This window comes from Carcharhinus amblyrhynchos, unplaced genomic scaffold (assembly GCF_965287045.1).
Source record: "Carcharhinus amblyrhynchos unplaced genomic scaffold, sCarAmb.v2.hapA scaffold_51, whole genome shotgun sequence".
Taxonomy (NCBI): Eukaryota; Metazoa; Chordata; class Chondrichthyes; order Carcharhiniformes; family Carcharhinidae; genus Carcharhinus; species Carcharhinus amblyrhynchos.
Genome location: NW_027649792.1, coordinates 2,412,285 through 2,484,373, shown reverse-complemented (window position 1 = coordinate 2,484,373; position 72,089 = coordinate 2,412,285). Strand labels below are relative to the sequence as shown.

Below are 72,089 nucleotides of genomic sequence, written 5' to 3'. Positions count from 1 at the left end.
AACTAGTAACATGGATTGGCCAGATAATACTTGCCCCCAGGTGAGAAGGGCCTGAACGTATTAATGGAACATTGCTAAGGAGTCCAAACTGACCCAAGGTTAAATACGAAATGGTACCCCCCCCCACACTAACCCAGACCCAGAAACCCAGCCCTTCCAGTGTCGGACCCCAAACTAGCAAGGGCATAACAAATGGAACCCCAATATTGTGTTCCTGGATGGGTTGATAGTTATGGCAATGGGTATATAACTCACCCGAATGGTCCTACTGCTCCACAGCACAGACCACCGTACGCACCCATCCCCCCCGCTCCGTGGACCCCTTGTCAGGGGGCGGACCACCCCATCCAGCACAAGGATGTTTTAATTGCAGCAGTCGAGACCACTAGAAATGGGACTGCCCTCCAAACCAGCCTCAGCCCCAAGGCAGGAGGCAACCCCTTCCCACTAGCAACCCCTTTTTGGCCTGACTACCCTTGTCCCATAATTTGCCCGTTTGGACTAGAGATCCGAAGGAGGAACCAATCGTCGATTTAACTGTACACGGTGTAGGAATTCTCTTTATGATTGACACTGGGGCTACAGCATCTCCAATAGACGCCTTATGTGTACAGCAACATAGGTTTAAGCTCTCACCTGCCTCAGTCCTAGTGGGCTAACCGGACAGGAAAATGCCTTCTCTTTAACAGAATCATTGACAGTCCAATTTGGCCCTGAAGCTTGTGTTATTCAATTTGCCCAGACCCTCAATTTGGGAGTTAATTTAGCGGGAAGGGATTTGTTGTGCCTTCTTCAAATAGAAGTTCTCTGTCTCAATGTGGGCATTAGCATAAAAAGTGAGGTGATCAAACGACAGTTTTGGATTCACTGATCCCCATAATGGTGGACAATTGATCTATCTCCTCGAGATTTCACCCCCCTCTACAGATCTCTTACCCTCATATTACCCTGTGCTATGACCCTACGGGTGCCTCCTTGGAACTGGCTGCTATCTATGCCCCTTATGTTTATCTGTCACTGTTATAGGGTTTATTGAAGGAAAGGAAGGATCAGTGTTTCTGGTGAAGGTGCCGCCCCACCTATGGCACCAATCGGGTCTTATGTCCCCCCACCTCTCTCTGACTGTAAATATTGGTTGTAAGGCTAAATCCTTGGGATTTTTGGCACACTGCTTGATCCAGCAGTCAGACCCGAATGCACAAGGTTTTTCACAGCAGCTGGGCTGATGGTCTCATTACATGCTGTTGCGATCCTTTTATTGTGTCTGGGCCGTTACGTCACCACCACCCTCACCATAGCCTGTCCGAGGAGCCCTCTCCAGACCTGTGGTCTGCTTCCAAACATGAGGTGGGATATACTGTCACCCCCATAAAAATACAGGTCATCCCTGGAACACCTTTGCCCTCGATACCTCAGTACCCCCTCAAACCTGAGGCAGTGGAAGGAATAACCTCCTTGGTAGATCCATTCCTCCAACAAGGCATATTAGTCTCTTGCCAATCACCTTGTAGTGCTCCTATAGTACCTGTCCCTAAACCTGACTGCCAGGAATGGAGACTGGTCCAGGATCTCAGACAGATAAATAAGGTAGTCCAACCTTTACACCTGATTGTCCCTAATCCTGTCACTATCCTTAGTTATATCCTTTTGGATGAAAGTGTCTTTACTCTTGTCGATCTGCAACATGCATTCTTTGCTATCCCTTTAGATCGGGAGTCTCAGTATCTGTTTGCCTTTACCTTTAGGGGCCAGCAGTACACCTGGACTCGTCTCCCTCAAGGGTTTGTTCACTTGCCTACCCTATTCTCCCAGGTCTTGTACCGCCAAATCCAAGATCTCCAACTCTTGGATGGCTCCGCAGTTATCCAATACGTTGATGATCTGTTCTTTGCAAGTCCATCAGAATCCACTAATATTGCAGATACTAACCGACTTTTGAACACTCTCCACTCTTGTGGATATGTCGTGCCCGCTGCAAAGGTTAAGCATACCAACAGCAGGGACAATTCCTCAGCACCTCAGAGTCAATGCTCACTCCGAACGCATTTCACCTATCCTTATGACCCTCTTGCCCCCAAAGAAATGACGGCCTTTTTTAGGGTCGGCCAATTCTTGCTGACAATGGCTGCCTAACGTAACTTTACTCACTAAACTACTGACCCCTTGTAAAGCCCCAAAAACCTTCACCCTCTCTGAAGAACAGAAGTCAGCCTTTACAGACTTCGAAACAGCCCTTGCTGCACCCTGGCTTTGAGAAGACCTTTATATGACAGGCCTTTCCAGCTATGTGTTAATGTTTTGGATGAATGTGCTACTGGAGTCCAGACACAGACACATAGCGATCACAAAGGACCAGTTGCCTACTACTCTACCTGCCTGGACCCTGTAACTCTGGGACTATCCGCCTTGTTCTCAGATTCTCCCTGCAATTTACTCTTTAGTCACTGCTGCTTCTAACATTTCTCTCCATCAAGACCTTACAGTCTATACCTCGCACGCCACTGTAGCCTCCTCACCTTGCACCAGACTTCAGGATGTTGCCTGGTATGGAGGGGAGGTCCTATGAGGAGAGACTGAGGGATTTGGGGTTGTTTTCGCTGGAAAGAAGGCGGCTAAGAGGGGATCTTATTGAAACATATAAGATGATTAGAGGTTTGGATAGGGTGGACAGTGATAGCCTTTTTCCTCAGATGGAGAAAGCTAGCACGAGGAGGCATGGCTTTAAATTAAGGGGAGGTAGTTATAGGACGGATGTCAGGGGTAGGTTCTTTACCCAGAGGGTGGTGAGGGATTGGAATGCCCTGCCTGCTGCAGTTGTAAATGCGCCTAGTTTGGGGGCGTTTAAGAGATCTGTGGATAGGTTTATGGACGAAAAGGGATTGGTTTAGGTTAGTGGGTCATTGTTTTTTAACTGGTCGGCGCAACATCGTGGGCCAAAGGGCCTGTTCTGCGCTGTAATGTTCTATGTTCTATGTTCTATGTTCTAACACCTGACCCAGGTATATTTAAGCTACTACAAAGTAGCAATCCTTAACAATCCGTCTTGACGTTCTCCTTCTGCTCCACTACTAACCCAGTCACATTTTTGAACACCCCCTCCAGATGAGTTCTTAGAATCCCACATGACTGCTTACTGAGGAACCAATTTCTAATCTCTCCCCGCCCAGACCTCACTGACATCCCATTCCCTTCTCCGGACCTTATCTTATTTGTTGACAGCAGCTCGTCTATGTCCCCCTTGGGTATCCCCTCCCTCTACGCGGTTCTCGATGCTGCCTCCACATAGAATCAGCAGCGTTTGACTCCCCTCCCCCCCACCCCCCCAGTGTCTGCTCAGAAAGCAGAACATTTTGCCCTCACCTGTCCTTGTATTCTAACCTCAGGAAAGTCTCCGAGTACTTACACTGGATGGTGGTAAAATTGTTACTAGCTGAAGTAATACCAAGGGTTGGAGTATCTCAACAAATTAGTTCAGATAATGGCTCTCATTTTGTTGGAACAGTCAATAAGGAATTGTGTGATGTGTTACCCATCCAACAACAATTCCACTGAGCCAACCACCCACAGGCAGCAGGAATAGTGCAAAGAGCTAATGGAACTCTTAAAGTTAAATTGATTAAGTTGATGTCCAAAGCCGGCCTTAACTGGTGAAAGATTTTGCCCCGAGCTCTGTACCACACGAGAATAAGGCCCTACTCTACTACTGGACTTTCTGCGGCAGAGATCATTTACAGCCGACCCAGTAGAACACCCTGGGATGCAAATACAAGCCCACCCACCCAGATAGATTTACACGTTAGCACAGTTAGGCGGCACGGTAGCGCAGTGGTTAGCACTGCTGCTTCACAGCCCCAGGGTCCTGGGTTCGATTCCCGGCTCGGGTCACTGTCTATGTGGAGTTTGCACATTCTCCTCGTGTCTGCGTGGGTTTCCTCCGGGTGCTCCAGTTTCCTCCCACAGTCCAAAGATGTGTGGGTTAGGTTGATTGGCCATGCTAACATTGCCCCTTAGTGTCCAGGGATGTATAGGTTAGAAGGATTAGTGGGGAGATTTGGGGGTGGGGCCTGGGTGAGATTGTGGTCGGTGCAGACTCGAAGGGCCTCTTCCTGCACTGCAGGGTTCTATGTCCTATGTTATGGGTGATGAAATGCAGAAGTATTTCCGACAGCTAACATTGTCTTTAAAGTTTCTTCATTCACAGCTACAGAGCGCCTTTGGCTCAACTCCAAGGACACCGGATCAAGATTCTTTCCCATAGGATTACTTCCCTGGAACACAGATAGGAGACCTCGTGCTGATAAAGAACTGGGATCGACCCAAAGTTGGGTCATGATGGAAAGGGCAGTTCCAAGTTCTCCTCCAGACTCCAACTGCAATCAAGGTTCAAGGACATCCTCGCTGGATACATTTGAGTGGCTGTAACTGGTGGACTCCAATATCCACCAATAAATCATGAAGTTTAACTTCACCTTCTTCAGCATTTCGGCTATTTTCCTGGCACCAGGACAACCGGATCAATAGAAAGGAAGCCTGAAAGGTGGACTGACTGATGGACAATTTCACTTTAAACCTTTTTGTACATGCCTTATGAGTATGTTGTAACGTTCAATGTAAGAAGGTGTTGGGTCTGCTCACACATACCAACGCAGGCCAAAGAGGGGATCCCCTTGTTCCCTATTCCCTTCAAACCCCGGGAAATGATAGAATGGATTTTGTATCAGAACAGGACTGATCGTGTGGGAGAAAGAGGGCCCGGACCATGGGAGGAAATTGGCTAATTGACATCAGCAGTGATGTCTCCACAATGAAGAAGGGGGAGGCAGGGGCGGGGGGGTGGGGGGTGGGGTGGGGGGGGTTGGTGATTGCACTCTATCGACTTTTGAGAAACGTTACCAGCCCAACTATAATAGGCCAGACTCTCCAACGCACTTTGTTGTAAACAATCAACAAAGGGGATCCATCTGCCTGGTGAGAAACGGAACCAAATCTGTTGGCCATCGCTACCGCATTCAGCAGTTTAATGTCACCAGTCCCAGTAGTATTATGGTAAAACTAAGGCCTAAAGTCCATTGCCCTACAGCCAAATCTTTTAGACGACTATGGGGGTTCCAATCCAACTCAACCCTGTTCTATTAAATAACATGGGAGTGTACAATGGCACCTATTTTGTCTATGGAGATAATGCCTATCCTTGGCCTCCCTGGGACTGGCCTGGATCTTGCTGTCTAGCGTATGTGGTCCCCTATGTCCTGCATCTCCACCCCAAGATGGATCTGTTGAGATCTAAACAGTCCATCACTGAAACTCAATGGTTTTTGACGGTAGCCTTTGCTTCCTATGGGACAGCAAAGCAGCAAAGCAGCTGATCAATATGACATCAGCTCTTGAGAAAATAGCTAATGATACTGCGGATGGATTAGAGAATGTGAGCACCGCTATCTCCCAAATTTCAGCTGAAGTCGCAGCTATACGGACAGTGGCACTCCAAAATCGAATGGCTTTACATTACTTGTTGGCGACTGTCGAAGGCACTTGCGCCCTAATAGTCTCTGAGGGCTGTAGATACATTCCAGACTCCTCCGACAATATCACTGAGAGAGCTGAGCATATTTCAAAGATAGCAAACAAAATTAGAACCAAGGCGCTGAACTTTAAGGGGTACGATCCCCCTGGTTCTTTGGGGATAGGGGAGGAATGGTAATGCATTTGGGAATCATTATTCTGGTGGTTTGCTTATTACTGTTCTTGTTACGATGTGTTTGTCGATGCCTGGCCTTTAACAGAGCCCAAGCTCCTCTCTAAAGGTTAAAGTTATCATGAAATGATAAAAGGGGGGAATGGGATATTAAGGGGTTAACATCGCATGCAACTAAGAACTTATGAGTTGATTTCAAAATGACAAGGTTAAGACATCTGTGATTAACAAATTTACTCTTTAACAGTTCTCTTTTTATCAACATAACAATATTACAACCTTAGTAAACTGACTTGAACAAAAGGTGTCTTGTGATTAGCTATATTGTATCAGACTGCATGTGATCATAAGGATTGTAAAACTACATAAAGGGGGACTGTCCTATTATTCAGCGCGCCTTTGCTACCTGACTCCCAGCACTGAGTGGAAGTTACGTAGCAAAGGTTTACCAGTTTGCATATGTAAGAAGAATAAAAAGCTTTTGAATCGGAGAGTGGTTGGTATTTGGTTTTGTATCAAGGACAGAAGAGTCTCGTGAAAATGAACATAACAATTAGCAAAGAACCTTCCTGGGCACATTTTAGAAATTCCTCCCCATCCAGAAGGCAGCCCTAAGGGATTTCCAGCCTATTTGAGGGAAATTAAAGTCTCCCACAACAACAACCCTATCTTTTCTACATCTCTCCAGATTCTCCTTACGTATCCATTCCTCAACTTCCCGTGGGCTGTTGGGAGGCCTGTAGCATATCCCCAGCATAGTGACTGTGCCCTTCCTGTTTCTGAGCTCTACCCACAGTGTCTCATTACATGATCCTTCCAAATTGTCCACCCTCTGTACCGCTGTAATATGCTCCCTAACCAGTATTGCTACTCCCCCACCTCTTCTAGCCCCTCCTCTGTTTCACCTAAAACACTTACACCCCGGAATATTCAGCTGCTAGTCCTGTCCTTTTAACCAAGTTTCTGTCATTGCAACCACATTGGTTGAGGGTCCTGTGCGGTGAAGAAGTCTTGTTCGAGCCTGTGCATGAAGATGTTGGCATATTGAGGTGCGAATTTGGTCCCCATGGCTGTTCCGTGTGTCTGGATGAAGAACTGATTGTTGAAGGTGGAGACATTGTGGTCCAGGATGAAGTGAATGAGTTGTAAAAGTGCATCTGGAAACTGGCAGTTGTCGGCGTTGAGTACTGAGGCAGTTACAGCAATGCTGTAGGGTGCAGTTTTGGGCGCCGCACCTGCACAAAGATATTTTGGCCTTGGAGGGAGTGCAGAGGAGGTTTACTAGGCTGATACCGGAGTTGAGGGGGTTGAGCTATGAGGAGAGGCTGAATAAATTAGGCTTGTACTCGTTAGAGTTTAGAAGAATGAGGGGAGATCTCATTGAGACGTATAAGATGATGAATGGGATGGATAGGATAGAGGTGGAGAGACTCTTCCCGCTCAGAAAGGACAGTAGGACTAGGGGGCACAGCCTCAAGATAAAGGGGGGGGGCGGTTTAGAACGGAGTTGAGGAGGAACTTCTTCACTCAAAGGGTGGTGAATCTCTGGAATTCTCTGCCCGTTGAAGTGGTGGAGGCTGCCTCGCTAAATATTTTTAAGACGCGGGTTGATGGGTTTTTGATAAGCGAGGGGATTAAGGGTTATGGGGAGAGGGCGGGAATGTGGAACTGAGCCACGACAGATCAGCCATGATCTTATTGAATGGCGGGGCAGGCTCGAAGGGCTAGATGGCCTACTCCTGCTCCTATTTCTTATGTTCTTATGTTCTTATGCTGGTGTAGAGCGCCGAGACATCCATTGTGACGAGGAGTATCCCTGGTTCAACTGCTCCATGTGTGCTGAGTTTCTGTAGGAAGTCCGTAGTGTTGCAACAAAAGCTGGGGGTTCTTTGTACAATAGGTTTCAGGATGCCCTCGACGTAGCCGGAGAGGTTCTCGCACAGGGTCCCATTGCCCGATACAATGAGATGGCCAGGTGTGTTTGCCTTGTGTATCTTTGGGAGGCAGTAGAGATCTCCAACACAGGGAGTACATGGGATGAGAGTACGGAGGGTGCTCTGAAGGTCTGAATTAAAGACCTTGATCAGAGTGTTGAGTTGATGGGTGTGTTCTTTGGTCAGGTCTGTGGGTAACTGTCTGTAGTGTTCCTCGTTGTTCTGTTGTCGGTACACTTCTTTGCAGTAATCCATTCTGTCCAGTATGACGATGGCCCCTCCTTTGTCCGATGGTTTGATGACAATGTTGCGGTTGGTTTTGAGAGTGAGGATGGTGTTGCGGTGTGCTTGGGTGATGTTCGGGGCTGTCTTGTGAGTGCAGTTGATGAATCTGGTGTCGAGGCACCTCCTGATGGCTTGGGCACACATGTCAAGTCAAGTGCAGCAGCCGTCCGGAGGAGTCCAATTCGACTCTTTCCTTTCCAGTTGCTGCATTGCGGATCTCTGTCGGCTGATCCGGTTCATTGGCTGTCTCATTGTGTTCGCTGTTAGCCTCTTGGAGTTTGTGGAAGAACTCTCGCAGCCTCATTCACCTGATGAATTCCTCTGTGTCTGCTGTGAGACTGATGGGGTCCATTTTGGTGGTGGGACAGAAATTGAGCCCTAGGTTGAGAACTTCGACTTCATTCTGGTTGAAGTGTGTAGGCTGACAAGTTGACACTGGATTTCCCTGCAGTGGCGTTGTTTTCTACTGTGGTACAGAACATTGGTTAAGCCGCATTTGGAGTACTGCGTCCAGTTCTGGTCGCCTTACTACCGGAAGGACGTGGAGACTCTGGAGAGAGTGCAGAGGAGGTTTACCAGGATGTTGCCTGGTATGGAAGGACTGGGTTATGAGGAAAGATTGAAGAAATTGGGGCTCTTTTCCCTGAAAGACGGTGACTGAGGGGGGATCTAATAGAGGTATATAAGATTATGAAGGGTATAGATAAACAGAGGTAAGCTATTTCCTATGTTAGAGACACACAGTACGAGGGGCCACAGGCTTGAGGGGGAGAGGTACAACACAGATATTAGAGGGAGGTTTTTCACACAGAGGGTAGTGGGGTATGGAATGCTCTGCCAAGTAAGGTGGTGGAGGCAAACACGCTAGAGTTGTTTAAGAGTAACTTAGACAGGCACATGAGTGGGTTGGAGATGGGAGGGTATAGGAGATTGTTTTAAATAAAGTTCATAAACAGTGGGACGTCCCTGGTAATGTAAAAGGCTATGGGATGATAAGAATGTTTTTTCTCTTTTAATTCACAGGTTTTAAGTGGGTCCGCCTTGTTGTCCAACGAGGGGCGTACACGCGATGGGTCGTACTGGGGCTGCTCTTGGTTGTTCGAGATTGGCCTAGTGCTTCATGTCGTTAGTGTGTGCCTAAACTGGACCAGATACTGGGCAAGGCGACAGCTCAGTGACTATCGCTGATTGCTGTGCAGACACATGGATTTGGGCCGGTGTCTGTGGGAGTTTGCGCATTCTCCCCGTGCTTGCGTGGGTTTTCTCCGGGTGCTCCGGTTTCCTCCCACACCCCAAAGATGTGCTCTTAGGCTGATTGGCAGGAATAAATTGTCCCTAAATTAGATTCCCTCAATCTGGATGGCCATAAAACATTAGACAGGGGTCGTGGGTAGAGAGGGGGACTGGTGGTGTTGAGATGGCGGCGCGGGCTCGTTGGGCCGAAGGGCCTGTTTCCCGGGCTGTTTTTGTTCTTTGTTCTTTGTTACGGGGGAAGCTTGGTTGCTGCTGGTGGTGATGCCGAGTTTCTCAAGTTTCCTGTTCTTGGTGTGCAAATGGAAAATGTAATTCCTTTGTTTTGTCTGCTTGGCAGAGTTTCACAGCTGGTCTGTGTCCTGAGCGCAAGTTGAGAATATGGATTCTCCCTTGGTTTCCAGGATGCAGCGCTTGCTGTAGAGCTGGTGTATGAGCTGGTGACAGAAGGAGACCCGTAGGTTATTATTCAACAGCAGAAGGGCCAGAAGTCACTGGACTGCCAAGGTGCATAGCTGCCATGGATTGCACCACCTGGGCTGTAAGGGTTAGCGAACCAGTAATAATGACAAGGAATATACACACCAAACACGCTGGTGGAAACATTGAACATGGGAAAGCTAAGGTCTGTCTTGAACATGAGAACGGCTAAGTGGGAAGCTGCCCTCCTACCGCCAAGCAAATCCAGGTAGCACAGTACTTGGAACTGTTGCCTCACAGTGTCAGGGATCTGGGTTTGATTCTGGCCTCAGCTCACTGTCTCTGTAGAGTTTGCATGTTCTCCCCATGTCTGCTTAGGTTTCCTCTGTGTGCTCTGGGTTCCTCCCACACTCCAAAGTTGGGTTGAATGGCCATGCTAATTGACCCTTAGTGTCATGGGGCTGAGCAGGGTAACTATGTGTGGTTATGGGATTAGGACCTGGGTGGGATTGATGTCGATGCAGACTCGATGGGTCAAATTGTCTCCTTCTGCACCTCAGGGATTCTATGATTTTATGACAACTCCAGGCAGCTCATTCCAGGTACCTGTCACTCTCTGTGTAAAAGGATTTACCCCTCACATCTCCTTTGAACTTTCCCCCTCTCACCTTAACTGCATGCCCCCTTTGGTACAGTAGTGGCAGCACAGTGGCACAGTGGTTAGCACCTCACAGTGCCAGGGACCTGGGTTTGATTCCTGGCTTGGGTTGCCGTCTGTGCAGAATCTGTCTGCATGGGTTTCCTCCGGGTGCTCTGGTTTCCTCCCACACTCTAAAGATGTGAGGGTTAGGTGGATTGGCCTTGTTAAATTGCCTCTTAGTATCCAAAGATGTGAGGGTTAGATGGATTGGCCATGCTAAATTGCCCCTTAGTGTCCAAGATGTGAGGGTTAGGTGGATTGGCCATGCTAAATTGCCCCTAAGTGTCCAAGATGTGAGGGTTAGGTGGATTGGCCATGCTAAATTGCCCCTTAGTGTCCAAGATGTGAGGGTTAGGTGGATTGGCCTTGTTAAATTGCCTCTTAGTATCCAAAGATGTGAGGGTTAGATGGATTGGCCATGCTAAATTGCCCCTTAGTGTCCAAGATGTGAGGGTTGGGTGGATTGGCCCTGCTAAATTACCCCTTAGTGTCCAAGATGTGAGGGTTGGGTGGATTGGCCATGCTAAATTGCCCCTTAGTGTCCAAGATGTGAGGGTTAGGTGGATTGGCCATGCTAAATTGCCCCTTAGTGTCCAAGATGTGAGGGTTGGGTGGATTGGCCATGATAAATTGCCCCTAAGTGTTCAAAGATATGCAAGTGAGATGGGGCAGTAACAAGGGCGAAGGCTGGTTGGGATGCTCTTTTGGAGAGTCAGTAAAGACTCGATAGGAGGAATGGTCCCTTTCTACAATGTAGGGATTCTGTGGTATTACAGGCAGATCCCAGCAGAGTGGAAGTCAATTGCATTTCAGAAAACTCCTATTTGTTGTGATGTTAAGGCTGCACATCCTGTGTTAGCTCATGAGGGGGCTGGGGGTGTGACTGAGTGAAGAAATGTGCTGCCATTCGGAGTCAGGTCTGTGCCATTTACAGGCAGTGCTGACTTAGCCGCTTAATGGCCCATGGACCAGACCCCACCCAGGCAAGCACATTGGGCACTGCTATCCCTCCATTGTGAATGTCTCCTCCAGCTAAGGCAGCTCGTAAAGCAGGAAATGCTAGGCTTTAAACAATTGATTCCAGCCCAATGTCCAACCCTCACTCCCCAGTACCCAGGCCTCACTACAGCCCTGTGACCAGGCCTCACTACAGCCCTGTGACCAGGCCTCACTCCAGTCCAATGTCCAGGCCACACTCCAGTCCAGTGACCATGCCTCACCCAAACCATTGACCTGGCCTCATTCCAACCCAAGGACTAGGCCACACTCCAGCCCAGTGACAAGGCCTCATTCCAGACCAGTGACCCAGGACTTTCTCCAGCCCAGCCTCGCTTCAGTCCATTGACTAGACTTTGCTCTAGTCCACTTAATATGCCACATTCAAGCCCAGTGACAAAGCCCTCACTCCAGCCCAGTGACCAGGCCTCACTCCAGTCCAGTGACCTGTTCTCACTCCAGTCCAGTGACGAGGCCTCACTCCAGTCCAGTGACGAGGCCTCACTCCAACCCAGTGACAAGGCCTTGCCCCAGCCCAGTGACTAGAACTCAGTCCAACTCAGTAACAAGGCCTCACTGCAATACATTGACCAGGCTTCACTCTAACCCAGTGACCCAGATGTTCCTCCAGCCCAATGACCAGGCCTCACTCCAGTCCATTGACCAGGCCTCACTCCAGCCCATTGACCAGGCCTCACTCCAGCCCAATGACCAGACCACACTCCAGCCCAATGACCAGGCCTCACTCCAGCCCAGTGACCAGGCCTCACTCCAGCCCAATGACCAGGCCTCACTCCAGCCCAATGACCAGGCCTCACTCCAGCCCAATGACCAGGCCTCACTCCAGCCCAATGACCAGGCCTCACTCCAGCCCAATGACCAAGCCTTGTTCCATTGCAGTGACCAGGCCTCACTCCAATCTAGTGACCTGGCTTTCCCCAGCCCAGTGACCATGCCTCACTCCAGCCAGTGACCCAGGCCTTGCCCAAGCCCAGTGACCAGGCATCATTCCAGCCCATTGACCAGACTTCACAGCCCAATGATCAGGCCTCACTCCAGTCCAGTGACCAGGCCTTGTCCCAGCCAGGTGAATGGGGCTCATTCCAGCACATTGACCCAGGCCTCACTACAGCCCTCTGACCAGATTTCACTCCAGACCATTGACAAGGCCTTGTCCCAGTCCAGTGACCAAGCCTTGCCCCAGCCCATTGATCAGGCCTCACTCCAGTCTAGTGACCAGGCCTCACTCCGGCCCAGTGACCAGGCCTCATTCTAGCCCAGTGACCAGGCCGTGCTCCAGCCCAGTGACCAGGCCTCACTCCAGCCCAGTGACCAGGCCTTACTCCAGCTGAGTGACCAAGCCTCACTCCAGCCCAGTGACAAGGCCTCACTCCAGCCCAGTGACCAGGCCTCACTCCAGCCCAGTGACCAGGCCGTGCTCCAGCCCAGTGACCAGGCCTCACTCCAGCTCAGTGACCAGGCCTCACTCCAGCCCAGTGACCAGGCCTCATTCTAGCCCAGTGACCAGGCCGTGCTCCAGCCCAGTGACCAGGCCTCACTCCAGCCCAGTGACCAAGCCTCACTCCAGCCCAGTGACCAGGCCTCACTCCAGCCCAGTGACCAGGCCTCACTCCAGCCCAGTGACAAGGCCTCACTCCAGCCCAGTGACCAGGCCTCACTCCAGCCCAGTGACCAGGCCTCATTCTAGCCCAGTGACCAGGCCTTGCTCCAGCCCAGTGACCAGGCCGTGCTCCAGCCCAGTGACCAGGCTTCACTCCGGCCCAGTGACCAGGCCTCATTCCGGCCCAGTGACCAGGCCTCACTCCGGCCCAGTGACCAGGCCTCACTCCAGCCCAGTGACCAGGCCTCACTCCAGCTCAGTGACCAGGCCTCACTCCGGCCCAGTGACCAGGCCTCACTCCGGCCCAGTGACCAGGCCTCACTCCAGCCCAGTGACCAGGCCGTGCTCCAGCCCAGTGACCAGGCCTCACTCCAGCCCAGTGACCAGGCCTCACTCCGGCCCAGTGACCAGGCCTCACTCCAGCCCAGTGACCAGGCCGTGCTCCAGCCCAGTGACCAGGCCTCACTCCAGCCCAGTGACCAGGCCTCACTCCGGCCCAGTGACCAGGCCTCACTCCAGCCCAGTGACCAGGCCGTGCTCCGGCCCAGTGACCAGGCCTCACTCCGGCCCAGTGACCAGGCCGTGCTCCGGCCCAGTGACCAGGCCTCACTCCAGCCCAGTGACCAGGCCGTGCTCCAGCTCAGTGACCAGGCCTCACTCCAGCCCAGTGACCAGGCCTCATTCTAGCCCAGTGACCAGGCCTCACTCCAGCCCAGTGACCAGGCCTCATTCTAGCCCAGTGACCAGGCCTCACTCCAGCCCAGTGACCAGGCCTCATTCTAGCCCAGTGACCAGGCCGTGCTCCAGCCCAGTGACCAGGCCTCACTCCAGCCCAGTGACCAGGCCTCATTCTAGCCCAGTGACCAGGCCTCATTCTAGCCCAGTGACCAGGCCGTGCTCCAGCTCAGTGACCAGGCCTCACTCCAGCCCAGTGACCAGGCCTCATTCTAGCCCAGTGACCAGGCCTCACTCCAGCCCAGTGACCAGGCCTCATTCTAGCCCAGTGACCAGGCCTCACTCCAGCCCAGTGACCAGGCCTCATTCTAGCCCAGTGACCAGGCCTCACTCCAGCCCAGTGACCAGGCCTCATTCTAGCCCAGTGACCAGGCCGTGCTCCAGCCCAGTGACCAGGCCGTGCTCCAGCCCAGTGACCAAGTTCAGTGATCTAACCACCCTCTGCCCAGTGACAGTCTAAGCATCCGTACAATCTGCTGGCTGAATCCAGACAGGTTCAGTCGCCTTGCTGAGCCATTGAGATGCCTCTTTCTGGTCAATTGTGAAACCATAACATGATGTTCCGGTTGCTTGCTATTGAACATCCTCCTTTGCCAACTGAGGCCCACGCTGTCTGGCTTTGTATCTCCTGGTTAGGGAGATTCAAATAAAGGTGCACTCCTCGAGTGACAAAGCTAACCTCAAGACTGCCGCCTCGAAGTAGAGTGCTTGGCTCCTGTAGTCTTTCCCTGCCCTTGTGAGCATTTAGTTCCACTTCACTCCTGGGTTCTGGGCAGCGTTTGTGGTTCATCCTTAATCTCCGTTGAAAAGGTGGGTGCTGATGTTGCGACTGGAACTGCCGATTCAGAGGCCCAGCTGAGAATCAGCCACATTGCTATGGCACTGGAGTCACGTGTAGGTCAGACCGGGTAAGGACGGAAGATTTCCTTCCTTAAAGCGAACCAGATGACATCCTGATAGCTTTTCCCGCAGACCAGCTTTGAAAAGTGAATTCAGGCGTGGTGGCATTGTGGCACAGTGTCAGCACTGCTGCCCCACAGTGCCAGGGACTCAGGTTCAACTCTGTGTCTGAATGGGTTTCCTCTGGGTGCTCCAGTTTCCCTCCACATTCCAAAAGACATGCCGGTTAGGTACATTGGCCATGCTAAATTCTCCCCCAGTGTACCTAGCAGGTGCCAGAGTGTGGTGGTTCAGCGATTTTCACAGTAATTTCATTGCAGTGTTAATGTAAACATACTTGTGGCACTGACAAAGTAAACTCTAAAGAAGTTCCAACTGTGCCAGATGGGTTTGGGATTGGGGCGGGGGCTATAATAGTGCGCATGTTAATGGACTGGTCGGGTTAGATAATCAGGAGATGTGAGGTCAAATCCCCAGCACTGGAATTAAACATTTATTTATTAGTGTCACAAGTTGGTTTACATTAACACTGCAATGAAGTTACTGTGAAAATCCCTGAATCGCCGCTCTCCAGCATCTGTTCAAGTGCATAGAAGATGAAACATAGAAGACTGGAGCAGGAGGAGGCCATGTAGCTGTTCAAGCTTGCTCCACCATTCACAATCATCCAACTCATTTGTCTAATCCTGCTTTCTTCGCGTAACCTTTGATCCCATTCACTCTTATCCAGCCACCTCTTGAATACATTCAATGTTTTGGCATCAACTACTCCCTGCGGTGGTGAATCCTACAGGCTCATCACTCTTTGGGTGCAGAAACGTCTCCTCACCTCTGTCCTGAATGGTCTACCCTGAACCCTCAAACTGTGACCCCCTGGTTCTGGACTCCCCCACCATTGGGGCATCTACAGTGTCAAAATGTTGCACTGAGGGAGAATTTCGCATGGCCAATGCGCCTCGCCCACACACCTTTCGGACTGTGGGAGGAAACTGGAGCACCCGGGGGAAACCCACACAGACACAGGGAGAACGTGAAGACTCCGCACAGACAGTGACCCAAGCCGGGAATCGAACCCAGGTGTTTGGCGCTGTGAGGCAGCCACTGCTAGCCGCTGTGCCACCATGCTGCCCTACATAAATGAGTTGAAAAGAATCAGTCATGCAGTGAGTTTCCAAGTGTGGGATTCTTGTTAGGGTCACATGTACACTCGGTGCTTCACCAAAACCACCCGAGGATATGTGGAAATAAGTTCCATGATGACATAACTTCCTTCCTGAGAGCACTCGCTGCTGAAGGAAACCGCAAGTACACCTAACTCAGTGAAGTACAGAAAACAGTCCCAACCACTATTGCTGGCCTCTCTTCCTCATTGAAGTCTCTCATCAAAGCCTATTTCCCTTCTCCATCAAATGTCCACCCAACTTCCCCTGAAAGGTATCAATATCATTCACTTTTATTTTTATTCATTTGTGGGGTGTGGGCATCACTGGCTGGCTAGATTTATTGCCCACCCCTAGTTGCCCTTGAGAAGGTGGTAGTGAGCTGCCATCTGGAATCGCTGCAGTCCAGCTGTGGGTTAACCCACAATGCCGTTAGGGAGACAATTCCAGGATTTTGACCCAGTGATTGCGAAGGAATGGCAATATATTTTCAAGCCTTTTTCCTCGGATGGAGAAATCTAGCACGAGGGGGCATGGCTTTAAATTAAGGGGGGGTAGTTATAGGACGGATGTCAGGGGTAGGTTCTTTACCCAGCGGGTGGTGAGGGATTGGAATGCCCTGCCTGCTGCAGTTGTAAATGCGCCTAGTTTGGGGGCGTTTAAGAGATCTATGGATAGGTTTATGGACGAAAAGGGATTGGTATAGGCTAGTGGGTCATTGTTTTTGTAACTGGTCGGCGCAACATCATGGGCCGAAGGGCCTGTTCTGCGCTGTAATGTTCTATGTTCTATGTTCTAAGTCAGGATGGCGAGCGGCTTAGAGGAGAACTTGCAGGTAGTGGTGTTCCCTTTTATCCACTGCCCCTGTCCTTCAAGATGGAAGCAGTTGTGACTTTAGAAGGTGCTGTCGAAGGATCTTTGGTGAATTGCTGCAGTTTGTCTTGTAGATCCTACACACCGCTGCCACTGAATGTTGATGATGGACAGATTGGACGTTTGTAGAAATGGTGCCAATCAAGTGGGGCTGCTTTGACTGGGATGGTGTCAAGCTTCTTGAGTGTTGTTAGAGCTGCAGCTATCCCGGCAATTGGGGATCATTCCATCAGACTCCTGACTTCTGCCTTGTGGATAGGCTCTGGGAAGTCAGGAGGTGAGTTACTCGCCGCAGAATTCTGAGCTTCTGACCTGCTCTGAATAACAGATGTTATTAATAATAACAGAATAAGGAATAACAGATGTGTCGAGTATAGGGCTAACGGGAGGACTTTGAATAGTGTGGATGAACAGAGGGATCTAGGTGTATGTGTACATAGATCCCTGAAAGTTGGGAGTCAAGTAGATAAGGTTGTTAAGAAGGCGTACGGTGTCTTGGCGTTTATTGGTAGGGGGATTGAATTTAGGAGTCGCAGCGTCATGTTGCAACTGTACACAACTCTGGTGCGGCCGCACTTGGAGTACTGTGTGCAGTTCTGGTCCCCACATTATAGGAAGGATGTGGAGGCTTTGGAGAGGGTGCAGAGGAGGTTTACCAGGATGTTGCCTGGTATGGAGGGGAGGTCCTATGAGGAAAGGCTGAGGGATTTGGGGTTGTTTTCGCTGGAAAGAAGGCGGCTAAGAGGGGATCTTATTGAAACATATAAGATGATTAGAGGTTTAGATAGGGTGGATAGTAATAGCCTTTTCCCTCGGATGGAGAAAGCTAGCACGAGGGGGCATGGCTTTAAATTAAGGGGTGGTAGTTATAGGATGGATGTCAGGGGTAGGTTCTTTACCCAGAGGGTGGTGAGGGATCGGAATGCCCTGCCTGCTGCAGTTGTAAATGCGCCTAGTTTGGGGGCGTTTAAGAGATCCGTGGATAGGTTTATGGACGAAAAGGGATTGGTATAGGCTAGTGGGTCATTGTTTTTGTAACTGGTCGGCGCAACATCGTGGGCCGAAGGGCCTGTTCTGCGCTGTAATGTTCTATGCTCTTACAGCCACTGTGTTTATGATCTGAGTCCAGTTGGATTTCTGGTCAATGCTAACCCCAAGGATGTTGACAGTGGAGGATTCAGTGATGGTAACACCATTGAATGTCAAGGTCCTGTGGTTAGAATGTCTCTTATTGGTGATGGTCATTGCCTGGCGGTTGTGTGTCTATATATAGTTATCTGTTACAGTTAATGTTCAACTGACTAATACACAGAAGCTCTTTGAGTCTCGCTGAGCACGCAAAATACAAAATCCCCGTTCAGTGTCCACAACATATACTCCCCATCCACAACATAGACTATCTCCCACAGCATAGACCACCCCCCACAGCATAGACCACCCCCACAGCATAGACCACCCCCACAGCATAGACCACCCCCACAGCATAGACCACCCCCACAACATAGACCACCCCCACAGCATAGACCACCCCCACAGCATAGACCCCATCCCCACAGCATAGACCACCCCCACAGCATAGACCACCCCCACAGCATAGACCACCCCCACAGCATAGACCACCCCCACAGCATAGCCCCCATCCCCCACAGTATAGCCCCTGCCCCACCCCACACACAGCATAGCCCCCACTTCTCCACAGTATAACCTCCACTCCCCCCCTCACAGCACAGCCCCCACCTCATCACACGCAGCATAGCCTCCACCCCTCCTCATACAGCATAGCCCCCACACCCCCCACACATAGTGTAGCCCTCACTTCCCCCCACACACAGCATAGCCCCCACCCTCCCCACACACAAAATAGCCCCATCCCTCCACCGTGCTCTAATTCAAAATATTAGCCATGAGATCTTGTACTTGGAAACATAGAAACTAGAATGGGATTGGCAGTGTGGTACAGTGATTAGCACTGCTGCCTCACAGCACCAGGGACCTGTGACCGATTCCCGGCCTGGGTCTCTGTCTGTGTGGAGTCTGCACATACTCCCTGTGTGTCCGTGCGTTTCCTCCTAATGCTCCAGTTTCCTTCCACAAACCAAAGATGTGAAGGTTAGGGTGGATTGGCCAAGCTAAATTGCCCCTTAGTGCCAAAGGTGTGTAGGTTACATAGATTGGCCATGCTAACTTGTTCCACAGTGTCCAAAGATGTGTAAGTTAGGGGAATTGGCCATGCTAAATTGCCCCTTGGCGTCCAAAGATGTGTAGGTGGGAGGGATTAGCAAGGTAAATTCCGGGGATAGGGCCTGGGTAGAATTGTTGTCAGTGCAGACTCGATGGGCTGAATGGCCTCCTTTTGTACTGTGGCAATTCAATGATTCTAGAAGTGGGAGACAGCCTACTTGTAGTAGGCCCTACAAGTCTGTCTGCCATTCATTCTGATCATGGCTGAAGATCGAATTCAATATCCTGATTCCATCCCTGCTCTCCCCCCTCCCTTTCCAATATCCCTTTATCACTTTAAGAACATAAGAACATAAGAAATAGGAGCAGGAGTAGGCCATCTAGCCCTTCGAGCCTGCCCCGCCATTCAACAAGATCATGGCTGATCTGTCGTGGCTCAGTTCCACATTCCCGCCCTCTCCCCATAACCCTTAATCCCCTCTCTTATCAAAAACCCATCAACCCGCGTCTTAAAAATATTTAGCGAGGCAGCCTCCACCACCTCAACGGGCAGAGAATTCCAGAGATTCACCACCCTTTGAGTGAAGAAGTTCCTCCTCAACTCCGTTCTAAACCGCCCCCCCTTTATCTTGAGGCTGTGCCCCCTAGTCCTACTGTCTTTTTTGAGCAGGAAGCCCCAGGAGCTCTATTTAATTTATCCTTGAAATCAGACAACGTTTTGGACTCAACAGCTGAAGGTGGGTGTCAGTCGGATCGATTAACTGGCAAAAAGACAACAGACTCCATGCAGGATGGTTACTCGAACAAGGTGGTTTATTCAAGCTTGCAAGCAGGGGAGAAGCACTCAGGACTGCCCTCAGGTAATTCTCCAGGTGCATGGGTTCTCCAGGTCAGCTACATTTATACATTTACAAAAGTCGCATACTCACCCTCCCCCCTGTTTACGGAACAAGTCCTCCTTTGTTCCAACCACTGCCCAGGCTGACCCTGTGCTTCTCAGCCTTTTTGGTAAGTGTATTATGGGCATGCTGTGTTTGGCTGAAGTCATTAGGTTACATTTTAGCTTCATTTCTCGGCCTTTTGGCTAAGATGCAAATGAGATCACGCCTTGGAGGAGGAGTTATGCCTACTCCAATCAGCTTGGATCACGCAGATCAAGCCCAAGATAGCAATGAACACGAAAAAAGATTTTGTTTTTGTGGCTACATCACTACTGCATTCCTCTTCTTTTTGGCATCTTTCACTGATTATGGAGTAGAATTGTCACAGACTACTGGTCTCTCCCCCAACGCAATTATATCTCCTCGCACAATTGGAATTCATGTCTCTCCCTTAATCCTTGAAGCCTTTTATGTCCCCTAACAAGTAGCTTCTGTGTCAGTGAACCCCACTCATTCACCCCTCTCTGGATGAAAACATTTCTCCTCCGCTCAGTTATAAAAGATTCCCTCTCTGACTGGATCCTGAACTTCCTAACAACCAGTAAGGAGAGGCAACAACATCTCCTCCACGATCACCCTCAATACCGGTGCCCCAGAAGGCTGTGTCCTCAGCCCCCTACTGGACTCCTGTGACTGAGTGGCCAAATTCCCCTCCAATTTGATTGTCAAGTTTGCTGCCAACATCACCGTAGTGAGTCAGATCTCAAACAATAATGAGACAGAGTACAGGAATGAAATAGAGAATCAAGTGAACTGGTACGGCAGCAATAATCTCTCTGTCAATGCCAACAAAATGAAGGAGATTGTCATCAACTTCAGGGAGCGTAGAGGAGAAGATACTCTTGTCTTCATCAATGGAGATGAAGTGGATAGAGCAGAGAGCTTCAAGTTTTTAGGTGTCCAGACAACAACAACCTGTCCTGGCCTCCCTGTGCTGGCACTATAGTTAAGAAAGCCCACCAACCCTTCGACTTTCTCAGAAGATGAAGGGTATTTGGCGCGTCCGTTACGACTCACACCAACTTTTACAGATGCACCATAGAAAGCATCTTTTCTGGTTGTATCACAGCTCGGTATAGATGATGCTCCACCCAAGACCACAAAGAACTACAAAAGGTCATGAATGTAGCCCAATCCATCCCACAAACCAGCCTCCCATCCATTGACTCTGTTTACAATTCCTGCTGCCTCAGCAAAGCAGCCGGCATAATTAAGGACCCCACACACCCCGGACATTCTCTGTTCTATCTTCCGTCAGGAAAAAGATACAAAAGTCTGAGGTCAAGTCCCAACCGACCCAAGAACAGCTTCTTCCCTGCCGCTGTCAGACTTTTGAATGGACCTACCTCATATTAAGTTGATCTTTCTCTACACCCAACTATGACTGTTAACACTACATTCTGCACTCTCTCGTTTCCTTCTCTATGAACGGTATGCTTTGCCTGTATATCGCGCAAGAAACAATACTGTTCACTGTATTATTGTATTATTCACTGTATTATTACAATGGACCTATGAGGAGAGACTGAGGGATTTAGGGTTGTTTTCGTTGGAAAGAAGGCGGCTAAGAGGGGATCTTATTGAAACGTATAAGATGATTAGAGGTTTAGATAGGGTGGATAGTGATAGCCTTTTTCCTCGGATGGAGAAAGCTAGCACGAGGGGGCATGGCTTTAAATTAAGGGGGGTAGCTACAGGATGGATGTCACGGGTAGGTTCTTTACCCAGAGGGTGGTGAGGGATTGGAATGCCCTGCCTGCTGCAGTTGTAAATGCGCCTAGTTTGGGGGCGTTTAAGAGATCTATGGATAGGTTTATGGACGAGAAGGGATTGGTTTAGATTAGTGGGTCATTGTTTTTGTAACTGGTCGGCGCAACATCGTGGGCCGAAGGGCCTGTTCTGCGCTGTAATGTTCTATGTTCTATGTTCTATGTTCTATGTATGTTAATTCAGTGACAATAATAAATCAAATCTTATCCTCATTCATTTTGATTATGGTTGATCATCAAATTCAATATTCTGATTCCACCACCTCCACCAATATCCCTTGGTCCCTTTAACCCCTACAGCTACATCTAATTTCTTCTTGAAATCACACAACGTTTTGGCCTGGTCGGTGTCGGCTCGAGGGGCGAGAATGGCCCCCTTGTGCACTGCAGGGATACTTCTATGATGCTTGTTGCCCCCACCACCAGCTTGCCCTTCAGTTACGATATACGTTGCTGCTGGTACCTGCAGCCAAGTTCTCAGTTCAGTCAGGCGAGGTGCGTAACAGGGCGACCCGTCCGTCTACTGTCAGTCCACTTGTTGGAAGTAAAACAACTGTTGCCAATGGCTACAATGGACCCCAAACATCCAGTTGCAGAAATTATGTAGGTTTTATCCCAATGAGGTGGGGGAGTGGGATGTGAGTGAGTGGGGGGCCGGGCTGGCGGGAGGGGAGGGGGGATAGTGGTTAAACTTTCAGTTTCCGCGCCATTGCAGACTGCTCATGGCCACTCTCCAAATTCCTGTAAACCTTATGCTGCCCAAGATGAGACTGTGACAACCAAACCGAAACCACAAACAGAAGTGCATCCAATATCACAATATCGTCTCATCTACTTCAGAAGAAAACTCAGCCGGGATTCACTTGAATAGCAACTGTTATGAAAATAACCGCCTAACATATGAAACTCAGTGCAAAGAACATTAATATAATATTTACCACAGCCACAGACATCTCAATGTGCCTTACTGCCAATGCAGCATATTCGTAGTGTTTTCTCTGTTGTAATATCAAATAAAATGGCAACAAATATCATGCAACAAGATGCCACCAACAGCAATGTTATAATTGGCCATATAGTCTCCCTTTTCTGAAGTGGATTAAAGGGGTAAATGTTGATCAGGACACGGGGGATTATACCCCAGCTGACCTTCAAGATAGGATAGCACGGCTGCCTCACAGCGCCAGGGACCTGGGTTCCATTCCCAACTCGGGTAACTGTCTGTGTGGAGTTTACACATTCTCCCCATGTCTGCGTGGGTTTCCTCAACATGCTCCGGTTTCCCCCTGCATTCGGAAAGACGTGCTGGTTAGGTGCATTGGCCATGCTAAACTCTCCAAGGGTACCTGAACAGGTGCCAGAGTGTGGCGACTAAGGGATTTTCACAGTAACTTCATTGCAATGTTAATGTAAGCCTACTTGTGACAATAATAAGTAAATTTTAAAAAAGAAGTGTCTTTTTTTATTCATTCACTAAAGTTTATTTATTAGTCATAAGCAACGCTTACATTCAAAGTATCGCTTACAGTCCAAAGATGTGCAGGTTAAGTTGATTGGCCATGATAAATTGCCCCTTTGTGTTCCAGGATGTATAGGTGAGAGTGATTAGTGGAGTAAATATGTGGGATTACAAGGATTGGGCCTGGGTAGGATTGTTGTCATTGCAGACTCGATGGGCTGAATGGCCTCTTTTTGCACTATGATTCTATGACATTAACACTGCAATGAGGTTACTGTGAAATCCTCCTACTCACCACACTCCAGAGCCTACACGGGTCATAGAACATAGAACATAGAACACTACAGCGCAGAACAGGCCCTTCGGCCCACGATGTTGCGCCGACCAGTTAAAAAACAATGACCCTCTAACCTAAACCAATCCCTTTTCGTCCATAAACCTAACCTTTCGGATTGTAGGAGGAAACCGGAGCACCTGGAGGAAACCCACTCAGAGACCATGCAAACTCCAGACAGACAGTGACCGGAGCCGGGAATCGAACCCAGGTCCCTGGCACTGTGTGGCAGCAATGCTAACTACTGTGCCACCGTGCCGCCCCATGGGACAATCATGGGACATGGGCATCGCCGGCTAGCCAGCATTTATTGCCCATCCCTCCTAGCCTGAGGGCAGTTGAGAGTCAGCCACACTGCCATGGCTGGAGTCACATGTAGGCCAGACCAGGTAAGGATGACAGATTTCCTTTTGCTTATTGAATTCAAATTCCACCATCTGCTGTGGCAGGATTCGAATTTGCATCCCCAGCATTTTTGGGTTAATAGTCTAGTGATAATACTGTTAGACCATTGTCTTCGCACATCATGCATCCATCCATCTTTGGCATAGTAGTTAGCACTGCTGCCTCACAGCGCCAGGGGCTCGGGTTCGATTCCCGGCTTGGGTCCTGTTTGTGTGGAGTCTGCAAGTTCTCCCCATGTCTGCATTGGTTTCCTCCAGGTGTTCCAGTTTCCTCCCACAGTCCAAAGATCTGCTGGTTAGGTGCATTGGTCGTTCTAAGTTCTCCCTCAGTGCACCTGAACGGGTGCTGGAATGTGGCAAATAGGGGATTTTCACAGTAACTTCATTGCAGTGTTAATGTAAGCCCCCTTAGGCTTATTAATACATAAATAAATAAACAATCCTATGCCATGGACACCACCCACAATAGTGCAGCACTTGATCAGTGTTGTACTAGAGTCTCAGCTCTGAACTTGTATACTGGAGTAGGAGCTGATCGTCAGACTTGTGGCATGTAAGAGGCATGAAGCCAACTCACTGAGCCACAGCGGATACCGCACTACATCCACTATCTTAAACATTCACTCCCCCCACCACCAATGCACAATAGCAGCAACGTATATCATCTACAAGATGCACTACAGCAACTCACCAAGGCTCCTTCGACAACACCTTCCAAATCCGTTTCCTCTACCGTGTAAATAGACAAGGGTGGCAGGCGCATGAGTAAAACCCTGCACCTGCAAGTTCCCCTCAAAACCCACTCACATTCCTGAATTGGAGACATGTACCAGCTGTTCCTTCATTGTTGCTGAATCAAAAGCCTGGAACTCCCTCTCTAACAGCACTGTGGGTGTACCTACACCACATGGACTACAGCAGGTTCAAGAATGAGACACACCCACCATTTTCTCAAAGGGCAATTAGAGACGGGCAACAAAAGTTGACCTTGTCAGCAATACCCACATGGGATAAATATCCCATAAATAGATCATGTCTATTGATATTTGACATAGATCTGCACTGAATCTTCGACAAAGCATTTTTCGCAGGCCCACCCCAGTAACCTCACATATTTACCCCACTAATTCCCCTAACCTGCACATCTTTGGACACTAAAGAGCAATTTAGCATGGCAATCCACCTAAACCTGAACCTTTTGGGACACTAGGGTACAATTTAGCATGGCCAATCCACTTAACCTACACATCCTTGGACACTAAGGGATAATTCATGATGGCCAATCCACTTAAATCTGCACAGTTTCGGACACTAAGGGGTAATTTAGCACTGTCAATCCACCTAACCTGCACATCTTTGGAGTGTTGGAGGAAACCGAAACATCCGGAGGAAACCCATGCAGACACAAGGAGAATGTACAAACTCTGCCAAGAAACTGTCCCAAGGCAGGAACTGAAACCAGATCCCTGACACTGTGAGCAGCAGTGTAAACCATTGTGCCACCATGCCACCATTGTATATGTACTCAATTCTCGCGCTTGTCATAATTACTGTTCACATAGCAGTATGGACTAAATATTCATTGGACCCTGATGGTAATGGTCCTTCAGTCATGTCAGGATCAGAAGGTCAAGAGGTTCCAAGGATCAGTTTGTGTCAGAGATATTGAGATCTTAGGTGGAAATAGTGTAATCAGTTTTAAGAAAATTGAGATTTCTTTTATTCATTCGTGCAACCTGAGCGCCGTTGACTGGCCAGCATTTATTGCCCATCTCTAGTTGCCCAAGGGCAGTTGAGAGTCAACCATATTGCTGTAGCTCCAGAGCCACATGTGGGCCAGACTGGGTAAGGACAGCAGATTTGCTCCCCTGAAGGACATTAGTGACACAGAAGTCTTTTTCCTGGCAATTGACAATAGTTTCATGGTCATCAGGAGAATGATTGAATTGAATCATAGAATCCCTACAGTGCAGAAGAAGGCCATTTGGCCCATCGAGTCTGCACTGACAACAATCCCACCCAGGCCCTGACACTAAAGGGTAATCCATAACTCCAAGTATTTTCTCCATTATTTCCCCTAACCTACACACCTTTGAACGTAGGGCAATTTAGCATGGCCATTCCACCTAACCTGCGCATCTCTGGGGTTTGGAGGAAATGGGAAGAAGACCACGCAGACACGCGGAGGACATGCAGACTCCACACAGACAGCAATCTGAGGCTGGAATTGAGCCCAGGTACCTGGCACTGTAAGGCAGCAGTGCTAACCACTGTGCAATCGTGCTGTCCCAATGCAGCCTATCTCTGAGTCATTTATAGAGTGAGATATACCTCAGCGAGTCAGTAATAAATACATGTCGAGGACAAAAAGCTGAACCACCACCACTGTCCCAACCCCCTCCCAGAGCTGGCTGCAATGACTCATTGCGAGATCTGTGAGGAGGGCGGCAGTGGAAAGTGACTCATTTCAGGACTGTTCAGAGCTGTCAGGCTGTCACACCAGGCTCTGGTATATATAGTATTGTGTGATACCATTTCATAAAGGAAATAAAGGAGAGTATGAAATTAAAAGCTGATGTGTTCAGAGCGGCTAAAAATAGTGGGCGATTAGAAGAGGCCTTAAATAAGTTTTTTGCCTCGGTCTTCACGGAGGAGGATGTGAATAGTTTGCCGGATATTAAAGATAGGAGGATGGTAGGAGTTGAGGGCCTGAATGCGATTACTGTCACTAGAGAGGCGGTGCTTGATAGACTAACGGGACTGATGGTGGACAAGTCCCCAGGACCGGATGGAATGCACCCCAGGGTTCTGAAAGAAATGGCAGAGGTGATAGTGGATGCCTTAGTGATTATTTACCAAACTTCGCTGGATTCCGGGGAAGTGCCGGAAGATTGGAAAACGGCTAATGTTATGCCGCTGTTTAAAAAAGGTAGCAGGCAAAAGGCAGGGAATTATAGGCCAGTTAGTTTAACGTCTGTAGTTGGAAAAATACTTGAATCTGTTATCAAAGGAGAAATAGCGAGGCACCTAGAAAGGAATGGTTTGATAGAGCAGACGCAGTACGGATTCGTTAAGGGGAAATCGTGTTTGACAAATTTATTGGATTTCTATGAGGATGTGTCTAGTGTAGCAGACAGAGGGGAACCGGTGGATGTGGTGTTTCTCAATTTTCAAAAGGCGTTTGATAAGGTGCCGCACAAAAGGATGCTTCAGAAGGTTAAGGTGCATGGAGTTGGGGGTAAGGTATTAGCGTGGATAGAGGATTGTTTGTCTAATAGGAGGCAGAGAGTTGGAATCAATGGGTGCTATTCTGGTTGGCGGTTGGTGACTCGCGGAGTGCCGCAGGGATCGGTGCTGGGGCCTCAGCTATTTACCATTTATATAGATGATCTGGAGGAGGGGGCTGAGTGTAGGGTGACGAAATTTGCTGATGACACAAAGATGAGTGGAAAAGCAAATTGTGCGGAGGGTGTAGAAAGTCTGCAAAGGGATCTGGATAGGCTGAGCGAGTGGGCAAGGACCTGGCAGATGGAGTACAATGTTAGCAAGTGTGAGGTTATCCACTTTGGAAGAAATAATAGTAGGAGGGATTATTATTTAAAGGGCGAAAAGCTGCAGCATGCTACAGTGCAGAGGGACCTGGTGGTCCTTGTGCATGAGTCGCAAAAACCCAGTCTGCAGGTGCAGCAGGTGATCAGGAAGGCGAATGGGATGCTGGCCTTTATAGCGAGGGGGATAGAATATAAAAGCAGAGAGGTCTTGCTGCAACTGTACAGGGCACTGGTGAGGCCGCAGCTGGAGTACTGTGTGCAGTTTTGGTCGCCGCACTTGCGCAAGGATATTTTGGCCTTGGAGGGAGTGCAGAGGATGTTCACTAGGCTGATACCGGAGATGAGGGGGTTGGCCTATGAGGAGAGATCGAATAGACTGGGTCTGTACTCGTTGCAGTTTAGAAGGATGAGGGGGGATTTTACAGAGACGTATAAGATAATGAAGGGGATGGATAGGGTAGAGGTAGAGAGATTCTTCCCGCTCAGAAAGGATACCAGGACAAGAGGGCACAGCCTCAAGATAAGGGGGGGGGAGCGCAGTTTAGATCAGAGTTGAGGAGGAACTTCTTCACTCAAAGGGTGGTGAATCTCTGGAATTCTCTGCCCGTTGAAGTGGTGGAGGCTACCTCGCTAAATATATTTAAGTCACGGGTAGATAGGTTTTTGACAGACAGGGGAAGTAAGGGTTATGGGGAGAAAGCGGGAAAGTGGAACTGATCCACTTCAGATCAGCCATGATCTTATTGAATGGCGGGGCAGGCTCGAGGGGCTAGATGGCCGACTCCTGCTCCTATTTCTTATGTTCTTGTGTATGCTGCATAAATTGGAAGCAAACACGGCTGCACATTCTCTTTCTTGATTGCCTTCCCTCTATCTCTTTGCAAATTACCCCCTCCCTTCAATGTATCTCTTTATCAGGGTATGGTGGCACAGTGGTCAGCACTGCTGCCTCTCAGTGCCAGGGAACCGGGTTGGATTTCACTGGAAGCCAGTGACTAGTGGTATACCACAGGAATCCGTGCTGGGCCCCCTATTGTTCATCATTGGTATAAATGATACAGATGACAATATGGGGAGTAGAATTAGTAAGTTTGTCAATGACACAAAAATTGGCTGCGTGGTTAGTATGAGATTGAGTGTCTTGGGTTGCAGGAAGATATAGACAAAGTGGTCAAATGGGCAGATAAGAGGCAGATAAAATTTAATTCCGAAAAGTGTGAGATGATACACTTTGGAAGAAGTAATTTGACAAGGCAGTACTCAATGAAGGGCAGGACACTGGGAAGTCCTGAAGAATAAAGGGAACTTAGGGCAGCACAGTGGCTCAGTGGTTCGCATTGCTGCCTTACGGCGACAGGACCTGGATCCGATTCCTGGCTTGGGTCACTGTCTGTGTGGGATCTACACATTCTCCCTGTGTCCATGTGGGTTTCCTCTAGATGCTTCAGTTTCCTCTCTTAGTCCAAAGGTATGCGGGTTAGGTGGAATGGCCATGCTAAATTGCAGCTAAGTGTCAGGGGAACTAGCCTGGGTAAATGCATGGGATTTATGGGGATGGAACCTGGGTGGGATGGTGGCTGGTGTAGACTCAATAGGCCGAATGGCCTCCTTCTGCACTATACAATTCTATGATTGTACAGCATGTTTGTCCACCCCGATCTCTGAAGGTGCAAGGGCACTTTAGTCGAGTGTTGAAAAAGGCATATGCCTTTCTCAATCAAGGCATAGATCACAAAAGCAGGGAAGTCATGTTGGAGTTGTATAGAACTTTGGTGAGGCCAGACTGGTTAGAGATAGTCAGCGTGGCTTTGTGAGTGGAAAATCATGTCTCACAAACTTCATTGAGTTTTTTCAAGGGGTACCCAAGAAGCTAGCTGAGGGCAGTGCAGTTGCTGTTGTCTACATAGACATTAGCAAGGCCTTTGACAAGATACTAGGTTGTTGCATAAGGTTAAATCTCATGGGATCCAGGGTGAAGTATCTAAATGGATACAAGATTGGCTTCCTTACAAGTGGTTGTAGAGTGTTGTTTTTCAGACTGGAGGCCTGTGACCAGTGGTGTGCCTCAGGGATCAGTGCTAGGTCCACTCTCATTTGTCATTTATATTAATGATTTGGATGAGAATATAGGAGACATGGTTACTAAGTTTGCAGATGATGGCATAGTGGATAGTGAAGAAAGTTATCTCCAATTGCAACAGGATCTTGATCAATTGGGCCAGTGGGCTGACGAATGGCTGATGGAGTTTAATTTAGACAAATGCGAGGGTGATGCATTTTGGTAGATTGAACCGGGGCAGGACTTGCTCAGTTAATGGTAAGGCGTTGGGGAGGGTTACAGAACAAAGAGATTTAGGAGTACATGTTCATATCTCCTCGAAAGTGGAGTCACAGTGGGCTGAGTGGTGAAGAAGGCATTCGGCATGCTTGGTTTTATTGGTCAGAACATTGAATACAGGAGTTAGAATGTCTTGTTGAAGTTGTACAAATCATTAGTAAGGCCACACTTGGAATACTGTGTGCAATTCTGGTCGCCCTATTATAGAAAGGATATTATTAAACTAGAAAGAGCGCAGAAAAGGTTTACTAGGATGCTACCGGGATTTGATGGATTGAGTTATAAGGAGAGGCTGGATAGGCTGGGACATTTTTCTCTGGAGCGTAGGAGGCTGAGTGGTGACCTTATAGAGGTCTATAAGATAATGAGGGGCACAGATCAGCTAGATAGTCAATATCTTTTCCCAAAGGTAGGGGAGTCTAAAACTGGAGGACAGAGGTTTTCGGTGAGAGGGGAGAGATACCAAAGTGTCCTGAGGGTGATGAGTGTCTGGAATAAGCTGCCAGAGGTAGTAGTAGAGGTGGGTACACTCCTTTAAAACTGAGATCAGTAAGCATTTTCACTTTCACCAGGTGATGAAGGAGCAGCGCTCCAAAAGCTTGTGGTACCAAATAAACCTGTTGGGCTTTAACCTGGTATTGTGAGACTTCTTACTGTGACCAAGACAGTCCAATGCCAGCATCTCCACACTAAAACTGAGATGAGGAGGAATTTCTCCAGCCAGAGAGTGGCGAATCTTTGAAACTCATTACCGGAGGGGGAGTATCTTTAAGACAGAGATTGATAGGTTCTTGATTAATAAAAGGATCAAGGGAAGAAGGCATGAGGATGGAGATGAGAATCATATCAACTATGATCAAAAGGTAGAGCAGATCTAATGGGCCAAATGGCCTAACTCTGTAGCTATCTTGCGGTCTTAAGGTATTTAATCTTACTCAGGGGTTGTGGTTTGTGAACCCAGTTTTGATCTTGATGAAGGAGGGCCCCTCACGTGGCCCAGTCACTAGCCTAGGTTGCCTATCACTGCATAGGATCTGCTTTGCATGTTGCATGTTTCCAATTAAAATCCACATGATCACAATTAGAAACATTGAAAAACTACAGCGCAATACAGGCCCTTCGGCCCATAAAGTTGTGCTGAACATGTCCCTACCTTAGAGATTACTATCTTACTAACTTCCATGTACTTATCTAAAAGTCTCTTAAAAGACTCTATCGAATCCGCCTCCACCACCGTTGCCGGCAGCCCATTCCACACACCCACCACCCTCTGAGTGAAAAACTTACCCCTGACATCTCATCTGTACCTACCCCCCAGCACCTTAAACCTCTGTCCTCTCGTGGCAGCCACTTCAGCCCTGACTATCCACTCAATCAATACCTCTCAACATCTTATAAACCTCTATCAAGTCACCCCTCATCCTTCGTCTCTCCAAGGAGAAAAGGCCGAGCTCTCTCAACCTATCCTCATAAGGCACGCTCCCCAATCCAGGCAACATCCTTGTAAATCTCCTCTGCACCCTTTCTATGGCTTCCACATCCTTCCTGTAGTGAGGCGACCAGAACTGAGCACAGTGCTCCAAGTGGGGTCCGACCAGGGTCCTATATAGCTATAAAATTATCTCTCAACTCCTAAACTCAATTCCTCGATTGATGAAGGCCAGTACACCATACGCCTTCTTAACCACAGCTTCAACCTGTGCAGTTGCTTAGAGCGTCCTATGAACTCAGGCCCCAAGATCCTTCTGATCTTCCACACCACCAAGAGTCCTTCCATTAATATTATATTCTGCCATCCTACTTGACCTGCTAAATTGAACCACTTCACACTTATCTGGGTTGAACTCCCATCTGCCACTTCTCCGCCCAATCTTGCATCCTATCAATGTCTCACTGCAACTTCTGACTGGAGTGCTGTGAACAAAGTGGATGAGCTTAGAGAGTGGATCACTATTTGGAAATGTGATATGGTGGCCATTACAGAGACTTGGATGACTCAGGGACAAGACTGGTTACTTCAGATGTTCCAGAAGGGACAGGGAGGGAGGCAAAAGAGGTGGGAGAGTGACACTGTTGATCAGAGATAATGTCACAGAAAAGATGGATGCCATGGTGCGATTGTCTATGGAGTCTCTGTGGGTGGAGGTTAGGAGCAGGAAGAGGTGTTTTCTGGGTGGTTTCTATAGGCTGCCCAATAGTAACAGGGATGCTGAGGAGCAGATTAGAAAGCAGATCTGGGAAAGGTGTAATAATAACAGAGTTGTCGTGATGGGAAATTTTAATTTCCCAAATATTGATTGGAATCTCCCTTGGGTAAGAGGTTTAGATGGGGAGGGGTTTGTTAGGTGTGTTCAGGAGCGTTTCTTGACACAGTATGTGGATAAGCCTACAAGAGAGGCTGTACTTGATTTGGTATTGGGAAATGAACCTGGTCAGGCATCAGATCCCTCAGTGGGAGAGCATTTTGGAGATAGTGATCATAACTCTATCTCCTTTACAATAGCATTGCTTTTTGCTTTTTACCCCTTGCTTGTTACCCCTCGCTAATTATTGGCATTAAAGCCATTAAAGCCCCCAATTGATGGTTTTTGACAAAGGTTGAATTTCCAGGAGCACTTACTGCATTGACCAGTTAATTGAAGGAAACCATGTTGCCTCAGATTAGAATTTGAATGACTAGAAACGTGCTGAAGTGTATGGCTTTTTGACAGACAGTGCCATGGGTCACTGGAAAGTCTCAGCATGACATCAATTAATCGCAGCTCCCACCACCTCTCTGCAGCTGCCCCCACCTTTCCCACCCTTTGGTGGAGGAATGAGCAGGGTTGGGAGCAGGCAAGAATGCACGCCAGGACAATAATGCATACCAGAAAAGTTTGAGCCCAGGCCCCCATCCAGTGAGAGTGATGGGGGAAGGGTAGAGGGATGTTCACTCTGTATCTAAGCCCGTGCTGTACCTGCACTGGGAGTGTTTGATGGGAAGAGTGTTGAAGGAGATTTACTCTGTATCTAACCCCGTGCTGTACCTGTCCTGGGAGTGTTTGATGGGAAGAGTGTTGAAGGAGATTTACTCTGTATCTAACCCCACACTGTACCTGTCCTGGGAGTGTTTGATGCGGACAGTGTACTGGGAGATTTACTCTGTATCTAACCCTGCACTGTACCTGTCCTGGGAGTGTTTGATGGGGACAGTGTACTGGGAGATTTACTCTGTATCTAACCCTGAACTGTACCTGTCCTGGGAGTGTTTGATGGGGACAGTGTAGTGGAGATTTACTCTGTATCTAACCCTGCACTGTACCTGTCCTGGGAGTGTTTGATGGGGACAGTGTACTGGGAGATTTACTCTGTATCTAACCCTGAACTGTACCTGTCCTGGGAGTGTTTGATGGGGACAGTGTACTGGGAGATTTACTCTGTATCTAACCCTGCACTGTACCTGTCCTGGGACAGGTACAGTGGTGTGCCTCAGGGATATGTTTTGGGGCCACTGCTGTTTGTAATTTTTATAAATGATCTGGATGAGGGTATAGCTGGGTGGATTAGTAAATTTGCTGATGACACCAAAGTCGGAGGTGTGGTAGATAGTGAGGAAGGGTGTCTTAGTCTACAGGGAGACTTGGTCAAGTTGCAGAGCTGGGCCGAGAGGTGGAGGATGGAGTTTAATGCGGAAAAGTGTGAGGTAATTCACTTTGGCAGGAATAATGGATGTGTAGAGTATAGGGCTAACGGTAGGACTCTGAATAGTGTGGATGAACAGAGGGATCTAGGTGTATGTGTACATAGATCCCTGAAAGTTGGGAATCAAGTAGATAGGGTTGTTAGGAAGGCATACGGTGTCTTGGCGTTTATTGGTAGGGGGATTGAATTTAGGAGCCACAGCGTCATGTTGCAACTGTACAAAACTGGTGCGGCCGCACTTGGAGTACTGTGTGCAGTTCTGGTCCCCACATTATAGGAAGGATGTGGAGGCTTTGGAGAGGGTGCAGAGGAGGTTTACCAGGATGTTGCCTGGTATGGAGGGGAGGTCCTATGAGGAGAGGCTGAGGGATTTGGGGTTGTTTTCGTTGGAAAGAAGGCGGCTAAGAGGGGATCTTATTGAAACATATAAGATGATTAGAGGTTTAGATAGGGTGGATAGTGATAGCCTTTTTCCTCGGATGGAGAAAGCTAGCACGAGGGGGCATGGCTTTAAATTAAGGGGGGGTAGTTATAGGACGGATGTCAGGGGTAGGTTCTTTACCCAGAGGGTGGTGAGGGATTGGAATGCCCTGCCTGCTGCAGTTGTAGATGCGCCTAGTTTGGGGGCATTTAAGAGATCCGTGGATAGGTTTATGGATGGAAAGGGTTTGGTTTAGGTTAGAGGGTCATTGCTTTTTAACTGGTCGGCGCAACAAGGGCCTGTTCTGCACTGTAATGCTCTATGTTCTATGGGAATGTTTGATGGGGACAGTGTACTGGGAGATTTACTCTGTATCTAACCCCGTGCTGTACCTGTCCTGGGAGTGTTTGATGGGGGACAGTGTGGAGGGAGCTTTACTCTGTATCTAACCCCGTGCTGTACCTGTCCTGGGAGTGTTTGATGGGGGACAGTGTAGAGGGAGCTTTACTCTGTATCTAAACCTGTACTGTGCCTGCCTTGGGAGTGTTTGATTAGGACGGCGTAGCTTTAGTCTCTATCTAACTCTGTGCTGTGCCTGCCCTGGGACAGTTTCAAGATTGAAGTTGAAAGAATTCCATTCAGACACTTGAAGGAGCCAATGAACAAATTCACGAAAGGCCATCTTGGAAAACGGGTTCACTCGTGTTATATAAAGTGACATTACATAAAGAGGGGTCCTTCCAATGTTTTCATGTAAGTTCCCTTACGTTCTGTACAACTTTCCTCTGACACTGGCTCCTCGCTCTTACACTTGCAGGTGAGCATGTTGTGCACTGTGCGCATCACTCCGGATTTCTGGAATGCTTCTGTGGTGAAGTAGTAGACCACGGGATCCAAGACAGTGTTACTGCTGGCAAGGAGCTGGGTGGCCTGGAAGAGCTGAGGGCCTGTGTACTGCGACTCCAGAGTGTTGTAGATGCTCAGGAGCAGGTGATAGGGCAGGAAGCAGAAGGTGAAGACCAGAAAGTTGGCCAGGATCATTTTCTGGGTCTTGCGGGCATCCTGGAACTGGGGGTTGTGCGTCTTCCTCACCTTCAGCAGCACCAGGAGGGAGCAGGTCAGCAGGATGAGGAAAGGGAGCCCGTAGCCAAGGCAGAGGGTGAAGGTGAGGGGCAGGGTGGTGGTGAGGAGGACAGGCTGCAGGCAGTGGTTGCTGGTCAGATTTGAGCCCTTGAGCTTCCACTTGAGGTACATGGGAAAACTGCAGCTCACGGTCAACAGCCAGACCACGCCGCTGACCCAGGGGGCCACCCTGTGGAGGTGCCCTATGCGCACCTTCAAGGGCAGCACGATGGCCACACAGCGGTCCACACTGATGCAGGTGAGGAAGAAGATACTGGTGTACATGTTGACCAGGAAGATGATGACAACAATCTCACAGAACAACCTGTCGGGGTAAAAATAGTCAGCGATGCGGAAGGGCAGGAAGCAGACCAGCAAGAGGTCAGTGACAGCCAGGTTCCTCATGTAGACGGTGCTGCCCGATCGCTGCTGGATGTGATGCTGGAATATCCACAGGGCCACCACATTGAAGAAGAACCCCAGCACGATGATCACACAGTACAGCAGAGTGAAGATTGCCTTGTTGCTCTCTGTCAGCTCAGTGGTGGTATTCAACATTTGGTGTCCTTGGATCGGCGTATTATTCCTGAAACCGCAGAAGCAGAGTTAGAGCACCCCAAAATCCGGAAATCAGAGAATCCAAACAATACAGAAGGAGGCCGTTCGGCCCATCAAAATCTGCACCCATGACAATCCCACCCAGGCCCTAATCCCATAACCATGTGTATTTACCCTGCGAATCCCCCTGACATTAAGGGGCAATTTAGCACCTAATCTACCAACACAATCCAGGAGAGGGATACCCCAGACTGGAACCAATCCAGGGGGGTGTTGTTGGAGGAGGGAGGCATATCCCAGACCAGGCCAGAACAATACAGTGTATGTGGGGGGACACCAGACTGTACCAAGTCTGTGTGTCGGCGTGTGGGGGTGGGAGGATTACCCCAGACCAGACCAACACAGTCAGGGGGAGGGGTTATCCCAGACCAGAAGTACACAATGTGGGGGAAACTCAGGCTGTATCAAGTCATCATGTTTGGGTGGAAGGTTATCCCAGACCAGACCAACGCTGTGTGGGGGGGGTCCCCAGACTGTTCCAAGTCATGTGTTTGGTGCAGGAGGTTACCCCAGACCAGACCAACACAGTGTGGGGTAGACCGCAGACTGTAGCAAGTCAGTGTGTGTGAGTGGGTTTACCCCAGAATGGACCAATACAGTGCATGGGAGGTCTCTGCACTGTACCAATTCAGGGTGCTGAGGGCTCACTACAAACCAGACCATGACAGTGTGCGATGAGGGGCGCAACTCAGACGGACCGACACAGAGCTGGGAGTCAGGGGGTTACCCAGACCAGATTCCTCAGACTGCACCACAACTGTGTGGGGAAAGTGGGAGGAGTATCCTGGACTGTACCAATACATCCCTGAGAAGATACTCCAGATTTACCAGTATGGTTCCAGGGAAGTACTGCCGACAGTACCAAACACTGGCTTAGGGAGGAAACACAGATTCTACAACCTTAATCAGATCGTTACAACACATGTCACCAACTAACGTACACTGGAATCAGAGCACTATTTCTAGAATTGGTGATGACAAGAAATGAGGGCAGGGTTTGTGGGGTGATGGACTCACCCACCGTCAACATCCATGTGGTTACCATTAACCAGAAACTGAACTGGACTCACCACATAAACACAGTGGCTACAAGACCAGGTCAGAGGCTAGGAATACTGCAGCGAGTAACTCATCTCCTGATTCCCCAGAGCCTACCCACCATCTACAAGGCACAAGTCAGGAGTGTGATGGAATACTCCCCACTTGCCTGGATGGTTGCAGCTCATAGGATCTCTATGGTGCAGAAGGAGGCCATTCTGTCCATTGAGTCTGCACTGACTACAATCCCACCCAGGCCCTACCTTCATAACCCGATGCATCCACCATGCTAGTCCCAACACTAAGGGACAATCTAACATAACCAATCCACCTCATCCACACATCTTTGGACACTAAGGGTCAATCTTGCATGGCAAATCCACCTAAACCTGCACATCTTTTGACTGTGGAGGAAAATAGAGCACCCGGAGGAAACCCACACAGACACGGGGAGAATGTGCGGACTACGCACAGACAGTGACCGGCTGCCAGAATTGAACCGGCTCCCTGGTGCTGTGAGGCAGCAGTGCTAACCACTCTGTCACCCAAACACTTCAAAGCACACCACCACCCAGGAGAAAGCAGCCCCATTTGATAGGTGCTCCAATCACCACCTTCAAAACTCACTCCATCAACCTCCGTCACACTGTGGCAGCCCTGTGTACCATCTACAATTTGCATTGCAGCAACTCGCCAAGACTCCCAAATCCCAAACCAGTCACTTCGATCCTCCGGAAGGACAAGGGCAGCAAGTACCTGGGAACACAACCACGTGCAAGTTCCACTCCAAGGGCAATTAGGCATTAAAAAAGCCGACACCCCCGATGGAATAAAAAATAAACTTGCAGAAGGGGGCAAATAATTAACAAATGGGCCAGGATTCCCTGGCTGTTCAAGCCCACCGCCAGTGAGAATGGAGAATTTGCCTCTCAGCCAAATCTCCATTCACTGCAGCAGGACTGGAGAATCCCAGCAGGACTGGAGAAACCCAGCTGCAGGTGAAGTCGGAGAATCTGACCCATCAACCCCAACGTGTGGGTAGTAACTTCCTTGGGAGGAAGGATTATGATTGGGAAGGCTTGAGTCCAACAAAATGTTGGCTCTGTTTCTCTCTCCACAGCTGCTGTCAGACCCGCTGAGATTTTCCAGCATTTTCTGTTTTTGTTTCAGACTCCAACATCTGCAGTATTTTGCCTAAGAATGGAACAGAATCTCTACAGTGCAGAAGGAGGCCACTTTGGCTGATCGAATCTGCACCGAAAATAGGGTCAATTTAGCATGGCTAATCAATTTGAACCATACATCTTTGGAGTGTGGGAGGAAACCCACGCAGACACAGGGACAACATACAAACTCCACACAAGCAATGACCCGAGGCTGGAATCGAATCCACTCCCTGGTGCTGTGAGGCAGCAGTGCTAATCACTGTGCCACCACGTCAAAGAGAGAGTCTAGCTGGGGCGGAGGACCAAAAGATCCTTGGGGAGGGACAAAGGACATCCATGACTAAAGGATATGCCACAAGTCACAAAAGAAAACCAAAGGAGCCTAGCACATGTCTTTCCTTCTAGATGAACACAGCCGAAAATTAGGGAAGTTCTGCTGAACTGGTCTACCAGAGTTACAGTACTGTATGCAATTCCAGTCACCACATTGTAAAAAGCGTACAGAGCCACTGGAGGCAGGGCAGCGTAGATTTTCAAATACATGGAAGCATAGAATCCCTGCCATAAAAAAGGAGGTCATTCCGCCCATCGAGTCTGCACCGACAACAATCCCACCCAGGGCCTATTTCCTTAATCACCCTGCTAGTCCCCCTGACACTAAGGCCCTGATTCTACCATCAAATTGTGCCTGTTTTCGTGTGCAAACTTGGTAAAGTCAGGCGTGCCCGCCTCCTTGCCCCTTTACCAATTGCCGGAAATGGCCGCCATTGGAGCCACGCCCGAGACATAGAACATAGAACATAGAACATTACATAGAACATAGAACATAGAACATAGAACATTACATAGAACATAGAACATTACAGCGCAGAACAGGCCCTTCGGCCCACGATGTTGCGCCGACCAGTTACAAAACACTGACCCTCTAACCTAAACCAATCCCTTCTCGTCCATAAACCTATCCACGGATCTCTTAAACGCCCCCAAACTAGGCGCATTTACAACTGCAGCAGGCAGGGCATTCCAATCCCTCACCACCCTCTGGGTAAAGAACCTACCCCTGACATCCGTCCTATAACTACCACCCCTTAATTTAAAGCCATGCCCCCTCGTGCTAGATTTCTCCATCAGAGGAAAAAGGCTATTACTATCCACCCTATCTAAACCTCTAATCATCTTATATGTTTCAATAAGATCCCCTCTTAGCCGCCTTCTTTCTAGCGAAAACAACCCCAAATCCCTCAGCCTCTCCTCATAGGACCTCCCCTCCATACCAGGCAACATCCTAGTAAACCTCCTCTGCACCCTCTCCAAAGCTTCCACATCCTTCCTGTAATGTGGGGACCAGAACTGCACACAATACTCCAAGTGCGGCCGCACCAGAGTTGTGTACAGTTGCAACATGACACTGCGACTCCTAAATTCAATCCCCCTACCAATAAACGCCAAGACACCGTATGCCTTCTTAACAACCTTATCTACTTGACTCCCAACTTTCAGGGATCTATGTACACATACACCTAGATCCCTCTGCTCATCCACACTATTCAAAGTCCTCCCATTAGCCCTATACTCGACACATCTGTTATTCCTACCAAAGTGAATTACCTCACACTTCTCCGCATTAAACTCCATCCGCCACCTCTCGGCCCAGCTCTGCAACCTGTCTAAGTCTTCCCGCAAACTATGACACCCTTCCTCACAATCTACCACACCTCCGACTTTGGTGTCATCAGAGACGGCACGTGGTGTCAATTTAAATGTATTTGCATGCATTTAAATTGACTGAATAGACTGGACTTCCAAACTTACCGGCACTTCCCCTTTACCACCACGTTCACACACCCAGATTCGGCGCAGAACAGACATGAGCTGCAAAGGTCTGTTTTGGGCGCTCCAGCTCCTGAGGAGGTAAGTTCACAGCTTCCAGCAGCTCTCTGTTGCGGGGGAGTTGGGGGGGGGAATCAGATCACTCTCCGGTGGGAAGGTCAGGGGCTAAGGGAGATGGGTCAGATGGGTCTCTGGTGAGGGTGATGCAGGGGCCCCTTTGCGTGTGATCAGTGGGAGGGGAGGGGTGCGCTGCTGCCACTCTGCATGGGGTCGGTGAGGTGGAAGGGGAGCGGGGGGCCGTGATCGGTCTGGGTAATGGTGGAGGTGGGGGAATGAGGGGGTCAGTTATGTTGTGGGGATGGGGAAATGTCTCTGTGGGGGAGGCATTATTGGGCCCAGGAGTGATGTGGCAGCAGAGTATTTTTCTATTTAAAATCCCCTATGCGTTTTGAGTATGTAAAGCCCCACCCACAGCTTCTACAGCACGATGCAGAAATGCTGGGTTTTTTTAGGCAGAGTGCATATGGGGGCCCCTGAAAACGGGACGAAAAATCAGATCCGAAACACTCCCAGTTTCAGCACTTACAGTCAAAATGGTAAAATCGAGCCCTAAGAGGCAATTTAGCACGGCTTATGCATTTAACCTGCACATCTTTGAACTGTGGGAGGAAATCGGAGCACCCAGAGGAAACCCACGCAGACATGAGGAGAACATGCAGACTCCACACAGACAATCACCCAAGCTGGGAATTGAACCTGGGTCCCTGGCGCTGTGAGGCAGCAGCGCTAAACACTGTGCTGTCCCAAAATGCAAGATGAAATGTGTGCGTGTGTCAGATTGCAAAGAACAAGAACAAAGATCAAAGAACAGTACAGCACAGGAACAGGCCCTTGGGCCCTCCAAGCCTGTACCGATCATGATGCCTGCCCAAACTAAAACTGGATTCACTTATTCTTCCATTGTCATCCTGATTCAATTTGATTTATTATTGTCACATGTATTAGCATACAGAGAAAAGTATTGTTTCTTGTGTGCTATACAGACAAAGCGTATTGTTTATAGAGAAGGAAACGAGGGAGTGCAGAATGTAGTGTTACAGTCATAGCTAGAGAAAGATCAACATAGTGTGAGGTAGATCCATTCAAAAGAACTCTGTTCTTGAGTTGATTAGTACGTGACCTCAGACTTTTGTATCTTTTTCCCGACAGAAGGTGGAAGAGAGACTGTCCAGGGTGCGTAGGATCCTTAATTATGCTGGCTGCTTTTCCGAGGCATTGGGAAGTGTAGACAGAGTCAATGGATGGGAGGCTGGTTTGCGTGATGGATTGGGCTTCATTCATGACCCTGCTCCCATTGGTCACAACTCTGCTGTCAGAGGTCACACACTGTTCCCAAGGGTCAGTCTCTGCTCCCAGGAATGGCATTCTCTGCTCTAGCTGGCTCTTGCCAATTTATAGGATTCTCAACTGCAAACCCCTTCCAAAGCAATTCCAAATGCATCCTCAGGTTGTTCCTAAATCTCTGACCCTTGAGACATTTAACTCCAAGCAGCAGTTCCCAATCCACTTGCTCCTGGCTACTGCCAGCTCTACATTACTGCTCTATCCAGCTGTTTGTCTGATCTTCAAGAGCGCTTGCACCCTGGTGACTTTCTGAATGCTCACTGGTCTAAAGGCAGAAGACTGAACTGATGAATATTTTGAGTGGTCAACAAGCTTTCAGCTGCATACATATTGCTAGAGCACCGCTAAATATTTACAGACTTACAGAATTTGTTAAATAAAATAGAATACAAATAAATCAATAGGTTGACCTTCTGAAAATTCACAGCTGAATGTTTAATATGTTCCACCATATTCCCATTTGTGCTATTCGAATGATTTTAATTTGGTTGGTTTATAAATTTATAAAAAGAAATGTAGCGAGGACTATTTTAGTTGGAATGTTATAGTTCTTTTCATAATCATATTTATGTATTTGTCTAGATGCCCTGGAATTCTCTGCCCGTTGAAGTGGTGGAGGCTGCCTCGCTAAATATTTTTAAGAAGCGGGTTGATGGGTTCTTGATAAGAGAGGGGATTAAGGGTTATGGGGAGAGGGCGGGAAAGTGGAACTGAGCCACGACAGATCAGCCATGATCTTATTGAATGGCGGGGCAGGCTCGAAGGGCTAGATGGCCTACTCCTGCTCCTATTTCTTATGTTCTTATGTATTTCTAAATGCCAGTATCATACCCGCTCCCAGCACGTTCCAGACATTCACCACCCTCTATGTAAAAACAACTTTCCTCAACTCTTAGGGTTGATAGGCTAGGTCTTTTATCTCTGAAGGAAAGACAGTTGAGACATGCTCTAACAGAGAGATTTAAAGTGGGGTGGTACAGTGGTTAGCACTGTTGCCTCACAGCACCAGGGTCCCGGATTTGATTCCCAGCTTGGGTCACTGTCTGTGTGGGGTCTGCACGTTCTGCATGGGTTTCCTCCAGGTTCTCCGCTTTCCTCCCACGGTCCAAAAGGTGTGCAGGTTTGGTGCATTGACCATGCTATGTTCTCCCTCCAGACAGGTGCTGGAGTGTGGCAACGAGGGGATTTTCACAGTAACTTCATTGCACTGTTAATGTAAGCCTACTTGTAACTAATAAAATACATAAAAACAGAATGAGGAAAAGTCTTGCTGGAGGAGACTCAGAGAAAACAGGTGTAATTTTACCGTCCCACCCACCATGGGAATCAAAGCGAGTGAGGGGCGGACATGGAAAGGTCCGTTGACCTCAGGCAGGGCTTTGCAGTTTCGGGGCAAGGGTAGGCTTGAAGGGATCAGTGCTGGGTCCACTGTTATTTGTCGTTTATATTGATGATTTGGATGAGAATATAGGAGGCATGGTTAGCAAGTTTGCGGATGACACCAAGATTGGTGGCATAGTGGACAGTGAAGAAAGTTGTCTGGGATTGCAACGGGATCTTGATCGAAAGAGGCTGTGGGCCGACGAATGGCAGATAGAGTTTAATTGAGATTAATGGGAGCTGATGCATTTCGGCAGACTGAGCTTAGGGCAGAACTTACTCAGTTAATGATAGGGCATTTGGGAGAGTTATAGAACAAAGTGATCTCAAGGTCCAGGTTCATAGCTCCTTGCAAGTGAAGTCACAGATGGAGAGAGTGTTGAAGAAGGCATTCTTTGAAGAAGGTCAGGAGTTGGGTTGTACGAGACGCTGGTAAGGTCACACTTGGAATACTGTGTCTCCCCATTATAGAAAAGATATTATTAAATGAGAAAAGATTCTCTAGGATGTTACTGGGAATTGATGGCTTGAGTTATAAGGAGAAGCTGAATCGACTGGGACCTTTTTCCTTGGAGTGTAGGAGGCTTGGGGATGATCTTATCGAGATCTATAAAATAATGATCAGCTAGGTAGTCAATATCTTTTCCCAAAGCTAGGGGATTTTAAAACTAGGAGGCATAGGTTTAAGGGGACAGGGGAGAAATACAAAAGTGTCCAAAAAGGCAATTCTTTCACACAGAGTGTCTGGAACGAGCTGCCAGAGGCAGTAGTAGAGGTGGGTACAATTTTGTCTTTTAAAAAGCATGTAGACAGTTATGTGGGTAAAATGAGTATAGAGGGATTTGGGCCAAATGCAGTAAATTGGGATTAGTTTAGGGGTTTAAAAATAAAGAGCAGCATGGACAAGTTGGGCCAAAGGGCTTGTTCTCATGCTGTAACTCTCTATGACTCCAATGTCTCCTCGTTTGGGTAAAGACATACCTTCAATTCATCTCTTTTGCAAACAAATCTTAGGGGAAATCTGAAAAGCACTTCTTTATCTCGAGAGTAGACAGAAAGTGGAATCGCTGCCAAATGGAGTATCGAAACTGGTTCTACTGAAGGGGAAGTTAAGCAAGTGTAGGAGGGAGAAGGGGGATGCAAAGAGAGATTCGGATGAGGAAAGAGGGGCTTGAGTGGAGGAGAGGCACCGATGTGGACTGATCAGGCTGCAGGGTCTGTCACACTGCCGTAACTAAATTGTGCTCCCAGAGTCCCATATCAACATCCACTCTCCTAACCCATCCCTCTCCCGTTCCACTCTCACTCCCCCCACTCACACCAAATCCACGCTCCGGTTTAAAGTACATACATGGGAGACCATGAGATGAGCTGTTTCCTGAGTTTTCCTGAATCTTTCCCAGCGAGAGGGGGGCTGTGTCTCAGGGCGACTCTGTCTCAGCCTGCTGCAGCCTGGTATATAGACCTTCTCGCGAATGGAGTAAAATGAGGACGCTGTCGCAACTGACTTTGCAAATCTGCAAATAAGGATAGGAAAGAGAGAAAGGATTGCATTACATTATCTTTCACAAACTTCCTATATTAGGCACATAGAGGCATACAATCCACACAGTATAGGAAGAGGCCATTCAGCCCATCAAGTCTGCACCGACTCTCTGAAACAGCATGACACCCAGGCTCACCACTCTGCCATAGCCTCGCACACTTACCACAGCCAATCTAGCTAACTTCACCCTCTGAGAGTGCAGAATTTCCTCAGTGTCCACCCTCTGAGAGTGCAGAATTTCCTGTGTACTGACCCTCTGAGAGTGCAGAATTTCCTCAGTGTCGACCCTCTGACAGTGTGGCACTCCCTCAGTACTGACCCTCTGACAGTCTGGCTTTCCCTCAGTGCTGACTGCCTGATAGTTTGGCACCTCCTCAGTCCCGCCCCTCTGACATTGCAGCACTCCCTCAGTACTGACCCTCTGGCAGTGCAGCACTCCCTCAGCACTGACCCTCTGACAGTGCGGCACTCCCTCAGCACTGACCCTCTGACAGTGTGGCACTCCCTCAGCACTGACCCTCTGGCAGTGCAGCACTCCCTCAGCACTGACCCTCTGACAGTGCGGCACTCCCTCAGCACTGACCCTCTGGCAGTGCGGCACTCCCTCAGCACTGACCCTCTGGCAGTGCGGCACTCCCTCAGCACTGACCCTCTGACAGTGCGGCACTCCCTCAGCACTGACCCTCTGACAGTGCGGCACTCCCTCAGCACTGACCCTCTGACAGTGCGGCACTCCCTCAGCACTGACCCTCTGACAGTGCGGCACTCCCTCAGCACTGACCCTCTGACAGTGCGGCGCTCCCTCAGTACTGACCCTCTGGCAGTGCAGCACTCCCTCAGCACTGACCCTCTGACAGTGCGGCACTCCCTCAGCACTGACCCTCTGGCAGTGCAGCACTCCCTCAGCACTGACCCTCTGACAGTGCGGCACTCCCTCAGTACTGACCCTCTGACAGTGCGGCACTCCCTCAGCACTGACCCTCTGACAGTGCGGCACTCCCTCAGTACTGACCCTCTGACAGTGCGGCACTCCCTCAGCACTGACCCACTGACAGTGTAGCACTCCCTCAGCACTGACCCTCTGACAGTGCGGCACTCCCTCAGCACTGACCCACTGACAATGCAGCACTCCCTCAGTACTGACCCACTGACAGTGCGGCACTCCCTCAGCACTGACCCACTGACAGTGCAGCACTCCCTCAGCACTGACCCTCTGACATTGCGGCGCTCCCTCAGCACTGACCCTCTGATAGTGTGGCACTCCCTCAGCACTGACCCACTGACAGTGCAGCACTCCCTCAGCACTGACCCTCTGACAGTGCGGCACTCCCTCAGTACTGACCCTCTGACAGTGCGGCACTCCCTCAGTGCTGATCTACGTAACTTTGGAGTTACAATACTACGACTGGAATGGGCAGATGTTGTTTCCTAGGGTTGAAAAGTCAAGTTCTAGGGGATATAGGTTTAACGTGCATGGCAAAAATTTTAGAAGAGATGTGTGAGACAAGTTTTTTACACAGAGGGTGGTGAATGTCTCGAACGCGCGGCCTGGGGAGGGGGTGGGGGCAGGTGCGATAGTAGCATTTAAGGGACAACTGGATAAATACATGAATAGGATGGGAATGGAACGATACGGACTCCATTAAGTGCATACTGTTTTAGTTTAGGCAGGCATCATAAGTACATAAGAACCTAAGAAATAGGAGAAGGAGTAGGCCATCTAGCCCTTCAAGCCTGCCCCGCCATTCAAAGATCATGGCTGATCTGAAGTGTCTCAGTTCCACTTTCCTGCTCTCTCCCCATAACCCTTAATTCCCCTGTCTATCAGAAACCTATCTACCCGTGACTTAAATATATTTAGCGAGGTAGCCTCCACCACTTCAATGGGCAGAGAATTCCAGAGACTCACCACCCTTTGAGTGAAGAAGTTCCTCCTCAACTCCGTTCTAAACTGCCCTCCCTTTATCTTGAGGCTGTGCCCTCTAGTCCTGCTGTCCTTTCTAAGCGGGAAGAATCTCTCTACCTCTACCCTATCCATCCCCTTCATTATCTTATACGTCTCTATAAGATCCCCCCTCAGCCTTCTAAACTCCAACAAGTATAGATCCAGTCTATTTCGTCTCTCTTCATAGTCCAACCCCCTCATCTCTAATATCAGCCTAGTAAACCTCCTCTGCACTCCCTCCAAGGCCAAAATATCCTTCCGCAAGTGCAGCGACCAAAACTGCACACAGTACTCCAGCTGCAGCCTCACCAGTGCCCTGTACAGTTGCAGCAAGACCTCCCTGCTTTTATATTCTATCCCACTCGCTATAAAGGCCAGCATCCCATTCACCTTCTTGATCACCTGCTGCACCTGCAGACTGGGTTTTTGCGACTCATGCACAAGGACCCCCAGGTCCTTCTGCACCGTAGCATGCTGCAGCTTTTCGCCTTTTAAATAATAATCCCTCCTACTATTATTCCTGCCAAAGCGGATAACCTCACACTTGCTAACGTTATACATTAACATCATGATTGGCACAGGCTTGGAGGGCCCAAGGGCCTGTTCCTGTTCTGTACTTTCTTCTTTGAATTGTTTGTCAGCAATTTTTTATCATCTAAATATTATCATGTTGAATCCAACCATTAGTTGTGGTTTCCTTGTGCTACTGTTTAACATAGGTTCTGATCAGATCTGATCTTGTGTGTGGTCAAAGGTTCAGGCTGCAGAGTCATTCATTGCAAAACACCTTGATTTGCAGCCCACACCAGGTCCATCACAGATCCAGCTCAAACTGCTGTACCCCACCACAGCCCAATCACTGGTCTACAGCAGGTCTATCAGCCCATGCATGTCAATCACATAGAAAATAGAACCATTGAAAATTACAGCTCAGAAACAGGCCTTTTGGCCGTTCTTGTCTGTGCTGAACCATTTTTTGCCTAGTCCCACTGATCTGCGCTTGGACCATATCCCTCCACACCCCTCTCATCCATGAACCCGTCCAAGTTTTTCTTAAATGTTAAAAGTGACTCCGCATTTACCACTTTATCCGGCAGCTCATTCCACACTCCCACCAATCTCTGTGTGAAGAAGCCCCTCCCTAATATTCCCTTTAAACTTTTCTCCTTTCACCCTTAACCCATGCCCTCTGGTTTTTTTCTCCCCTAGCCTCAGTGGAAAAAGCCTGATTGCATTCTCTCTATCTATACCCATCAAAATCTTATACACCTCTATCAAATCTCCCCTCATTCTTCTACGCTCCAAGGGATAAAGTCCTAAGCTATTCAATCTCTCTCTGGAACTCAGCTTCTCAAGTCCCAGCAACATCCTTGTGAACTTTCACTGCACTCTTTCAATCTTATTTACATCCTTCCTGTAACTAGGTGACCAAAACTGTACACAATACTCTAAATTTGGCCTCACCAATGCCTTATATAACCTTACCATAGCACTCCAACTTTTATACTCAAAACTCCGATTTATAAAGGCCAATGTACCAAAAGCACTCTTTATGACCCGATCCACCTGTGATGTCAATTTTAGGGAATTCTGTACCTGTATTCCCAGATCCCTCTGTTCAACTGCACTCTTCAGAGTCCTATCATTTCGCCTGTAATCTCTCATGTCTCTCATTGGACCATAACAGGCAAATCTCAACAGAGCAGGAATCAAATTCCTTGCGGGAAACTTTGCGAGTTTTTTATCCTGATTCATGGGACATGGGCATTGCTGTCTGGCCGGCATTAGTTGCTCATCCCTAGTTGGGGCAGCACGGTGGCACAGTAGTCAGCACCACTGCCTCACAGCTCCAGGGACCTGGGTTTGATTCCTGGCTTGGGTCACTGTCTTTGTGGAATCTGCACATTATCCCCGTGTCTGCATGTGTTTCCTCTGGGTGCTCCGGTTTCCTCCCATACTCCAAATAAGTGTGGGTTAGATGGTTTGGCCCTGCTAAATTGCACCTTAATGTAAGGGGGATGAGCAGGGTAAATATGTGGGGTTACCAGGATAGGGTCTGGGTGGGATTGTGGTCACTGCAATCTCGATGGGCCGAATGGCCTCTTTGTGCACTGCACATATTCTATGATTCTTTAATCTGTTCCCGTTGGTGGAAGGATTGAGAACAGAGGATTTAAGAAATCGGCAAAAGAAGCAGTGGTGACCTGAGGAGATGGGTTTTTACACAACTGGTGGTTAAGATCTGAACTGCACTATCTGAGAGTGTGGTGGAAATTGATTCAATCATGGATTTCCAAAGAGAATTGGACAACTACTAAAAATGCAAGAGTAAAGGGAAGTGGCACAACTCCTCCGAGACACAGGAAATTTGGTATGTCAGATATGACTCTCACCAACTTTTACAGATGCAGCGTAGAAAGTATTCTTTCTGGTTGTGTCACAGCTTGGTTTGGCCCCTGCTCTGTCCAAGACCGCAAGAAACTCTAAAGTGGCATGAACGAAGCCCAGTTTCATCGTGCAAACCAGCGTCCCGTCCCGTCTGCACTTCCACACCCAGGCTGTCTACACTTCCCACTAACTCAACAAAGACCCCACGCACCCCGGACATTCTCTCTTCCACCTTCTTCCGATAGGAAAAAGATACAGAAGCCTGAGGACACGTACCAACCGACTCAAGAGCAGCTTCTTCCCTGCTGCCATCAGACTTTTGAATGGATCTACCTTGCATTAAGTTGATCTTTCTCTGCACACTAGCTGAAACTGTACCATTACATTCTGCACTGTCTCATTTCCTTCTCCACGAATGGTATTCTTTGTCTGTGTAGTGCACAAGAAACTATACTTTTCACTGTGTACTAATATAAGTGACAATAATAAATCAAATCCAATCAAAATCAAATCACTTCAAGGTGCTTTGTTTTTGCGCACAGCTTGTACAGCAGATACAAGGGCTGAACAGACTTCTCCTGTGTTAATTCTAAAAATGGAAACATCCAGTGTTTGCGTGGGCAGGATCTTCTGGTTCCCACTATGGGTTTCACAGCAGCGAGAGTTTACAAGTTTATTTATTATTGTCACAAGTAGGCTTACATTAACGCTGCAATGACTCACTGAAAATTCTTTAGTCGTCACAGTCTGGTACCTGTTCAGATATACTGAGGGAGAATTTAGCGTGGTCAATGCACCTAACCAGCGTGTCTTTTGAACTGTGGGTGGAAACCGGAGCACAGGGGAAACCCACACAGACATGAGGAGAATGTGCAGACACCGCACAGACAGCGACCCAAGCCAGGAATTGAACCCAGATCTCTGGCGCTGTGAAGCAGCAATGCTGACGACTGTTCCACTGTGAGAGGTACATTCAACGGGAAATGCTGTGGATAGCAGCTGGACCAGAGAGTCCCACCACTTAATGGTGGACTGACACGAAACACACGTTGGGTTGCGCAGAGAATCCCACTTTGTGATTCCACAGTTCTATGATTTATCATTTGCACACTGCTGAGAGACCGAGCGAGAGAGAGAGAGACACACACAGAGAAAGCGGTAGAGAGAGACAGAGAGCTAGAATGGGACAGAGCCACAGAATAACAGAAAGAGAGAGAGAAAATGAGAGAAACAGAGAAAGAGAGAGAGAGAGCTAGAGACACTGAACACAAACAGAGAGACGTAGGGTGGGGTTTTCTGACTGCGCTTGCCTCAAGGTCAGAAAATCCTGCTCAATGTCAACAGATTTTTGCATGCTTGTAATCCTTTACCATTCCCATGGCAGGCAGGACAGGAAATTCCACTTACAGCGAGGGACAGACTGAGAAAGACAGACAGTGAGATAGAGAGAGAAAGAGGGAGAGAGACACTGAGACACAAAGAGAGACAGAGAGAGAGAGTTAGAGACAGGGACATAGATTGAGAGAGAAAGAGAGAGAGAGAGAGAGATAGTGGGCTCGAATGAGACATAGGGAGAAAGAAAGGATGGGGAGAAAGAGGTTTGCAAAAATGAGTGCAAGAGAAATAAAGTCAGAGTTAGAGGTTTACAGCGTGGAAACTGGCCCTTTGGCCCAATTTGTCCATACTACCCAGTTTTTACCACTAAGCTAGTCCCAAACGCCCACATTTGGCCCATATCCCTCTAGACCCAGCTTACCTATGTAACTGACTAGATGCTTTTAAAAAGACAAAATAGTGCCCACCTCTACTACTGCCTCTAACAGCTTGTTTCAGACACTCACTGCCCTCTGTGAAAAAACCGCCCTCTGGACACTTTTGTATCTCTCCCCTCTCACCTTAAACCTATGCCCTCTAGTTTTAGACTCCCCTACATTTGGGAAAAAGATGCTGGATCTATCTCATTATTTTATAGACCTCCATAAGATCAACCCTAACCCTTCTGTGCTTGAGGAAAAATAGTCCCAGTCAAAGAACAAAGAACAAAAACAGCCCAGGAAACAGGCCCTTCGGCCCAACGAGCCCGCGCCGCCATTTTAACATTACCAGTCCCCCCTCCACACATTACGCTTATCTATTGTTTTATGGCCATCCACATTGAGGGAATCTAATTTAGGGACAATTTATTCCTGCCAATCAGCCTAACAGCACATCTTTGGGGTGTGGGAGGAAACCGGAGCACCCGGAGAAAACCCACGCAAGCACGGGGAGAATGCGCAAACTCCCACAGACACCGGCCCAAATCCATGTGTCTGCACAGCAATCAGCGATAGTCACTGAGCTGTCGTCTTGCCCAGTATCTGGTCCAGTTTAAGCACACACTAACGACATGAAGCACTAGGCCAATCTCGAACGTTCAAGAGAAGCCCCAGTACGACCCATCGCGTGTATGCCCCTCGTTGGGCAACAAGGCGGACCGACTTAAAACCTGTGAATGAAAAGAGAAAAACATTATTTTTGTACCATATCCATTTACCTTACCAGGGACGCCCCAATGCTAATGACCCTTATTTAAAACAATCTCCTATATCCACTCATCTCCAACCCACTCATGTGCCTGTCTAAGTTACTCTTAAATGACTCTAGCGTGTTTGCCTCCACCACCTTACTTGGCAGAGCATTCCATACCCCCACTACCCTCTGTGTGAAAAATCTCCCTCTAATATCTGTGTTATATCTCTCCCCCCTCACCTTAAGCCCATGGCCCCTCGTACTGTGTGTCTCTATTATAGGAAATAGCTTACCTCTGTTTACTCTATCTATACCCTTCATAATCTTATATACCTCTATTAGATCCCCCCCCAGTCGCCGTCTTTCAAGGGAAAAGAGCCCCAATTTCTTCAATCTTTCCTCATACCCCAGTCCTTCCATACCAGGCAACATCCTGGTAAACCTCCTCTGCACTCTCTCCAGAGTCTCCACATCCTTCCAATCAAGTCCAGCCTTTCTTTATAACTCAATACATCAAGTCTTAGTAGCATCCTAGTAAATCTTTTCTGCACTCTTTCTAGTTTAATAATATCCTTTCTATAATAGGGTGACCTGAACTGCACACAGTATTCCAAGCATGGCCTTACCAATGTCTTGTACAACTTCAACAAGACGTCCCAGCTCCTGGTCCTGTATTCAATGAACGGGGAAAGGCAAGGAGATGGACAAAGAAAGGGGGGGGCAGAGACAGAGAGGGAGGGAGATGGAAAGAAGGGGAGAAAAACTTAAGAGAAATGGTATGAGACATTCTGAGCAGGAACACAGGGACATGGGAATTACAAGCAGAAATAAGAGCATTCAGCACTTCGAGCCTGCTCTGCCATTCTCTCCCTGGTCTCAAATCCACCTCCCCACCTGTTCCCATATCTCCTTACCTCTTTTTTATTATCAGAAATATATCTTTCTCCTTCTTGAAACCATTCAATGATTCAGGCTCCCCCCCGTGCTGTAGGGCAGCAAGTTCCACAAATTCACCACCCTCTGTGAGAAGTAGTTTTTCCTCATCTCAATTTTAAATCTATTGCCTCTCAACCTATACCTGTGACCTCTTGTTCCAGATTGCCCCAAAGGAAACATTTGGTCTATATTTACTTTATCAATCCTTTTGAAAATTTATATACCTCGATCAGATCCCCTCTCATCCTTCTAAACCCCAGCGAGTACAAGCCCAAACTGTTTGATCTCCCCTCATACGTCAATTCTTTCATCCCTGGAATCAATCTGGTGAACCTCCTCTGAACTGCCTCCAATGCCACCGCATCCTTCCTCAAATAAGGAGACCACAACTGGACACTATACTCCAGATGTGGTCTCACTAATTTACAATTGTAACCACACTTTGCTACTTTTGCACTCCAGTCCCTTTGCAATGAATGCTAACAACTCCCCGTATGTCAACCCTGTCATCAGAGAGAGAGGATTGGGCCCAGTGTGGAATTCAGACATCTGAAAGTTGTGGCGAGACGTTGTACGTGTTTTTGTGTACAGGAGGAAGGAGTGACAGAGCTGAAGGTTTACAGTGAAATGAGGCCTGGTTTGTTTAGTATTCAATGCTTCTGTGAACACAGGAACAGCGAGATGAGGCCAGGTTTACAGAGGAAGGGCGAAGCAGGTGATAGATGTAGTGGAGAGAAGTGGGTGGGTGACTAGCTGACAGTGCCTGAGCTCTGTGGTGTGTCTCCTTGGGTTCAAGGTTACTCAAATCTAGGCTGCAGTGGTGGGGAAGGGCGAACATCAGGTGAGGACCAAAATCCCATCCAGCCTGGTGACATCATAGAACATAGAACATAGAACATTACAGCGCAGAACAGGCCCTTCGGCCCACGATGTTGCGCCGACCAGTTACAAAACAATGACCCACTAGCCTATACCAATCCCTTCTCGTCCATAAACCTATCCACGGATCTCTTAAACGCCCCCAAACTAGGCGCATTTACAACTGCAGCAGGCAGGGCATTCCAATCCCTCACCACCCTCTGGGTAAAGAAACTACCCCTGACATCAGTCCTATAACTACCACCCCTTAATTTAAAGCCATGCCCCCTCGTGCTAGATTTCTCCATCCGAGGAAAAAGGCTATTACTATCCACCCTATCTAAACCTCTAATCATCTTATATGTTTCAATAAGATCCCCTCTTAGCCGCCTTCTTTCCAGCGAAAACAACCCCAAGTCCCTCAGCCTCTCCTCATAGGACCTCCCCACCATACCAGGCAACATCCTGGTAAACCTCCTCTGCACCCTCTCCAAAGCCTCCACATCCTTCCTGTAATGTGGGGACCAGAACTGCACACAGTACTCCAAGTGCGGCCGCACCAGAGTTGTGTACAGTTGCAACATGACGCTGCGACTCCTAAATTCAATCCCCCTACCAATAAACGCCAAGACACCGTATGCCTTCTTAACAACCTTATCTACTTGATTCCCAACTTTCAGGGATCTATGTACACATACACCTAGATCCCTCTGCTCATCCACACTATTCAAAGTCGTCCCGTTAGCCCTATACTCAACACATCTGTTATTCCTACCAAAGTGAATTACCTCACGCTTCAGGCCCATTTGGTGCTGTAAACAAACCCCCTCTCTCAGCCACCTCATTTCCTCAGCGGTCACAGGTCAGCAAAGAGCTGACATAGACTTTCACTTTGGGCTGAAGTGGAAACTCTCTCTCTGTTTCCACCAAGATGACAAGAGATTGCAGAGCTCAGAGGTTCAGAGGAACCTGAGCATTCTAGTGCATGAACTGCAAAAGGTTCGTTTGCAGCTGCAGCAAATAATTTAGAAAGCAAATAGAACGTAGTAGAAATATAGAAACATAGAAGATCTGTAGGAGGAGGCCATTTGGCTGGTCAAGCCTGCTGCATCATTGGATTTAATTTGATTTATTATTGTCACATGTATTAATATACAGTGAAAAATACTGTTTCTTGTGCGCTAGACAGACAAAATATACCATTCATAGAGAAGGAAAGGAGGGGTGCAGAATGTAGTGTTACAGTCATAGTTAGAGTGTAGAGAAAGATCAACTTAATGCAAGGTAGGTCCATTCAAAAGTCAGACAGCAGCAGGGAAGAAGCTGTTCTTGAGTCGCTGGTACGTGACCTCAGACTTTTGTATCTTTTTCCCGATGGAAGAAGGCGGAGGAGAGAATTTCCAGCTTGGGGTACTTGACTGCCTTCCTTTTCCAAGGCAGTGGAAAGTGTAGACCGAGTCAATGGATGGGAGACTGGTTTGCGTGATGGTTTATTCATCACAATCATGGCTGATTGTCCAGCTCAATAGTCTAATCCTACTTTCTCCTCGTAACCTTTGACCTCGTTTGCCCCACGTGCCGTACCTAGCCATCTCTTGAATACATTCAAAGTTTTGGCATCAGCAACTTCCTGTGGTGAATTCCAGAGGCTCAGTGCTCTTTGGCTGAAGAAATATCTCCTCACCTTCATCCTAAATGGCCTACCAGAATCTTCAGCCTGTGGCTCTTGGTTCTGGACTCCCCCACCATCGGGTACATCCTCCCTGCATCGACCCTGTTGAGGCCTGTTAAAATTTTGTAAGTCTCTTGAGATTCCCTTTCATTTGTCTGAACTTCAGTGTAAACAATCCCAACCTAGTCAATCTCTCCTCATACATCAGTCTGTTTAATCTGAGGGGAACTGAATACAAAAGTAGGGAGATTATCCTTCAGTCACACAGGTCATTGGTGGGGCCTCATCTGTGTATATGTTTATTTCTTTACTAGTGTCACAAGGAGTCTTACATTAACACTGCAATAAAGTTACTGTGAAAATCTCCTAGTCCACACACTCAGGCACTTGTTCAGGTATCGCTGAAGGAGAATTTAGCACGGCCAATGCACCTTACCAGCACAGACTGTGGGAGGAAATCGAAGGAAACCCACGCAGACATGGGGAAGAACAGACAGTGACCCAAGCTGGGAATCAAAACTTGGTCCCTGGCACTGTGAGGCAACAGTGCTAACCATGTGCTGTTGTTCGACCATCGTCACCATGAGTCATTTTGAGGCTGGTTGCGGTGTGTTGGAAGATGACTGATCAGGGCCAGTTCGAGCACGGAATGTCCTGGCACATATTGGACAGAATTGAGTAGACACTGTAGTTGTTGCGCTGATGGCTCTGGACTTGCGCAGCTCGCGCTCAAGTTGTGCTTCAGCTCTCTCATCAGCAGTGTGTGGACTGAGGCAACAGACAGGATTCCCCAGGTCGATATCAACTGCACCATGGATGACCCACCGGTAGTAGCCGAAGTCACAAAAGCTGTCAGCCAGCTATCCAGTGGCAAAGCCCCAGGGCCAGGTGGCATACCCACAGAGATCTACAAAGCTGCTGCTCCTGTACTTATCGAGAAGCTCTCCGAGTCGTTCCAGCCCTTTTGGAAGCAGGGATCCATTCCTCAGGAACTTAAAGATGCTTCCATTGTACACCTCCACAAGAGGAAGGGCAATCAGCAAGTATGTGTCAACCACCAAGGAATCTCACTGCTCTCCATCACAGGAAAAACCCTCGCAAGAGTCCTGCTAAATCGTCTGGTCACTCACCTGGAGCTGGGCCTGCTTCCAGAGTCACAGTGTGGCTTCCACAAAGGTCATGGGACTACTGACATGATTTTTGCTGTGTGCCAACTTCAGGAGAAGTGTCAGGAGCAGAATCGCGAGCTCTACACAACTTTGTTGACCTCGCGAAAGCCTTCGATACGCAAGCTGACAAGGCCTGTGGAGGATCATGTCAGAGTTCAGCTGCCCCCCCCAAATTCATTCAGATGGTACCCAAGTTCCATGATGGCCAGAGTACTGGATGGCGGAGAATCCTCTGAGGCATTCCCAGTCACCAATGGCATCAAACAGGGCTGTGTGCTCGCACCCACACTGTTCGGCATGATGTTTACTGTCATGCTGAATGATGCCTTCCAGGACAGTGTTGCTGGAATCAGCCTCAAGTACAGAGTGGATGGGAAGCTCTTCAACCTGAGGAGACTTCAAGCTATTACCAAAGTGAAAGAGACTGTTCTGAGAGATTTCCTCTTTGTGGCTGACTGCGCTCTGTATGCTGGCTCAGAGCCAGAGATGCAAGTCAGTATGGAACCATATACTTCCATATGTACAGATATCGATCTCCTTATTTCAGGAGAGATGGAAATGTGCTGGAAGCAGTTCAGAGGAGGTTTACCAGTTTATCAATCGAGGCATAGATTACAAAAGCATGGGAGTCATGTTGGAGTTGTATAGAACATTGGTGAGGCCACAGCTGGGGTACCGTGTGCAGTCCTGGCCACCACATTATAGGAAGGATGCGATTGCACTGGAGGGGGGTGCAGAGGAGATTCACCAGGAAACTGCCTCGGATGAAACATCTAAGTTATGAAGAGAGATTGGATAGGCTTGGGCTGTTTTTGGTGGAGCAGAGAAGACTTAGGGGTGACCTTATCGATGTTACAAGGTTATGAGAAACATGGATAGAGTGGATAAGGAACAGCTATTCCCCTTAGTTGAACATTGAACATAGAACATTCCAGCGCAGTACAGGCCCTTCGGCCCTCGATGTTGCACCGACCAATGGAACCAATCCAATGACCCTCTAACCTAAACTATTCCAATGTTATCCATGTGCCTATCCACTGACCATTTGAATGCCCTTAAAGTTGGCAAGTCCAGAACTGCTGCAGGCAGGGCATTCCACACCCTTACTACCCTCTGAGTAAAGAACCTACCTCTGACATCCATCCTATAATTACCACCCCTTAATTTAAAGCTATGTCCCCTCATGTTAGCCATCACCATCCGAGGAAAAAGGCTCTCACTGTCCACCCTATCTAACCCTCTGATCAACTTGTATACCTCTCAACCTTCTTCTTTCTAACAAAAATAACCTCAAGTCCCTCAGCCTTTCCTCATAAGACCTTCCCACCATACCAGGCAACATCCTGGTAAACGTCCTCTGCACCCTTTCCAATGCCTCCACATCCTTCTTATAATGTGGCGACCAGAACTGTACGTAATACTCCAAGTGCGGCCGCACCAGAGTTTTGTACAGTTGCAACATGACCTCACGGCTCCAAAATTCAATCCCTCTGCCAATAAAAGCTAACACACCGTACGCCTTCTTAACAACCTTATCAACCTGGGTGCCAACTTTCAGGGAGTTATGCACATGTACACCGAGATCTCTCTGCTCGTCGACACTACCAAAAGTCCTTCCATTAGCCCAATATTCTGTACCCTTGTTACTCTTAGCAAAATGAATCACCTCACACTTTTCTGCATTAAACTCCATTTGCCACCTCTCAGCCCAGCTCTGCAGCTTATCTATGTCCCTCTGCAAACTGGAACATCCATCCGCACTGTCTACAACTCCTCCGACTTTGGTGTCATCAGCAAAATTTACTAACCTATCTTTCTACACCCTCATCTAAGTCATTTAGAACATAGAACATAGAACACTACAGCACAAACAGGCCCTTCGGCCCACGAGTTGCGCCGATCACATCAGCACCTACCAACCTACAGACCTATCTATAACCCTCAATCTCATTAAACCCCATATACTCATCCAGAAGTCTTTTAAAAGACCCCAGCGAGTTCGCCTCCACCACCACTGACGGCAGCCGATTCCATTCACTCACCACCCTCTGAGTGAAAAACTTACCCCTAACATCACTTCTGAACTTCCCTCCTTGCACCTTAAATCTGTGTCCTCTCGTAGCAACCATTTCAACCCGGGGAAATAGCCTCTGAGAGTCCACCCTATCTATTCCTCTCAACATTTTGTAAACTTCTATCAGGTCGCCTCTCAACCTTCGTCTCTCCAGGGAAAAGAGTCCCAGCTCCCTCAACCTAACTTCATAAGGCATGCCTCCCAGTCCAGGCAACATCCTTGTAAATCTCCTCTGTACCCTCTTGATAGCTTCTACATCTTTCCTATAGTGAGGCGACCAGAACTGCGCACAATACTCTAAATGAGGCCTGACAAGGGTCTTATAAAGTTGCAGCATTACCTCCCGACTCCTAAACTCAAACCCTCGATTAATGAAGGCCAGTACACCATACACCTTCTTGACCACATCCTCCACCTGCGAGGCCAATTTAAGAGTCCTGTGGACCCAGACCCCTAGATCCTTCTGCTCTTCAACACTACTCAGACTTCTGCCCTTGATAGTGTACTCGTTCATCCCATTGGTTCTGCCAAAATGGACGACTACACATTTATCCGCGTTGAAGTCCATCTGCCACTTCTCCGCCCAGTCCTGCATCCTATCTATTGTAAAAATGACAAACACCAGTGGCCCCAAAACAGATCCCTGAGGCACACCACTTGTAACTGAACTCCAGGTTGAATATTTCCCATCAACCACCACCCTCAGCTAGCCAATTCCTGATCCAAACTGCTAAATCACCCTCAATCCCATGCATCTGCATTTTCTGCAATAGCCTACCATGGGGAACCTTATCAAACGCTTTGCTAAAATCCATATACACCACGTCAACTGCCTTCCCCTTATCCACCTCTTTGGTCACCTTTTCAAAAAACCTGATAAGGTTTGTGAGGCACGACCTACTCTTCACAAAACCATGCTGACTATCCCTAATCAATTTACTTCTCTCTAGATGATTATAAATCTTATCCCTTATAATTCTTTCCAAAATTTTGCCCACAACAGAAGTAAGGCTCACCGGTCTATAATTCCCAGGATGGTCTCTACTCCCCTTCTTGCTATCCTCCAGTCTTCCGGCACTATACCCGTAGCCAATGACGACATGAAGATCAAAGCCAAAGGCTCTGCAATCTCCTCCCTAGCCTCCCAGAGAATCCTAGGGTAAATCCCATCTGGCCCAGGGGACTTATCTATTTTCATACTCTCAAGAATTGCTAACACCTCCTCCTTAAGTACCTCAACCCCATCTAGTTTAAAAGCCTGTCTCTCAGTATTCTCCTCGACCACACTGACTTTTTCCTGTGTGAATACTGTCGAAAAATACTCATTCAGTACCTCTCCTATCTCTTCAGGCTCCACGCACAACTTCCCACTGCTGTCTCTGACTGGCCCTAATCTTGCCCTAACCAATCTTTTATTCTTGACGTACCTGTAGAAAGCTTTAGGGTTCTCCTTGATCCTATCCGCCAAAGTCTTCTCATGTCGTCTTCTAGCTCTTCTTAACTCTCTCTTTAGCTCCTCCCTCGCTAATTTGTAACTCTCCAATGCCCTAACTGAGCCTTCATGTCTCATTTTTACAAAAGCCTCCTTCTTCTTCTTCTTCAGTGTCTTGGCGTTTATTGGTAGGGGGATTGAATTTAGGAGTCGCAGTGTAATGTTGCAACTGTACACTACTCTAGTGCGGCCGCACTTGGAGTACTGTGTGCAGTTCTGGTCCCCGCATTACAAGAAGGATGTGGAGGCGTTGGAGAGGGTGCAGAGGAGGTTTACTAGGATGGTGCCTGGTATGGTGGGGAGGTCCTATGAGGAGAGACTGAGGGATTTAGGGTTGTTTTCGTTGGAAAGAAGGCGGCTAAGAGGGGATCTTATTGAAACATATAAGATGATTAGAGGTTTAGATAGGGTGGATAGTGATAGCCTTTTTCCTCGGATGGAGAAAGCTAGCACGAGGGGGCATGGCTTTAAATTAAGGGGGGGTAGCTACAGGACGGATGTCAGGGGTAGGTTCTTTACCCAGCGGGTGGTGAGGGATTGGAATGCCCTGCCTGCTGCAGTTGTAAATGCGTCTAGTTTGGGGGCGTTTAAGAGATCCGTGGATAGGTTTATGGACGAAAAGGGATTGGTATAGGCTAGTGGGTCATTGTTTTTGTAACTGGTCGGCGCAACATCGTGGGCCGAAGGGCCTGTTCTGCGCTGTAATGTTCTATGTTCTATGTTCTATGTTCTTCCTCTTCACTAAAGATTCAACTTCTTCAGTACACCACGGTTCCCTCACTCGACCACTTCCTCCCTGCCTGACAGGTACATATTTATCAAGGACTCACAGTAGCTGCTTCTTGAATAAGCTCCACATTTCAGATGTTCCCAGCCCCTGCAGTTTCCTACTCCAACTTACGTATCCTAAATCTTGCCTAATAGCCTCATAATTCCCCCAGCTATAACTTCTGCCCTTCGGTATATGCCTATCCCTTTCCAGTTCCCTTTCCTCTTCGTTGAAGGGTCAGCCATGAGGGGAGATAGGTTCAAGGTGAGGGACTGGAGGTTTAGATGCGAGGAAAAGCTTTTTTATCCAGCGGATGGTGACGGTCTGGAATGCGCTGCCTGGGAGTGTGTGGAGGCAGGTGCCTCACATCCTTGCAATCTATGCCTCGATTGATAAACTGGTAAACCTCCTCTGAACTGCTTCCTGCACATTTCCATCTCTCCTTAAATAAGGAGATCAATACCTGTACATATGGAAGTACATGGTTCCATACTGACTTGCATCTCTGGCTCTGAGCCAGTACAGTTCAAAAGTCTGACAACACCAGGTTTAAGTCCAACCGATTTATTTGATAGTAAACTCACAAGCTTTTGGGGTTAGTCCCTTCGTCAGGCGAATGGAGAGTTCTGGCCTCAGGCAGAGCGTATAAAGCACAGACAGTTTACAGATTACTGATTAGAATTAGATTACTGATTAGATCAGTAATCTGTAAACTGTCTGTGCTTTATATGCTCTCCCTGAGGCCAGAACTCTCCATTCGCCTGACGAAGAGGGGAACCCCAAAAGCTTGTGAGTTTACTATCAAATAAATCGGTTGGACTTAAACCTGGTGTTGTCAGACTTTTTACTGTGTTTACCCCAGTCCAACGCCGGCATATCCACATTCTGAGCCAGTGTACAGGGCGCAGTCGTCTGCAAAGAGGAAGTCTCTCAGGACAGTCTCCTTCACTTTGGTAATAGCTCCTCAGGTTGAAGAGCTTCCCATCCACTCTGTTCTTGAGGCTGATTCCAGCAACGCTGCCCTGGAAGGCATCATTCAGCATGGCAGTAAACATCATGCTGAGCAGTGTGGGTGCGAGCACACAGCCCTGTTTAGAAGATATCTGGATGGGTATTTGGCAGGCCGTAACATTCAGGGCTATGGACCAAGCGCTGGCAAGGGGGATTAGGTGGGCAGGTCAGGGAATTTCATGCATCGATGCAGACTCGATGGGCTGAAGGGCCTCTTCTGCACTGTAGCGTTCTGTGATGTGAGAAATTTACCCAGAGGTGGTGAGGGTCTGGAATGCACTGCCGGGGAGGGTGGCAGAGGCGGGATGCCTCACATCCTTTAAAAGGTACCTGGATGAACATTTGGCAAATCATAGCATTCAGGGCTATGGACCAAGTGTTGGTAGATGGGATTAATTGGGAGTTCAGGTGTTTCTTGCCTGTCAGTGCAGACTCGATGGGCCGAAGGGCCTCTTCTGCACTGTAAGGCTCTATGATTCGAATACCTGGAATGGGCAAGTTGTTTTCTGAGGAAAGATAGGATAAGCTGGAGTTTAGATGAGGTAGAGGTGACTTATTTGGAACATATAGGCCACAATTTTCCTGCCGTTCACTCCAGCAGGATTCTCCAGTCCCGCTGTATTGAACGGAGATTTCGCTGAGCGCCAAATTCTCCATCCTCGCTGCAGTTGCAACAGGGTGTGAACCATCAGAAAATTCCAGCTGTGCTATTCCCAGAGTCATGAATCTTTGGAACTCTCTTCCTCAAAAGATGGTGGGAGCAGAGTCTTTGAATATCTTTAAGTCAAAGCGGGGTAGATTTTTGACAGGCCAGGAGTTACCTGGCATAGGAGGAAATGGGGAGTTGAAATCAGATCTTGTGGTGTGAGGTTAGGCACTTTGGTCCGAAGAGTAGAGGCATAGACTATTTTCTAAATAAGGAAAGGGTTCAGAAGCCTGAAGCACAAAGGGACCTGTGAGTTCTGGTTCAGGACTCTCTTAAGGCTAGCAATTTTTCCAGCAAGTGGGTGGTGAATCTGTGAAACTCATTGCCACAGAGGGCTGTGGAGGCCAGGTCACTGAGAGTATTTAAGACAGAGATAGATAGGTTCTTCATCAATAAGTATTCAAGTGTTACAGGGAGAAGACAGGAGAATGGGGATGAGAATCATATCAGTCATGATTAAATGGTGGAGCAAACCTGGAGGACTGAATGGCCTAATTCTGTTCCTATATATTATCATTTGGCTTATGGTCTTCTTGAATGGCAGAGCGCGCTTGGGGGGCCGATTTGCCTACTCCTGCTCCTAGTTTACCTTTTTAAATATTTTTATACCTCGGCCTGAGGCCTGGGGACAAAAGGAGTAAGGGGTCTAGGGCCTGATGCCTGATGCCTGGGGAGTAGATCCTGAGGAGTTGGGGACCAGGGGTTTTGGGGTCTGTTGGAATGAGAGAGCATTAGACTGGGACCTTGAAGAGACACTGTGTTGCCGAGATTCACTTCTAGGCTGGAGTAGCTGTCAGTGCAGCACCGACTCAATTGTCAAAAAGGCAGTGAAGCCACATTTTAAAAATTCATCTGTGGGACACGGGAGTTGCTGGCTGGGCCAGCATTTATTGCCCATCCCTTGTTGCCCCTGGGGGGGCAGTTCAGAGTCAACCATACTGCTGTGGCTCTGGAGTCACATGTAGACCAGACCGGGTAAGGGTGGCACATTTCTGTCCCCAAAGGACATTCATGAACCAGATGGGTTTTTCTGACAATCGACAATGGTTTCATGGTCACCAGTAGATTCATAATTCCAGATTTTTTCTATTGAATTCAAATTCCACCACCTGCTGGAGGGGTGGTGGTGGTGGGACTCAAACATTAGCTGAGTTTCTGGATCAATAGTTTAGCCATAATTCTTTGTACACAGCCATTGCCTACATGGGAATTTCTATTCAGTCTGACCTAAATGAGCCCCGGACTCTGACTTGAGCAGAACAGCACAGGAGAAGGCTGTATCTCTCTCATCTGCCATTTTCTCTCCCCCTCCCCCCACTCATCCTGTGTCCTCCCACAACTGTCTCTCTCTCTCTCTCTCTCTATACATCTTTCTGTCACCTTCTCTCTCTCTCTCTCTCGCTCGCTCGGTCTCTGTTGTTTTGCAACTCTCTCCTTCTGTATCTCTCTCTCAGTTTCTGTCCCTCTTTCTACTTCTTTCTGTCTCTCTGTCTCTCTCTCTTTTGATTTTTCTGTGCCTCTCTCTATCTCTGCCTCGAACTCCCTCTGGCTCGCTCTCTCTCCCTCTCTATCTCTCCCTGTTGCTTTCTGTCTCCCTCCCTTGTCATTCTTTCCCTTTGCCCTCATTCTATCTCACTCTGTCTCAATCGCTCTCTGCCTTGATCTTCCTCTGGCTCTCTCTCTTTGTCTCTGTAGATTTCTATCTGCCTCCCTTGTCTGTCTGTTCTGCTCTCTGCCCCTCATTCTACCTTTCTCTGTCTCAATTTCTCTCCAGCTGTCTGCCTCTCTCCTTCTCTGTTACTTTCAATCTCTTTCCCTTTGCTTCTCTCTCTCCCATTCTCCCTTTCTCTCTCTCTAGCTCTTTCCCTTTCCATCCCTTTCCCTTTGCCCCCCTCTCTCTCTCACTTTCTGCCCCTTTTTCCACTTCTCTCTTCCTCACTATCTCTCTCCGCCTCAGTCTCTTTCTTTGCTGCACTCTCTCTCTTGATGCACATTTTTGTTCTGATATTTAACACTTACCTCAGCGCGCATCCTGCATTGAACTGAAGTTTGAACCTTCAGTCGCTGGTGTTGAGGGCTGTCACTGATAGACCCAAAAACAGGAAATACCTTCAAAGTGTTGTGAAGGCAGCTGATAGTATCACTGGCAGAGCACAGCAGACAATTCGTCACCATGAGGAAGGAGGGGGTTCTGCCAATGTCAACTTTATAAGGTAGCACAGTGGTTAACGCCAGGGACCTGGGTTCGATTCCCGGTTTGGGTCAGTGTCTGTGCAGAGTCTGCACATTCTCCTTGTGTTTACTTGCCTGCGTGGGTTCCCCCCACATGCTCTGGTTTTCTCCCACAGTCCAAAAGATGTGCAGGTTAGATGGATTGGCCATGCTAAATTGCCCCTTATTGTCTGTGAACAACCTGTAAAGACGCTAACACATATATCTGTACACCATAGAAAAATTGCCTAAAGTCAGGTAGACTGGATATAGTCAGGCACATTGCTAACCCACATTATGGGAACAACTGTGATTTTAGTCACAAACACAGGATATAAAATTCGCTGCTGCTAACAGAGCAATAGTCAGGGACAATAAAGAGACTGCCTGTGGTGTAGGAATAACACCAGATGCGTGGTGTACAGTGTGGCATATGCCACATCCTGTAGGCATGTATAAGGTCCAGATTGTAAAAACAAATGGTATGCAAGATGTGTTGTTTCTACAACTGAGCATACTCCCTAAAGGGGAAAAAGGTCACTGAGATAGTTGGGACAGCAGTGATTAAGTTAGCAAAAGATTGATTACAGCCGGTCTGAACTGGACATGTAAACAGTTTTAGATAAGACGGATGAGTTTCCATGAGGATAATCAAGTAAGGACATTAAATCAACACTACAAACATGCACTCTTGTGATAACAGGAGACATGGTTAGAAGGGGAGTAGAGGGGATGGGAACTTGGGGCACCTTGAGCCAATAGGGGAATGACAACATACTGTTAGGACAGGAACCACCAATTAGGGGAGAACAACATATTGTGTAATTGATTAATATGCTTGTAAGAATAGTATAAAACACTTGCTTAAACTCGATGTAAGGTGTGCCTATCTTTTGGACACCCGGTCTTGCAAGAACATTAAATAAAATATCTTGCTCCTTCGGAACTTGACTCGACTAAATTGTTTGACTGTGAGCTGTGTTTCTCACAGTGTCCAAAGGTAAACAAAGAGCAAAGAAAATTACAGTAAAGGAACAGGCCCTTAGGCCCTCCAAACCTGCACCAACTGAATCAAACCCCCTACCCTTCTGGGGACTATATCCCTCTATCTCCACTCTATTCATGTATTTGTCAGCTCTTTAAAACTCACAAACATATCTGTTTCCCTACCTACCCCCGCAGCAAATTCCAGGCAGCCACCACCCTTTGTGTAAAAAAACTTGCCTCATACATCTCCTTTAAACCTTGCCCCTCTCGCCTTAAACCTATGCCCTCTAGTAATTGAACCTTCCACTCTGGGGAAGAAAGTCTCTGACTACCCATGCTGTCCATGACCCTCATAATCTTGTAGACTTCTATCGGGTCACCTCTCAACTTCTGTCGTTCTAGTGAGAACAAACCAAATTTCTCCAATCTCTCCTCACAGCTAATGCTCTTCATACCAGACAACATCTTAGTAAATCTTTTCCGTACCCTCTCCAAAGCCTCCACATCCTTCTGGTAGTGTGGCATCCAGAATTGAACATACATTTCAAGTGTAGCCTAACTAAGGTTCTATAAAGCTGCAGCATGGTTTACCAATTTTTAAACTCAATGCCTCAACCAATGAAGGCAAGCATGCCATACGTCTTCTTGACTACCTTCTCCACCTGCATTGCCACTTTCAGTGACCTGTGTACCTGTACACCCAGATCCCTCCATCTATCAATAGTCTTAAAGATTTTGCCATTTACTGTATATTTCTTATCTGTATTAGACCTCCCAAAATGCAATTCCTCACATTTGTCCAGATTAAACTCCATCTGCCATCTCTCTGCCCAAGTGTCCGACTGACTCATATCCCGTTGTATCTTCTAATGGTCTTCATTGCTATATGCAAATCCACCAACTTTTGCGTCATCCACAAAGTTACTAATCAAACCAGTTACATTTTCCTCCAAATCATTTAAATATATTACAAACAACAAAGGTCCCAGCACTGATCCCTGAGGAATGCCACTTGTCACAGCCCTCCATTCAGAAACACACCCTTGCGCTCCTACCCTCTGTCTTCTTTGACCGAGCTAGTTTTGTATCTACCTTGCCAGCTCACCTCTGATCCCATGTGACTTCACCTTCTGCACCAGTCTGCCATGAGAGACCTTTTCAAAAGCTTTACAGAAGTCCATGTAGACAACCTCTACTGCCTTACCCTCATTAATCATCTTTGCCTCTTCTTCAAGAAACTAAATCAAGTTAGTGAGACATGACCTCCCCCTCACAAAACCATGTTGCCTCTTGCTAATACGTCCACTTATTTCCAAGTGGGACTAAATCCTGTCTCGAAGAATCCTCTCCAATAATTTCCCTACCACTGACATAAGGCTCAGCAGCCGTAATTATCTGGATTATCCTTGTTACCCTTATTAAACAAAAGAATAAGATTGGCCATTCTCCAATCCTCTGGGACCTCCCTTGTTACCAGTGAGGATACAAAGATTTCTCTCAAGGCCCCAGCAATTTCCTCCTTTGCCTCTCTCAGTATTTTGGAGTGTATCCCATCAGGCCCTGGGGACTTGTCTACCTTAATGTTTCTCAAGAACCCCAATACCTCTTCCTTTTTGATCGCAACATGACTCAAACCACCTACAACACCCTTTCCCAGACTCTTCATCCACCAAGTCCTTCTCTTTGGTGAATACTAATGCAAAGTACTCATTTAATACCTCGCCCATTTTCTCTGGCTCCATGCATAGATTCTCTCCCCTGTAAATTGAATGGACCATCCCTCCCCCTGGCTATTCTTTTGCTCTTTATGTATGTATAAAAAAACTTGGGATTTTCCTTAATCCTACTGGCCAATGATTTTTCACCCCACGAGATGTGCAGGTGAGTTGGATTGGCCATGCTAAATTGGTCCTTAATGACCGAAGATGTGCTGGTTAGGTGGATTGGCCTTGCTAAGTTGCTCCTCAGTGTCCAAAGATGTGTAGTTAAAGTGGATTGGCCATGCTAAATTGCCCCTTATTCTCCATCAGATGTGCAGTTTCATAGAATCCCTACAGTGCAGAAGGAGGCCATTTGGCCCATTGAGTCAGGATTGACAGCAAAGAACATAGAATGTTACAGCACAGTACAGGCCCTTCGGCCCTCAATGTTGTGCTGAGCTATGTCCAATCCCAAGATCAAGCTATCCCCTCCCTATCATTCTGGTGTGCTCCATGTGCCTAGCCAATAACCGCTTGAAAGTTCCTAAAGTGTCCGACTCCACTATCACAGCAGGCAGTGCATTCCACATCCCAACCACTCTCTGAGTAAAGAACCTACCTCGGACATCCCTCCCATATCCCCCACCATGAACCTTATAATTATGCCCCCTAGTAACAGCTACATCCACCTGAGGAAATAATCCCTGCACATCCACTCTATCAATCACCCTCATCATCTTATAAACCTCTATTAAGCCGCCCCTCATCCTCCTCTGCTCCAAAGAGAAAAGCCCCAGCTCCCTGAACCATAGAACCATAGAAAATTACAGCTCAGAATCAGGCCTTTTGGCCGTTCTTGTCTGTGCCGAACCATTTTTTGCCAAGTCCCACTGACCTGCACTTGGACCATATCCCTCCACACCCCTCTCATCCATGAACCCGTCCAAGTTTTTCTTAAATGTTAAAAGTGACTCCGCATTTACCACTTTATCCAGCAGCTCATTCCACACTCCCACCACTCTCTGTGTGAAGAATCCCACCCTAATATTCCCTTTAAACTTTTCTCCTTTCACCCTTAACCCATGCCCTCTGGTTTTTTTCTCCTCTAGCCTCAGTGGAAAAAGCCTGCTTTCATTCACTCTATCTATACCCATCAAAATCTTATACATCTCTATCAAATCTTCAACGCTCCAGGGAATAAAGTCCTAACCTATTCAATCTCTCTCTGGAACTCAGCTTCTCAAGTCCCGGCAACATCCTTGTGAACCTTCTCTGAGCTCTTTCAACCTTATTTACATCCTTCCTGTAACTAGGTGACCAAAACTGTACACAATACTTTAAATTCAGCCTCACCAATGCCTTATATAACCTTACCATAACACTTCAACTTTTATACTCAATACTCCAATTTAAAAAGGCCAATGTACCAAAAGCGCTCTTTACGACCCTATCTACCTGTGATGTCACTTTTAGGGAATTCTGCACCTGTATTCCCAGATCCCTCTGTTCAACTGCACTCTTCAGAGTCCTCCCATTTACCCTGTACGTTCTACTTTGTTTGTCCTTCCAAAGTGCAATACCTCTCACTTGCCTGCGTTAAATTCCATTTGCCATTTTTCAGCCCATTTTTCTAGTTGGCCCAAATCCCTCTGCAAGCTTTGAAAACCTTCCTCACTGTCCACTACACCTCCAATCTTTGTATCATCAGCAAATTTACTGATCCAATTTACCACATTATCATCCAGATCATTGATATAGATGACAAACAACAATGGACCCAACACCGATCTCTGCGGCACACCACTAGTCACAGGCCTCCACTCAGAGAAGCAATCCTCCACAACCACTCTCTGGCTTCTTCCATTGAGCCAGTGTCTAATCCAACTGACAACCTCCCCATCTATACCTAGCGACTGATCCTTCCTAACTAACCTCCCATGAGGGACCTTGTCAAAGGCATCAACACTGGATCAACCTTTCCTCATAAGACCTACCATCCAAACCAGGCAGTATCCTGGTAAATCTCCTCTGCACTCTCTCCAATGCTTCCACATCCTTCTTATAGTGAGGTGACCAGAACTGAACACAATATTCCAAATGTGGTCTCACCAACTTCCAGTATAGTTGCAGCATAATTTTTTCCTCTGATGGTCCTCATCGCTATCCGCAAATCCATCAACTTCAAATCAAACAAGTTACATTTTTCTCCAAATCATTTCTGTTACAAACAGCAAAGACCCCAGCACTGATCCCTGGGTAACATCACTTGTCACAGCCCTCCATTCAGAAACACACCCTTCCACCGCTACCCTGTCTTGTATGACGAGCCAGTTCTGTATTCACCTTGCCAGATTACCCCTGATCCCATGTGATCTCACCTTCAGCGCCAGTCTGCCATGAGGGACTTTGTCAAAGGCTTTACTGAAGTCCACGTAAACATCCACTGCCCTACCAATCATCACTTCCTCAAAAAATTCAATGAAACAAATTAGTGAGACATGACCTCCCCTTCACAAAACCATGTTGCCTCTCACTAATACAATAACAACTAACAATACACTAACAATCCCACCAAAGCCTTATATCTGTGGCTCCACACACTTAACCTGCTAATCCCTCCAACCTATGCACCCCAGGATGCTAAGGAGCAATTTAGCATGGCCAATTAACACAACCTGCAAATCTTTGGAGTGTTGAGGGAAACCGGGGCACCCAGAGGAAACCCATACAGACACGGAGAGAGTGTGCAAGCTCCACACAGACAGTCACCCAAGCTGGGAATTGAACCCAGGCCCCTGAGGCTGTGAGGTGGCAGTGCTAACCACTGTGCCTCCAAAATTGGGAAATTGTTTAACTTGAGTTAGACCTGGTGGTGCCATTAGTGGGTGGAGCTATGTGTCCGATGTGCGTTCCTGGGTGTGTGTTGAGGAGTTGCTGACAAGTAACTCCACTGGCTGATCGGACAATGTGATTGGTTTCTGGTTACACCGTTGACTGAGTGCCAGGGGTCTTCCTGGCAGGTTTAAATGGATTATCGGGTTTATGGGGATAGGGCAGGGGAGAAGGCTTGGATAAGGTACTCTGTCAGACAGTCAGTGCGGACTCAATGGGCTGAATGGCCTCCTTATGCACTGTAGAGATTTTGTAAAAAGTGCCAATCCAGTGTTGATGCTGATGTTACAAACTTATTTCTAAACATTCAGCTGAGTGTGACATCAACAGAGGACAGGAGTTGGCTCAAATTCACTTCCTAACCTTTCATTTATTTAACACTTTAGGTGCCAAACTCAAACATACAACAGTTGTAACATTGGAACTCCTTTATAGAAAATTACGTCTAGTTCTTTAACTGAAAACAAATATTATCCAGTTTCGAACCAAGTGGCCAGGTCTGTTCCCGATGTCGATTCCATGACCTTCTTTGTCTTCTCTATAGATGTTCCTCAGGGTACTCTTGTCTCTGTGTTGGTCTCTGTATTATCACTGAAGACAAAGGACTGAAACTTTCCTTTTATCCTCAAACTGTCCCAAAAATGCCAGGAAGATCCCTGGCAGTCATTCAGTGGTGTAACCAGAGACCAATCAAATTGTCCAATCAGCCAATGGAATTACTTGTCAACAACTCCACAATGCTTGTCGAAGAATGCATGTCAGACACATTTCTCTATCCCCTAATGGCACCTCAGGTCTAACTCAGGTTAAACAACTTCCTGTATTTGATCAATGCAGGATGACTCTGCCTACACTGAGAGTGCTTGTGTCACAGCTTGGCATGACTCCTGCTCTGTCCAAGACTGTAAGAAACTACAAAGGTTGTGAATGAAGCCCAGTCCATCACGCAATCCAGCCTTCCATCCATTGACTCCGTCTATACTTCCCACTGCCTTGGCAAACCAGCCAGCATAATCAAGGAGCCCACGTACCCCAGACATACTCTCTTTCACCTTCTTCCATCAGGAAAGAGATGCAAAAGCCTGAGGTCGTGCACCAACTGACTCAAGAACAGCTTCTTCCCTGCTGGTGTCAGACTTTTGAGAGGACCTACCTCGCAAGAAGTTGATCTGTGACTGCAACATTACATTCTGCACTCTCTCCTTTCCTTCTCTATGAACTGTATGCTTTGTCTGTAAAGCATGCAAGAAACAATACTTCTCACTGTGAGCTAATACTTGTGACAATAATAAATAGAATCAAAAATCAAATCAAAGTATCAGGTCACAGCACACAGACAAGATCACAGCTCACATCTCACAGCAACTTTACAATATGTCTCTGTATTTGTTAACAGCTTGACCAAAAACTTCAGTAAGGTAACTTGCAGTCAGAATTGCACTTGCATTTGTGTGGCAGCACAATGGCACAGTGGTTAGCACTACTGTCTCACAGCACCAGGGACGTGGGTTCGATTCCTGGCTTTGTCAGTGTCTGTACAGAGTCTGCACATTCTACCCGTGTCTGCGTGGATTTTGTCCAGGTGCTTCGATTTCCTCCCACAGCCCAAAAGACATGCTGGTTAGGTGCATTGACCATGCTACATTCTCCCTCAGTGTTACCTGAACAGGTGCCGAAGTGTGGCGATTGGAGGAATTTCGCAGTAACTTCAGAGGTTGGAGAAACTTGGTTTGTTCTCATTGGAACGACAGAGGTTAAGGGGAGATGTGATAGAAGTCTACAAGATTATGAGAGGCATGGACAGAGAGGATTGTCAGAAGCTTTTTCCCATGGTGGAGGAGTCAACTACTAGGGGGCATAGGTTTAAGGCAAGGTTTAAAGGAAATGTACGAGACAGTGTTTTTACACAGAGAGTAGAGGGTGCCTGGAACTCGTTGCCGGGGGAGGTAGTGGAAGCGGATACAGTAGTGACTTTTAAGGGGTGTCTTCAAATACATGAATAGGATGGGAATAAAGGGATATGGTCCCTGGAAGGGTAGGGGGTTTTAGTTCAGCCGGGCAGCATGTTTGGTACATGTTTGGAGGGCCGAAGGGACTATTCTTGTGCTGTAATTTTCTTTGTTCTTTATTCCTTGCTCATTGCAGTGTTACTGTTAGTCTACTTGTGACACTAATAAATAAACTTCTTTTAAAGCCAATTTTGCCATTATTGTTGCTTATTGTTGTAGTTGGCTCTTTGACCACACCAGGAAATCGGTAATAAGCAAAAAAAAGGACGGAGATTTCCTGGGAAAAGTGGAGGGTCTTGCACATTCCTTTTTGTCAATCACCTTAGAACGTAATGACTTTAACACTGATTTCAAACTGGATCCTGTCGCTTGTTGAGGCTGAACGTTTTGGAAAGACACAGTGCCGTGGATATACAGTGGATAGGCATATGGATAACATTGGAATAGTTTAGGTTAGAGGGTCATTAGATTGGTTCCATTGGTCGGCGCAACATCGAGGGCCGAAGGGCCTGTACTGCACTGGAATGTTCTATGTTCTATGTTCTGTACCGCCACCATTTCAAGGCTCAGATGGCACAGATCTTCCACTCAAACATTAGATATGACAATTAGTGAAAATTAGTGAGAATTGACGAGAGATTAATGAGAAGTTTTCTATCTCGCACAATCAAAGCAGCACTTCACAAAATGAAAATGTGTGCATGCAACTGGGCATCCTAGGAAAAATAGATAAAGTCCTACAACATGACACAGTGGTTGGCACTGCTGCCTCAAAGTGCCAGGGACTCGGGTTCCAATCCCAGCTTGGGTCACTGTCTGTGTGGAGTCCACACATTCTCCCCATGTTTCCTCCAGGTGCTCCAGTTTCATCCCACAGTCCAAAGATGTGCAGGTTAGTTGGACTGGCCTTGTGAAATTGCCTTTCGTGTCAGGAGGACTGGCATGGGATTATGGGAGTGGATCTGGATGGAATTGTGGTCAGTGCAGACTCGATAGGCCAAATGGTCAC

General features: G+C 47.9%; 1 protein-coding gene across 1 annotated transcript; it reads right to left on the bottom strand.

The window, feature by feature from the left end:
• Nucleotides 1–34,348: 34,348 nt before the first annotated feature.
• Nucleotides 34,349–43,710, bottom strand: LOC145337522 (lysophosphatidic acid receptor 6-like). Its single transcript, XM_080182311.1, has 2 exons — nt 43,559–43,710; nt 34,349–35,357 (listed from the first exon to the last, which is right to left on the bottom strand). Coding segments are annotated over exons 1-2 (990 nt in total). The 5' UTR covers nt 43,561–43,710; the 3' UTR covers nt 34,349–34,369.
• Nucleotides 43,711–72,089: the final 28,379 nt, after the last annotated feature.